Consider the following 70,112-nt stretch of genomic DNA (forward strand, 5'->3'; position numbering starts at 1 on the left):
AGCTTAACTATGAATAGTGCTTGCATACAAATAATAATGTGTCCTGAATAGTTTTAATCAAAATTAGGCAATAATTCTAGAGGGGCAGGGATGATAGGAACCTACTAGATGAAAGAGCTAAACCCTTGTCCTCCTTTGTGGGAAATCAATGAATACTATTTAAAAGGGCAAGATCAAGAAATACCAACATTATTATTATTAACGATTCTGATTGTTGTTATTCTGATTGTTGTTTACACCAGTGTAGGAAAAATGCCAACAGTAACAGCCAGAAGAGTTGACATTTCCCTCTGAGAAGATGAAATGGAAGTGTCCAAGCATTGCTATTTTTTAAGTTCTTGTAGAGTCACTTGACGCTTTCAAATATGTGCAAAAATAATTTTGATAATCCCCAAAATCAAATTTAAGGTAACACACTAAAATGTGTTGTTAACAATAAGAAATTGATTTTTGTTTTTTTACTTATGTTGTCAGGGTAATGTTTATAGAAATCTCACAATATACCTTCTCTTAAGATATCAACTCTTGTAATGAAGTAGGTTGGCCGTTAATTAATACTGTAGCTTGGGACTACACAAGGAGATGCATGCCTGTAATCCTAGCAATTCTGGAGGTTGAGGCAGGAGGATTGTACATTTGAGGCCAACCTCTGCAACTTAGTGAGATTCTGCTTCAAAATGAAAAGGACTAAGGATGTAGCCCCTCAATCTCCAGTACCAAAAAAGGAAATATAATGATAATTTAAAGATTATATCTTGGCACTGTTATTATTATCATTATTTATTTACTTAACTTTTAAAAAAAAATGTTTTGATTTATTGTACACATATAGGGTACAACTTTTCATTTCTCTTGTTATACATGAAGTAGAGTCACACCGGTTGTGTAATCATACATGTACATGAGGTGATGATGTTTGTCTCATTCCATTATCTTTCCTTCACCCTGCTCCCTCCCCACACCTCATTTCCCTCTACACAATCCATTCTTCCTCCATTCTTCCCTTAACCCCCCCCCATTATGTGTCATCATCCACTTATCAGAGAAAACATTCAGCCTTTGGATTTTGTGGATTGGTTTATCTCACTTAGCATGATATTCTCCAACTCCATCCATTTACCTGCAAATGCCATAATTTTTTTTATTAAAATCTTTATTTTTACAGAACTGCATTTTGATTCATTGTACATAAATGGGGTACAACTTTTCATTTCTATGGTTGTATACAATGTAGATTTACACCATTCATGTAACCATACATATACATAGGGAAATACTATCTGTTCCATTCTACTCTCTTTCTGTCCCCCATCCCTTCCCACTCCATTACCCTCTACACCATCCAAATTCCCTTCATTCTTCTCTTTCCCCCACCACCATCCCTCATTATCAGAGAAACATCAGAGAAAACTTTGGGTATAAAATGAGGATTGGGATAACTGGATCAAATGGTGGTTCCATAACAAGTTTTCTCCATACTGCTTTCCAGAGTGACTGCACCAATTTGCAACCACACCAGCAATGTATGAGTGTACCTTTTCCCCCACATCCTCGCCAACACCTATTGTTGCTTGTATTCTTGATAATAGACATTCTAATTGGGGTGAGATGAAATCTTAGGGTAGTTTTGATTTGCATTTCTCTTACTACTAGAGATGTTGAACATTTTTTCACATATTTGTTGATTGCTTGTAGATCTTCTTTTGTGAAGTGTCTGCTCAGTTCCTTAACTCATTTATTGATTGGGTTATTTATATTCTTAGGGTAAAAATTTTTTGAGTTCTTTATAAATTCTGGAGATTAGTGCTCTATCTGAAGTGCCTGTGGTAAAGATTTTCTCACACTCTGTAGGTTCTCTCATCACATTGTTGATTGTTTCCTTTGCTGAGCAAAAGCTTTTCAGTTTGAATCTATTCCATTTATTTATTCCTGCTTTTATTTCTTGTGCTTTGGGAGTCATGTTAAGGAAGTCTGGTCCTAAGCCGACATGATAAAGATTTGTACCTACTTTTTCTTCTATTTGGGGCAGGGTCTGTGGTCTAATTCCTAGGTCCTTGATCCATTTTGAGTTAAGTTTTGTACAGGGTGAGAGATAGGGGTTTAATTTCATTTTGCTGCTTATGGATTTCCAGTTTTCCCATATTCATTTATTTACTTTTGGTACTAGGGATTGAACCCAGGTGTGCTTACCCACTGAGCCACATCCCCAACCATTTTTATCTTTTCATTTGAAGCAGAGTCTCACTAAGTTGCTTAGGACCTTGCTAAGTTGCCGAGGCTGCCTTTGAACTTGTGATCCTCCTGCCTCAGCCTCCTGAGTTTCTGGGATTACCGGCATCCATCACCACATCCCGCTTCTTAATTTTTTATTCTTAAATTCATGGTTACAGGTTTCCATCCATCTACAATTTTGTGATTATCTATTAACTAGGTAGAAGTATGAAACAGGTGTTTCTTTATCCAATACCTTACATAAAATTAATCCGAAATTCAGCAAAAGTTTAAATGCAGAGTGATATAAAAATGTTACCTAAATCTGTAATTTGCAATTATAGATGTTTTTCTTTATCAAAATAAGTTTGGCATTGAAATTACACAAGTAAAGAATCATAGGATGCTAGAAGTCATTTGAAAATCCAGACACTGAGGCCCAAGAGTAAAAGCAGCCTGTCCACACGTTCAGAGCTTAAGGAAATACAAGCATGATAAATGAGGTGTTTCCACTCAGTCATGCTAACACAGGCTAAATAACCTGTGTGGAACTAGACATCACAAGACCCTGCATATGGGGTCATATCTTACAGCTGTAGAATTTGAACAATTTACATAATTTAGTTTTCTGTTGTTCCAGGTAGAACCTAAACAATCACTAATGAAGTTCTCCTGAAAAGAAAAGATGTGGCATCAATAAAAAGCAAGAGTAAAATAGGTCCCAACCTGAGAAAAGATGATCACTCCCAATCTGATTCTGTCTGCTCATCACAAAGATGTCATCCCTACCCTCTCTTTGAGATTAATATCCTTTTGTTTTGTAGGGCACATGTGATAAGAAAGGGCAGCTGGAACAACAGAAATACTACATGGTAACTGCATTTTGCTTGTCACACTTCTTGCAAAATGTCCCTCGATTTACTTAAAACCTATTGACCATAAGGCAACAGAAGCTAATGATGACTGACTTAGGAAACAGAGGGTTTGCTGGAAAGGTAAGAAAGATACACAGTGTGGACTTGGAGGCTGCTGAACTAGATGTGGCCACTGGAAAAGTCAGCAAAGCTACAGGCTAGTCCAGCCATAGAAGCAATCTTCCCAGTCGAAATTGATGTAAAGAAACGCTTATGTGTTCTATATGACTTGACAGCACTTGTTGAAGACTCCACATTTTCAATGGACTGAGCTTAGGCCATCTGCCTTCCTCTAGGCTCACTAAAGTAGGAAGATGCAGGAACTGGCATTACTTTGTGGATGGAGGATTCACTGACTGACTTCACTCTCAGAACATCAAATTGGGAAAAAGCCAGCAGGAAATGGGAGCACTAGTAGAAGTACTTAAAAAAAAAATAGGTAAAAAAAAAAAAATAGGAAATACCTCCTCTATCCCTCTTGTTAAACATTGCCTAAACCAGTGAGTTTACTCACTGCTCTACAGAAAAAGCATTCCTAATTGTCTTACAAGCAACTTGGTTACAATGATATCTTTTTTTTTTTTTTTTTTTGACAAGATGAAAGTGAAAAACTTATCAAGGTAGCATAGATCTAGGCAAGATCTAGTTACTTTATACTCATATTTAGAACTCAAACATAATATGGATGAAAATTCTGGTATTTGATCAAATGTAGTTTACCTGTGCAGACTGCCCAGGGGGAAAAAAATGGAGGCATTTCCCAGTGATCTGCACGGTGAAACCTAAGGATGCCTTTGAATGGTGTGTGCGTATGAGTGTGTCACTCTTAGAGGGATAGAAAGGGGTCCAGACTGGTTGGAAATTCCTTCTTTTGACCTTATGATAATAAACTTGCCTCTTTAAAAGTGCTGTAATTTACTATTGGTCCCCTGAATTTATTGAACTTTTATAGTGTTTGCTTTATCTGTTCCTCATTTCATGGTAAAAAATAACAGGGACTGTAAGTCATCTCCTTTATCAGACAAAAAAAGAAAGGTTATGATTAGTAAAATTTAATGAGTCTCAATAGCTAGGGAAGACCAGGAGAGGAAGGAGGAATAAGGAGAACAGGAAAAACTTTTGCTTCAACTTTTCTACACCAATAACTGTACAAAAGTATCTTTTAATAGCTCTGTAATGTCTTTACTCTAAAATTCCAGCAAGGAATTTACTGAAACAGCAAGTATTCTCTCCTACAAACCAAGCATCAAAAAGGTCAGTGAAGAGTTTAAACATAATGAAGCAAGGGGGGAAAAATGAAGAAGAAAAGAAACTGATAATGACGTGAAAAGAAAAAAAATTCAAATGCACTTTAAAACCAAGAGAGAAAAATTTGAAATAAATCTTGAAGTGAAAGAAGAGCAATAAGTCATGTAAGAATCCTGCAGAGAAATATTTTATAGATTTTTTTTTAGAAATGAGTGAAGTTCAGATAATCTCAATTTTGGCAAATAGTTTTGATGTCAAATATTCATAGTTGAAGTTATAATTAACGTGCCCCTTGCCACTCATTTTTCTACATTACAAATGAGGGTAGCTGACTTTTTCTCTGTTGCATGCAACACCAACACTTTCTGAGGTGAGGTCACTTAAAAAGCTATGGATGGCTTGTTGTGGTGTCATATGCCTATAATTCCAGCAACTCAAGAGGCTAAGGCAGGAGGATTCCAAGTTCAAGGCCAGCCTCAGCAACTTAGACTCTAAGCAACTTAATGAGACCCTGTCTCAAAATAAAAATAAAAATAAAAAAGGACTAGGCATGTGGCTCAGGTAAGGTGAAACACTCTTTGGTTAAATCCCTGGTAGGACAAAAAGCTATGGATGCCCCAAACTTGCCTTAGTGGCTCTGGTATAATGAGACTTCTGTGAAGTAAAGGGGCTTTTAGAAATGAAGAACAATTCTTTAGTCTATGAATCTGTGCTAGCTAAACCACAAGAAACTTAAGAAGGGGCGATCCAAGATGGCGGACTACAGGGTGACTGCATCTCCTGTCACTCCACAACCTAGGATTCAAGAAGGGGAGGCATTGAGAGACTCGGACTAACATGGAGCCACAGGGTGAGTATCCCCCACCAGGTGAAGCTCGGCCCGGGCAGCAGTTCCAGACAGGGGTGGCTTCTCAGAGCAGGGCAGGGCAGCTAGAGTCTTCCCCAGGCAGCCCTGCTCCCTCTGGCGGTGGGCTCCTTCCACAGCCAGCTTCTCAGAGCAGGCCACCCAGTGAGAGCCTTTCTGCACAGAGCCAGCTCCAAGTCTCAGAGCCAGTGGCAAGTTCCAGCCTGCAGGAAGCCTCTGGGACCAGGGCAGGGCAGCCAGAGACTCCTCCAAGCAGCCCTGCTCCCTCCGGCAGTGGACTCCTTCCATGGCCAGTTTCTCAGAACAGGTAGCCCAGTGAGAACCTTTCCGCACAGAGCCAGCTCCAGGCCCTGGAACCAGTAGCGGGCTAGGGGCAGCTTTCTTTGGAAGCACTGCATTATCAAGTTCCTCCAAGACTTCAGTCTACTGAAGGCTAGGAAGTGATATACTGGAAATCTACAGGGACACTATAAGCCAATAGAGGAAATCTGCAATATCTCAAAGTCCCACTGATATCTGACCAATATGAGAAAACAAGGGAAGAAAATGTCCCAAACAAACCTAGATACTATATCAATAAAACCCAATGACAGCACAGCAGAAAAAATGTCAGAAAGGGAGTTCAGAATGTACATAATTAAAACAATCAGGGAAGCTAACAAGAGATGAAAGAGCAAATGCAGGCATTGAAGGAGGAGATGAAAGAGCAAATGCAGGCATTAAATGATTGCACCAATCAACAGTTAAAAGAGCAAATACAGGTAGCAAGAGATCATTTCAATAAAGAGTTAGAGATACTGAAAAAAAACCAAAGAGAAATCCTTGAAATGAAGGAAACAATAAACCAGGTTAAAAACTCCATAGAAAGCATAACCAATAGCATAGAACACCTGGAAGACAGAACCTCAGACATTGAAGACAAAATATTTAACCTTGAAAACAAACTTGAACAAAGAGAGAAGATGGTAAGAAATCATGAACAGAATCTACAAGAATTATGGGATATCATGAAGGGCCAAATTTAAGAATTATTGGGATTGAGGAAGGCTTAGAGAAACAAACCAAAGGAATGAACAATCTATTCAATGAACTAATATCAGAAAATTTCCCAATCTGAAGAATGAAATGGAAAACCAAGTACAAGAGGCTTATAGGACTCTAAATATACAAAATTACAACTGACCCACACCAAGGCACATTATTATGAAAATACCTAACATACAAAATAAAGACAGAATTTTAAAGGCCACGAGAGAAAAGAATCAAATTACATTCAGGGGGAAACCAATAAGAATATCAGCAGATTTTTCAATCCAGACCCTAAAAGTTAGAAGGGCCTGGAACAACATTTACCAAGCCCTGAGAGAAAACTGATGCCAACCAAGAATCTTAAACACAGCAAAACTTACTTTCAGATTTGATGACAAAATAAAATCCTTCCATGATAAAAAAAAGCTACAGGAATTTACAAAAAGAAAGCTGGCATTACACAACATTCTCAGCAAAATATTCCATGAGGAAGAGATGAAAAACAATGATGCAAATCAGCAAAGGGAGGAACTAGCTTAAAGGAAGAGCCAAATAAAGGAGAAATCAAATCATGTCAAAAAACAAAAATGAGTCAAATGACTGGGAATACAAATCACATCACCATAATAACCCTCAATGTTAATGGCCTGAACTCATCAATCAAAAGACAAAACTGGTAGATTGGATTAAAAAGAAAAATCCAACAATATGCTGCCTGTAAGAGACTCATCTCATAGAAAGAGATACCCATAGACTAAAGGTGAAAGGATGGGAAAAAACATACAATGCACATGGACACAGCAAAAAAGCTGGAGTATCCATCCTCATTTCACATAATGTGGACTTCAAGCCAAAACTAGTCAGAAGGGATAAAGAAGGACATTACATACTGCTTAAGGGAAGCATAAATTAGCAAGACATAACAATCATAAATATCTATGCCTCAAACATTGGCTCATCCATGTATGTCAAACAAATCCTTCTTAATCCCAGAAATCAAATAGACCACAACACAATAATACTAGGAGATTTTAACACACCTCTCTCACCACTGGATAGATCTTCCAAACAAAAATTGAATAAAGAAACCATAGATCTCAATAACACAATCAATAATTTAGACTTAATAGACATTTATAGAATATACCATCCAACAAAGAACAAATACACTTTCTTCTCAGCAGCACATGGATCCTTCTCTAAAAAGGACCATATTTTATGTCACAAAGCTACTGTTAGCAAATACAAGAAGATAGAGATACTACCTTGTACTCTATCAGATCATAATGGATTGAAATTAGAAATAAATAACAGAATAAAAACAGAAACTTCTCCAATACCTGGAGATTAAATAATACACTATTATATGATGAATGGATAACAGAAGACATCAGGAGGGAAATTAAAAAATTCTTAGAAGTAAACGAGAACAAAGACACATCATATCAAAATCTCTAGGACACTATGAAAGCAGTACTTAGAGGAAGATTTATTTCATGGGGCACATTCAACAAAAGAGTAGAAATCAACAAATAAACGACTTAACACTACAGCTCAAAGCCCTAGAAAAAGAAGAGCAGACCAACACCAAAAGTAGTAGAAGACAGGAAATATTTAAAATCAGAGCTGAAATCAACAAAATTGAAACAAAAGAAACAATCGGAAAAATTAACAAAATAAATAGTTGGTTCTTTGAAAAAATAAACAAAACTGATAGACCCTTAGCAACACTAACAAAGAGAAAGAGGGAGAAAACTCAAATTACTAAAATTCGGAATGAACAAGGAAATATCACAACAGACAGGAGTGAAATACAAAACATAATTAGAAGCTATTTTGAAAATCTATACTTCAACAAAACAGAAAACCTCGAAGACATCAACAAGTTTCTAGAGACATATGAATTATCTAAACTGAACGAGGAGGATATACACAACTTAAATAAATCAATTTCAAGCAATGAAATATAAGAGGTCATCAAAAGCCTACCAACAAAGAAGTTCGTGACCAGATGGGTTCTCAGCCTAGTTCTACAAAACCTTTAAAGAAGAGTTCATTCCAATGCTCCTCAAAGTATTCCACGGAATACAAGAGGAGGGAACCCTCCCAAACTCATTCTATGAAGACAATATCACCCTGATACCTAAACCAGACAGAGACACATCGAGGAAAGAAAATTTCAGACCAATATCCTTAATGAACATCGAAGCAAAAATTTTCAACAAAATTTTAGCAAATGGCATACAAAAATATATTAAAAAGATAGTGCACCATGATCAAGTGGGTTTTATCCCAGGGATGCAAGGTTGGTTCAACATTTGGTAATGAATAAATGTCATTCACCATATCAACAGACTTAAAGTTAAGAATCAAATGATTACTTCAGTAGATGCAGAAAAAGGATTTGATAAAATACAGCATCCCTTCATGCTCAAAACACTAGAAAAAATAGGAATAGTGGGAACATTCCTTAACATTATAAAGGCAATCTACGCTAAGCCCATGGCCAATATCATTCTACATGGTGAAAAACTGAAAGCATTCCCCCTAAAAACTGGAACAAGGCAGGGATGCCCTCTTTCACCACTTCTATTCAACATCGTCCTTGAAACTCTAGCCAGAGCAATTACACAAACCAAAGAAATTAAAGGAATACGAATAGGAAAAAAAGAACTCAAACTATCCCTGTTGGCTGATGACATGATTATATATTTAGAGGAACCTGGAAATTCCACCAGAAAACTTTTAGAACTCATAAGTGATTTCAGTAAAGTAGCAGGTTATAAGATCAATGCTCATAAATCCAATGCATTTTTATACATAAGTGATGAATCTTCAGAAAGAGAAGTTAGAAAAACTACCCCATTCACAATAGCATCAAAAAAATGAAATACTTGGGAATCAATCTCACAAAAGAAGTGAAAGACCTCTACAATGAGAACTACAGAACACTAAAGAAAGAAATTAAAGAAAACCTTAGAAGATGGAAAGATCTCCCATGTTCTTGGATAGACAGAATTAATATTGTCAAAATGGTCATACTACCAAAAGTGCTATACAGATTCAATGCAATTCCAATTAAAATCCCAATGATGTACCTTACAGAAATAGAGCAAGCAATCATGAAAGTCATCTGGAAGAATAAGAAACCCAGAATAGCTAAAGCAATCCTCACTAGAATGAGCGAAGCAGGGGGTATCGCAATACCAGATCTTCAATTCTACTACAAAGGAATAGTAACAAAAATGTCATGGTATTAGTACCAAAATAGACAGGTAGATCAATGGTACAAAACAGAAGACATGGACCAAACCCAAATAAATACAATTTTCTCATACTAAACAAGGGGGCCAGAAATACGCAATGGAGAAAAGAGAACCTCTTCAATAAGTGGTGCTGGGAAAACCGGAAAACCATATGCAGCAGATTGAAACTAAACCCCTATCTCTCACCCTGCACAAAACTCAACTCAAAATAGATCAAGGACCTTGGAATCAGACCAGAGACCCTGCATGTTATAGAAGAAAAAGTAGGTCCAAATCTTCAATTTGCTGGCTTAGGATCTGACTTCCTTAACACGACTCCCATAGCACAAGAAATAAAAGCAAGAATCAAAAACTGGGATAGATTCAAACTAAAAAGGTTTCTCTCAGCAAAGGAAATAATCAGTAATGTGAAGAGAGAGTCTACAGAGTGGGAGAAAATCTTTGCCACTCATAGTTCAGATAGAGCACTAATTTCCAGTATCTATAAAGAACTCAAAAAACTCTACACCAAGAATACAAATAACCTAATCAACAATTTGGCTAAGGAAATGAACAGACACTTCACAGAAGAAGATGTACAAGCAATCAACAGATATATGAAATAATGTTCAACATCTCTAGTAATAAGTGAAATGCAAATCAAAACTACCCTAAGATTCCATCTCACCCCAATTAGAATGGCAATTATCAAGAACACAAGCCACAATAGGTGTTGGCGAGGATGTGGGGAGGAAGGTACACTCATACATTGCTGGTGGGGTTGCAAATTAGTGCAGCCACTCTGGAAAGAAGTATGGAGATTCCTCAGAAAGCTTGGAATGGAACCACCATTTGACCCAGCTATCCTACTCCTTGGCCTATACCCAAAGGACTTAAAATCAGCATAGTACAGAGATACAGCCACATCAATGTTCATTGCTGCTCAATTCACCATAGCCAGATTGTGGAACCAACCTAGATGTCCTTCAATTGATGAATGGATAAAGAAAATGTGGCATATATATACAATGGAATATTACTCCGCAATAAAGAATGATAAAATTATGGCATTTGCAGGCAAATGGATGAAATTGGAGAATATCATGCTAAGTGAGATAAGCCAATCTCAAAAAACCAAAGGACGAATGATCTCGCTGATAAGCGAATGATGACACATAATGGGGGTTGGGAGGGGTTAGTGTTAGGGTTAGGGTTAGGTTTACGGTTAGGGTTAAGGAGAGTGGCAAGAAAGGAGGAAGGAAGGACTGTATAGAGGGAAAAGAGGGGTAGGAGGGGTGGGGTGGAAAGAAAAAAAATAACAGAATGAATCAAACAACATTACTCTATGTAAATTTATGATTACACAAATAGTATGGCTTGACTCCATGTCCAAACAGAGAAACTACATGTATCCCATTTGTTTACAATAAAAAAAGAAACTTAAGAAAATAATTATATTGATTATGTATTTTATTAAATAATAAAACATCAAACCATAAATAAGATATTCTTCAAATGTAGGTGGCAAATACCAAGATTAATTCACTCTTAGTTTTTGTAACAATAAGACAATGCCACTAACGTGAACTCAAGTGAAAATGCTTTAATAAAATATTACCAAATCTTAGATTTTCCCTAAATGTGAACAGTTAAATTTATGTTCAACAAAGATACATACAGTCATGTGCTACATAATGACGTTGATCATAGAGCTATGATATTGGCTCATAAGATTGTCACCTCTTGACATCACAAATGTCTTGGTTTATGAAAGTATAGCATTTGATGTTTGTATGAGGACAAAACTACCTAGAGACACATTCCTAGGAAGTATTCTTGTCATTAAATGATGCATGCCTACCTGTGTACTTGATTCAATGCATCAAACATACCCATAAGAATTATGTGAGTCCATCACTCGATTCCTTAACTCCATCATTTCCCACATATTTCTGTAATTTTCCTTCATGACTTCCATTGGTCTTTGCTTACTTCAAAATGTTCCTTTCTTGATTTTAAAATTCATTTGGAATTTTTTTCCTTTCATCTTCTTGTCAGTCTTTTTTTCTTTCTTTCTTCCTTTCTTTCTTTCCTTCCTTCTTTCTTTCTTTCCTCCTTTCTTTCCTTTTTACTTTCATCACTTGTAAATACTTACCTCTATATTATTAAATAATATAAAATTATTATGTTGGAGCTTAATTTTTTTAATGTTGATATCCTTACTCACCATCATGGGACATGTGGATTTTGGAATTTTTTTATCATTCTCTAACTCTTCCTACTGCACTGTATAAACTAACTTTGGTTAGATCAATATTTAAGGTTTACATTATTATGTTATTATAATCTCTGACAGGTTTACATTTTATGCTAGGATTATGTTTCCTGTCTTGAACAACTTTCTCTATACCTTATTGGTATTATGGCTGCCCTTTTTATTAACTTAATTTTCTTCATCCTCATTCTTCATGAAAAATTCATTAGGGTTTTATCAAGTTCTTGGACACAACTTTTTGGAAGCCTCCAATTGAACCAAACTGATAGACTATGTTCTGTTCTTTGGAAATTCCATGAACTTGAAATCGATCTTCAGCTGCAACCTGCAGAGATCCCTTTCTCTCTTTCAGAGGTAAAGCTTTCAATTCCTGCGTCCATGTTTTCCTCTTTCTTCGTTTAGGGTGAAGCAACTTTCTAGTAGCTTCCTGAGAAAGAAAGCAGGCAAAATGAACTGCTGGAGGGGCCGCAGGCCTGACAATACTTGAGGTTACCCTCCTGCTCTCCTAATAGTTGTGCTGGGTTTACAGTTATCAAGTCAAAATAATTTTTTTCTGCAAGTCTCAAAGATGTCTTCCCACTGTCCTCTAGACTTAGGAAAACTTTAAAAATCCAAAAGCCTTTCTTATTCCTGATCATGTTTGAATTATCTTTGGAGGTTTTTAGAGCCTTCTTATCCCTGACATGCTCAAACTGCGTAATTCCTACCTCTTTGTATCATCTGATTTGGGGCTGTTGTGTTAGGCACAATCTAAGAACTCATATCCTGGGTTTTAAAATAATTATCTTGGATTATTAATGATTTCCTACTTTCTAGTTTTTCAGTTCTGTCTCAATTTTCATTTCATGAAAATTTAAGGGTTTCATTTCATGTTAATCCTCTAAATGCTTTTGGGGATGATTAGGATTAGACAAAGCCAAGAAGGGAGCTTCCACAATTGAATCCTGATGATTTGATAAAAAGAAGACAAAAGACTAGAAGAGACACACATATATGCTCCTGCCTCTTACCATGTTGTGCCCGGCACTGAACTTTTCCAGCAAGAAAGTCATCACCACATGTAGTTCCTTGACCTTTGACATCCTATAACCACGTGCCAAAATAAACCTGTTTTCTTTTTAAAGTTATCCTGTCTTATATATCTTGTTATAGTAACAAAAATGGACTAATATAGCACCCTATTATTTTTTCATGATTGCAATTCATTTTTTCCATGAATATGGTAATAGCATTTATTTTAAAATGTTCTCCAATCTGATTTTCTGTTTCCCACAAGTTACTTGTTCATTTTTTGCTCTGTTCATATTATAAGAGGTAGTCTAAAAGCCTTTTTAGAAACATATTGTGATAGTCTTTCTGTTGAAACCTTCACAGTAGAAATTAACTGAACTGTTTTATTGAGAGACTCTGAATTTTATCATTTTAGATCTTTCTTTTGGTCTTGTCCAATTTCTTACAAAAGTATTTCAGGTACCTGTAGGACTTTGAGAGCATTCCAAGGATGAATAGGAGAGGAAGGCTAAGGGGTATCATTTTGTAAACATCAACTCCACCTAACCCATCACCTGTCCTCAATTACTGCCCTCTTCTCCAAGCCAAAGATCCTACTGCAAAGTTCTCAACTGAAGGCATAAATCCAGTTGGACAGAATAGTCACACAGTAAAGCAAAGCAGATTTATAACATAAGTAATTAATTTTTAGCTCTGAATTTTATGAGAAGGGATTAGGAAAACTATAGGAAGAAGTACAAAGTGTACTGTGAAAATCTAACTGGACTTAACCGCTAAAGCATTTTTTCCCATAGACAAGGACTCTCTGAGGTTACAGGTGCTCAGGAGCCCTGTCCCTGTGTCCTTGGCGCAGCCATTAGAATATTCCACTCAGAGCTCTCCTGGGCAGCTGAGCATTTCCTGCATTACTGGTTTTATTCTGTGGCCTCTCTTTTGTCCTTCCTGTATTTGTTTATTTGTTTCCTGCTTTTTTTTTATTTTGAATATTCAATAAATAAAACTTATAAACAATTAGAATTGTAAGTATGCACTTTTACTGAGCATGATCTTAAGTGTAAGATATGGAGTCCGTAGGAAAGCTAAAGCAATCAGGAGACAGCTAATCAGGTTAGACAAGGAGGGAAAGCTACTGAACCACTGAAGCCACTTTGTTGAATGTACCGGCACTTACTGCTTTAATACAAATGGATGTTAGGTTGAGTCTAAACGAAAGAACATTTCCCTTCCATGTTAATATTATTTGCCTCACAGATTTCTAAGAGTTTGTGTGTAAAGGGGCTAGTGGGTTAAACTCTAAAATATAAAGAAGCTACCAGGAAGGGGGAGATTTAGTGCCAACAGTATTTAGAGAAGGATGTCTATCAACAATCAATAAACTTAGGTTCTTCCTCTTATTTCAAGGCATCAGAATCAGTAATTCCCAAAAGAGCTATAAAATTAAGACTGGGGAAAGTGGGGATTGCCCTATTATCTTCAGTTGTCACAGAGATGGAGGAAAGTTATTGGCAATTAATGTGGATCAGGTATCAGTCAATGAACAAGGATAGTCTGGTCCTCACAGTTCATCTGCCATTGTTTCCTTAAGCTCAAAGCTTCTGGAAAAAATATCTCTTAGGAAGTAGTTTAGCTTTGATTTAGAGCCATAACCAATATTTTGTAAAAGTAAAAAAATAAAATAAAATAAAAAAAGAAAACAAAACACAACCTATAAACAGAGACTTGCTCTAATGCAATTCATTTTCTTTTCTACAATCATGATTGAGCAGCAGGAAGAATTGCCTGAACTCTAAAATGAGAGCCAGGAACTCTGATATTTACTCCTAATTATTCAGTAATATACATTGGGCTATTTATTTACAGTAGTGACATCAGGCTAGTTATTTACTCTGTCCTTCCATAAGAATAAGAATAATGCTATTGTCACTGGAAGAATATCTCAGAACAATGGCAAAGTGTACTTGAAAATACAATGCTGAGTTTCAATGTATAATTTTCTGCTTCCACAACTCATGTGCTACCCAGTTGCACTAATGCTAAGCAATCAGTAAGGTTGCATGATGATTAATAAATCCAGTATGGGCTTTCCCAATTTATGAGGGAGTATTTGATTTATAAGCATGAGATTCATCCCTAGGAGATCAAGTCAATAAATTAAGAATAAATGATGTAATTGCCTGATATGACTTGCATTAGCTTGAGGGAAGAAATGAGTTTTTAAACTTTTCCATAACAATGGTCTTTTTCAGAAAGTTAATGATCTACAGATATATTTGGAAATGAAAACAAGACCAATTAATTTCAAAACAGCTCTAGCCTCAATTAACAGGATGCTGACTCCCCTGAGGCTTTATCAAGGTCCCTTTTATTAAAGCATCTCAATAATACCAAAATTCATGAAGTTAATTCAGGAAGTTAATTGCCCCACCAGCAATGTATGAGTGTACCTTTCTCCCCACATCCTCACCAACACCTGTTGTTGCTTGTATTCTTGATAATCGCCATTCTAACTGGGGTGAGATGGAATCTTAGGGTGGTTTTGATTTGCATTTCTCTTATTACTAGAGATGTTGAACATTTTTCCATATGTTTGTTGATTGCTTGTACATCTTCTTCTGTGAAGTGTCTATTCCTTTCCTTAGCCCATTTGTCGATTGGATTATTTGCATTCTTGGTGTAGAGTTTTTTGAGTTCTTTATAGATTCTGGAGATTAGTGCTCTATCTGAAGTATGATTGGCAAAGATTTTCTCCCACTCTGTAGGCTCTTTCTTTGCATAGCTGATAGTTTCCTTTGCTGAGAGAAATCTTTTCAGTTTGAATCTATCCCAGTTATTGATTCTTGCTTTTATTTCTTGTGCTATGGGAGTCCTGTTGAGGAAGTCTGGTCCTAAGCCGACATGTTGAAGCTCTGGATCTACTTTTTCTTCTATGAGATGTAAGGTCTCTGGTTTGACTCAGAGGTCCTTAATCCATTTTGAGTTTAGTTTCGTGCATGGTGAGAGATAGGGGTTTAGTTTCAATCTGCTGCATATGGTTTTCCTGTTTTCCCAGCACCATTTATTGAAGAGGCTATCTTTTCTCCATTGCATATTTTTGGCCCCCTTGTCTAGTATGAGAAAATTGTATATATTTGGGTTTGTGTCCGTGTCCTCTCTTCTGTACCATTGATCTACCTGTCTATTTTGGTACCAATACCATGCCATTTTTGTTACTATTACTTTGTAGTAGAGTTGAAGATCTGGTATTGTGATACCCACTGCTTCACTCTTTCTGCCAAGGATTGCTTTAGCTATTCTGTGTTTCTTATTCTTCCAGATGAATTTCATAATTGCTTGCTCTATTTCTGTAAGGTACATCATTGGGATTTTAATTGGAATTGCATTGAATCTGTATAGCATCTTTAGGTAGTATAGCCATTTTGACAATATTAATTCTGCCTATCCAAGAATATGGGAGATCGTTTCATCTTCTAAGGTTTTCTTTAATTTCTTTCTTTAGTGTTCTGTAGTTCTCATTGTAGAGGTCTTTCACGTCTTTTGTGAGATTGATTCCCAAGTATTTTATTTTTTTCGATGCTATTGTGAATGGGGTAGTTCCCTAATTTCTCTTTCTGAAGATTCATCACTTATGTATAAAAATGCATTAGATTTATGTGCATTGATCTTATATCCCGCTACTTTACTGAATTCACTTATGAGATCTAAAAGTTTTCTGGTGGAATTTCCTGGTTCCTCTAAGTATATAATCATATCATCAGCAAATAGGGATAGTTTGAGTTCTTCTTTTCCAATTCATATCCCTTTAATTTCTTTGGTCTAATTGCTCCGGCTAGAGTTTCAAGGACGATATTGAAAAGAAGTGGTGAAAGAGGGCATCCCTGCCTTGTTCCAGTTTTTAGGGGGAATGCTTTCATTTTTTCACCATTTAGAATGATATTGGCCATGGGCTTAGCATAGATGGCCTTTACAATGTTAAGGAATGTTCCCACTATCCCTACTTTTTCGAGTGTTTTGAGCATGAAGGGATGCTGTATTTTATCAAATCCTTTTTCTGCATCTACCGAAGTAATCATGTGATTCTTAACTTTAAGTCTGTTGATATGGTGAATGACATTTATTGATTTCTGAATGATGAACCAACCTTGCATCCCTGGGATAAAACCCACTTGATCGTGGTGCACTATCTTTTTAATATATTTTTGTATGCCATTTGGTAAAATTTTGTTGAGAATTTTTGCGTCAATGTTCATTAAAGATATTGGTCTGAAATTTTCTTTCCTCGATGTGTCTCTGTCTGGTTTAGGTATCAGGGTAATATTGTCTTCATAGAATGAGTTTGGGATGGTTCCCTCCTCTTCTATTTCGTGGAATACTTTGAGAAGTATTGGAATGAGCTCTTCTTTAAAGGATTTGTAGAACTCGACTGAGAACCCATCTGGTCCTGGACTTTTCTTTGTTGGTAGGCTTTTGATGACTTCTTCTATTTCATTACTTGAAATTGGTCTATTTAAATTGTGTATGTCCTCCTCGTTCAGTTTAGGCAATTCATATATCTCTAGAAACCTGTTGATGTCTTCGAAATTTTCTATTTTGTTGGAGTATAGATTTTCAAAATAGCTTCTAATTATGTTTTGTATTTCAGTCATGTCTGTTGTGATATTCCTTGTTCATTCCAAATTTTAGTGATTTGGGTTTTCTCTCGTCTTCTCTTTGTTAGTACGGCTAAAGGTTTATCAATTTTGTTTATTTTTTCGAAGAAGCAATTATTTATTTTGTCAATTTTTTTTTTTGGCGTTTTAATTTTTTTATTGAAGGGCAATAAATATATTGAAAAGTGTAGAAACCATAACTCCTCAGCTTAATAAGTTTTGAGAGAAAATTGGACTATGATTTTCCATCTTTGATATGGTCTTTTTTTTTTTTTCTTTTTTTACATTTACATAGGGTAATGATGTTTATTTTATTTTTCCCCTCCCCCCACCCCTCCCACCCCTCTTTTCCCTCTACACAGTCCTTCTTTCCTTCATTCTTGCCGCTGTCCTTAGCCTAACTCTAAACCTAACCCTAAACCTAATGCTAGCCCCTCACACCCCCCATTATATGTCCTCATCCGCTTATCAGTGAGATCATTCGACCTTTAGTTTTTTGAGATTGGCTTATCTCACTTAGCATGATATTCTCCAATTTCGACCATTTGCCTACAAATGCCATAATTTTATCATTCTTCATTGCGGAGTAATATTCCATTGTATAAATATGCCACAGTTTCTTTATCCATTCATCAACTGAAGGGCATCTAGGTTGGTTCCACAATCTGGCTATGGTGAATTGAGCAGCAATGAACATTGATGTGGCTGTATCTCTGTACTATGCTGATTTTAAGTCCTTTGGGTATAGGCCAAGGAGTGGGATAGCTGGGTCAAATGGTGGTTCCATTCCAAGCTTTCTGAGGAATCTCCACACTGCTTTCCAGAGTGGCTGCACTAATTTGCAACCCCACCAGCAATGTATGAGTGTACCTTCCTCACCACATCCTCCCCAACAACTATTGTTGCTTGTATTCTTGATAATCGCCATTCTAATTGGGGTGAGATGAAATCTTAGGGTAGTTTTGATTTGCATTTCCCTTATTACTAGGGATGTTGAACATTTTTTCATATATCTGTTGATTACTTGTACATCTTCTTCTGTGAAGTGTCTGTTCATTTCCTTAGCCCATTTGTTGATTGGATTATTTGTATTCTTCGTGTAGAGTTTTTTGAGTTCTTTATAGATACTGGAAATTAGTGCTCTATCTGAGGTATGGTTGGCAAAGATATTCTCCCACTCTGTAGGCTCTCTCTTCACATTTCTGATAGTTTCCTTTGCTGAGAGAAAGCTTTTAAGTTTGAATCTATCCCAGTTGTTGATTCTTGCTTTTATTTCTTGTGCTATGGGTGTCCTGTTAAGGAAATCTGATCCTGAGCCAACAAGTTGAAGATTTGGACCTACTTTTTCTTCTATAAGATGCAGCGTCTCTGGTCTGATTCCGAGGTCCTTGATCCATTTTGAGTTGAGTTTTGTGTAGGGTGAGAGATAGGGGTTTCTTTTGTTTCAATTTCGTTGATTTCAGCTCTGATTTTAACTATTTCCTGTCTTCTACTACTTTTGGTGTTGGTCTGTTTTTCTTTTTCTAGGGCTTTGAGCTGTAGTGTTAGGTCAATTACTTGTTGAGTTTTACTTCTTTTATTAAATACAGTCCATGAAATAAATTTTCCTCTAAGTACTGCTTTCATAGTGTCCCAGAGATATTTCTTTGTTCTCATTTACCTCTAAGAATATTTTAATTTCCTTCCTAATATCTTCTGTTATCCATTCATCACATAATAGCATATTGTTTAATCTCCAGGTGTTGGAGTAGTTTCTGTTTTTTACTCTTTCATTTATTTCTAACTTCAATCCATTATGATCTGATAGAATACAAGGTAGTGTATCTCTTGTATTTGCTGACATTAGCTTTGTGGCATAATATATGGTCTATTTCAGAGAAGAATCCATGTGCTGCTAAGAAGAAAGTGTATTCGCTCTTGGTTGGATGGTATATTCTATAAATGTCTGTTAAGTCTAAATTATTGATTGTGTTATTGAGATCTATGGTTTCTTTGTTCAATTTTTGTTTGGAAGATCTGTCCAATGGTGAGAGAGGCGTGTTAAAATCACCTAGTATTATTGTGTTTTGGTCTATTTGGTTTCTAAAATTGAGAAGGATTTGTTTAACATACACGGATGAGCCACTGTTTGGGGCATAGATGTTTATGATTGTTATATCTTGCTGATTTATGCTTCCCTTAAGCAGTATGAAATGTCCTTCTTTATCCCTTCTGACTAACATTGGCTTGAAGTCCACATTATCTGAAATGAGGATGGATACTCCAGCTTTTTTGCTGAGTCCATGTGCATGGTATGTTTTTTCCCATCCTTTCACCTTTAGTCTATGGGTATCTCTTTCTATGAGGTGAGTCTCTTGCAGGCAACATATTGTTGGATCTTTCTTTTTAATCCAATCTGCCAGTCTATGTCTTTTGATTGATGAATTCAGGCCATTAACATTCAGGGTTATTATTGAGATATGATTTGCATTCCCGGTCATTTGGTTCATATTTTAAATTTTATTTATTTATTTTTTTATTTTTTGACACATCTTGGTTCCTCCTTTATTTGACAGTTCCTTTAGGATAATTCCTCCCTTTGTTGATTTGCTTCTTTGTTTTTTATCTCTTCCTCATGAAATATTTTGCTGAGAATGTTCTGTAATGCTGGCTTTCTTTTTGTAAATTCTTTTAGCTTTTGTTTATCATGGAATGATTTTATTTCATCATCAAATTTGAAGGTAAGTTTTGCTGTGTATAAGATTCTTGGTTGGCATCCATTTTCTTTCAGAGCTTGAAAAATGTTGTTCCAGGCCCTTCTAGCTTTTAGGGTCTGGATTGAAAAATCTGCTGATATCCGTATTGGTTTCTCCCTGAATGTAATTTGGTTGTTTTCTCTCACAACCTTTAAAATTCTGTCTTTATTTTGTATGTTCGGTATTTTCATTATAATGTGCCTTGTTGTGGGTCTGTTGTAATTTTGTGTATTTGGAGTCCTATAAGCCTCTTGAACTTGAATTTTCATTTCATTCTTCAGATTTGGGAAATTTTCTGATATTATTTCATTGAATAGATTATTCATTCCTTTGGTTTGTTTCTCTAAGCCTTCCTCAATCCCAATAATTCTCAAATTTGGTCTTTTCATGATATCCCATAGTTCTTGGAGATTCTGTTCATGATTTCTTACCATCTTCTCTGTTTGTTCAAGTTTGTTTTCAAGGTTAAATATTTTGTCTTCAATATCTGAGGTTCTGTCTTCCAGGTGTTCTATCCTATTGGTTGTACTTTCTAAGGAGTTCTTAATTTGGTTTATTGTTTCCTTCATTTCAAGGATTTCTGTTTGGTTTTTTTTCAATATCTCTAACTCTTTATTGAAATGATCTTTTGCTTCCTGTATTTGCTCTTTTAACTGTCGATTGGTGCTATCATTCAATGCCTGCATTTACTCTTTCATCTCATCATTCAATGCCTGCATTTGCTCTTTCATCTCATCATTTGCTTCCCTGATCATTTTAATTATGTACATTCTGAACTCCCTTTCTGTCATTTCTTCTGCCATGCTGTCATTGGATTTTATTGATGTAACATCTAGATTTGTTTGGGGCATTTTCTTCCCTTTTTTTCTCATATTGTTCAGGAATCAGTGGGTCATTAAGATATTGCAGATTTCCTCTATTGACTTATAATGTCCCTGAAGATTGCTAGTATATCCCCTCTTATCCTTCTGTAGCCTGAAGTCTTGGAGGAAGTTGATAATGCGGTGCTCCACAAGGAAGCTGCCTCTCTAGGGTTGGTGACCCTCAGGTGGGGTATATTCCCTGATAGTGGACAGAGGTGCCTCCACTTGTTGACAAATGGTCATCCAAAGGGGAACTAGGCTGCGGGCTGAGACAAGGCCTGTTTGGGCCTGTCTCTGGTTTTACCGTCCTTATGGGAAAACCTCACCCGGTAGGGAAGACTCACCCGGTGGGGAGGTCTAGCTGGTCAGTTCCCCTCCTAGAGGTTCCCCTCAATCTACAACTACCGCCGGGGCTGGGCTGCCTTCCTCTGCAACATTCCCAGGGGCCCGGACCTACCTCCTGGGCCTGGGAGCCTCACCCTTTGCAGACAAGTCTCCTTAGGCTGCCTCTCCTCAGAAAATCTGCCCGTAGTCCTGGAAACTTCGCTCCGCCCATAGGCGTGTCTCTGTGCGGCTCTTCCACCAAGAAGCCGCCTAGATCCTGGGACCCTGCTCTGCACCTAATCGCCTGGCTATGCGGCCCCTCCTTTGAGCTGCCACCTGGAGCCCTGTACAATAGCTCGGAGACCCAGAGACCCGCCACACACCTCTTCCTCCGGACAGCCGCCCGGTGTTCCAATGCAGTCACTAGGAGTCTTAGCAACTCACTCCGCATCTCCTCCTCCCGCCAACCGCCCGTAGCCCTAGGCAGTCACTCCAAGTCCAAGTGACACGCCCTGTTCCTCCTCCTCCTCGGGATAGCCCCCTGGGTGTTCAAGAGCAGTTGCTCAGAGACCAAGCGACCCACCGTGCTCCTCTTCCAGGCAGGCCACCAGTGTTCAGGAGCGGTCGCTTTGAGTCCAAACAACTCACCACTTGCCTCCTCCTCTGGCAACCGCCTGTGGCTCTGATGCAGTCACTCCTAGATCAAGCGACCCGCCCTGCTTCTCCTCTTCCTCTGGGCAACCCCCTGGTGTTCAGAGGTGGTCGTTCTGAGTCCAAACAGCTCACCACGCAGCTCCTCCTCAGGCAGCCACCCGGAGCTCCAGTGGTTGCCCCGAGTCCAAGCGCTGTGCTGAGCCACCTCCTCTACGATGATCCCAGTTGTCCGTGTTTACCGCTCCAGCGGCGGGGAGGGTCGTCTCGCCGGGCAACTCTACTTCACAAAGTTCCCTGCATTCCGGGGCTACCACCACATCCAGGATGCCTCCCCAACGGGCGAGACTCACCCGGTGGCTTTCAGTTGGTCCCAAGTCTCTCATTATCTCCTCTTTTGAATCCTACGTCCTGGAGCAACATGAAATGCAGCTGCCCTCTAGTCCACCATCTTGAAAACCTTGGAAGTTAATTCTTAAATTGAGAAATATATGTGTATCTGACAACAATTCACACAAAATACCACTACCCTGTAAGTCAATGTCTTGAGTTCGTGTCCAAAATCTCTCTCTAATTAGTTTTGTTATTTGTTGTAATTACATTTCTCTGAGTCTTATTGTCCACATATATATGATGAAAAGTCAAAAAAAACTTTGTAATATAGTATTCAATAGTTAATATACATCACGCTTCAATCATCTGCAGGTACTGGACTAAGTGGTCATCTTGTTGCATTATCTATTTAGATAACTGGACAACAGTATGAGGTGAGAATTATTACTGTTTCTTATATAGTAAGTGGCACAGAACCAGTGTTCTTAATCAATGTTTTAAATCTTCAGAATATTAATACTTGACCTGCATAGAAAAAATCTAATTAATCTAATTAATTAATCTAATACTCAAACATACGTTTAAGTCTAAAAAGATTTTCTGCAAATCTAAGTTATTATTTGAGGCACTAAGGCAGTAGCCTGATAATTAGAACCTGCAGGTCCAAAAAGATTAATGCATTTGATGTGTCCGAGTGAGTTGCTGTAAAGAAAATAAATGATATGTTAGTTACTCAATGGTAAAGAGATGGATGAGGAAGAAATGAAAGGACAGCCAGAGGATTGGCTATGAGTGAACAGAGAAGCATTTCCTTTAGTTGTAGACTCAGGTCTTCCTGAGACATGTAGAACCCAGTGACTTGTTTTCCTACTTTGGGTACCCAGGAGAATCTCATCATATTTACAATCCAAATTCCCATTAAGATTCTTACCACACTGTAAATATAGACCCTCTGGTATTCATCAGCCCCAACAATACATCTATTATGAAGAGTACTCTTGACAAGATGGCCAAGGACTAGGGAAGGTGAACCAAGGGCCAGGAGTTTGGCAAAGTACAACCTGTCAACACCCATAAAATACTTCTGAGGTCTGTCGATCCTAAACCAAGATATTTTTCTTTGAATTTAGATTTAACTATAAAATAAAATATGTAGATTTACAACTATGAACTAGAAGTTTGTACGTGATTTCTTATACCGAAGGCTTTCTGAGCATCTATTTTTATTTTATTTATTTATTTTATAAAATAGACATATCTAAAGGATCAAAAGTTACCAAATTCCTCATAGGATTTGAGATCCTGTATTCTCGAGTTTGTTTGTTTTTTTGTTTGTTTGTTTGCTTGTTTGTTTTTTGTTGTTTTTATTTGTGTTTTCCTCATGGATGTGTACCTATTGTTATAAGGTCTAAAAGACTCCCTGGTCTTTATTCCCTTCAAGACGTTTAAGCTCCATCTCCCACCACACTCCACTACACTCTGCTGATAATCCCTGCTATACCCTGTCAGTCTCTGCCACATGACAAAATTCAAGCCACAGTAATTCTTATCTTTTCTTCTTTTTAAATGAGTCAGGTACTCACGGAAATTCTGAACTTTATTCCATAGAAAAAGATGTGTGTGTTTGTGTGTGTGTGTGTATGTGTGTGTATAAAATAAATTATTCAATTATCCAATTTCAGGGTATTTGAAAACTCAAGCTTATTAATGAACCTACAGTAAGAAAAAAAAATCATAAAAATGTGTTTCAGAAGCTTTCCAGTCTATCCTAATACCCAGCTTGGAGTCTTGAGTGCATTATGGGTATAAATAAAATTCCCTGGACAATAGTAATTAAGAGCCTCTGATATTTCATGTTTCTCCAATATATATAATTGATTTTTGTTATTCACAATAGTTATGTTGTATTAAAATTGCCTCAAATATTGAAATATTGCTTCTAGAGGAAAGAAAGGGTTAGATTCCTAATCATGACATTTTCACCAATCAATACATAATCTAACTTTATTTGTTTCAGTTTAGGGACACATTTTTTTTAGTATATATTATTGATTCATTAACATTAAACTAAGCCAAGAGCATTGTAATTCATGTCTGATTGAAGCTTGTCTACTACATGTCTTTTTTCCAAGAGACATATCACAGCCATCTTGAGTTTCAGAACCCCAGAGAGCACTTCAGCACTATACTTAAGAGCCGTTTTAAACACTGGAGTCACCAAAAAAATGCATAAAATTTGAAGAAAGTTTGCACCACAAAAGAGACATTTGTTTAGAGTATGAAAGAAGAAGGCAGAGTGTTGCTTGTTTGGTCTCAGCTGGAAAACCTGTGCATTGCACAATTCAAACATTTTTTGCCAATTTCTGCATGCCTGTGATCACGATGAAAGCCCAACTCTTATGGATTTGGGATGGAGTCTTGCTGTAGATTGAATGTCTATGCCCTTTTCCTCAAGTTCACATGTCAAAATCCTAATCTCCAAAGTGGTAGCATTAGGAGTTGGAGACTCTGGCAAGTACTAGGTCATGCGGGTGGAGTCTTCATGATTGGGATTGAGTGCCTTCTAAAAATGACTCTGGAGCTCCCTGGCTCCCTCCTTCCACTATGTGAGGACCCAGGGAGAAGGTAGCCATTTATGAACCAGGAAGCAGCACTTTACCCCACATTGATCTGCTGGTGCTTTGATCTTGTGCTGCTCAGTCACCAGAATGGTGAGAAATAAATCCCCAAAACACCCAGTTCATGGCATTTTGTTATACCAACCCAAACCATGACAAGGCAATTAGGCAAATTCACAAATACAAAAGATGTGACCCCTATAACAGAGAGGTCTGCAGGCCTGTTCCTGTCAATTCTGAGACTTGACACTGCCAAACATATGCCTCTTTATAGGAATGTGTGTAAATCAGTCCTGTGAATTAATTTTAAGTGTACTAAAGACTGCTTTTATAGAAAAATGGAAATATCATGGACACAGAAATTCTTCTCTAGATACAGGCCTTATTGTTGAGCTTTACTTCAATCACCTTCGGTACTGATCATGTATTTTAATGAACCATATAATACTTAATATTATTAATGGTCTATCACAAGTGCACAGAAAATAGCTATGTTTTTCAGAGAAGTAAAATTTATTTCTTACGGTTTTGCCAGTGTTATAATTGTGACCAAGAAAGTAACTCATAGTGAATAGAAAGAAACTTTGAAATATAATTATGCTTGGCTTGTTTCTCTTTTTCAAAGACTCTATTTTTTTCCTCATTCCAATATAGGCTGTGCTTATAATAGAATCCAATGTCCTTTCATTTCTTTTGAGCCACCTTAAAAGAATCTTAAGATGTCTTGCAACAGACCCTTTGTACTAACCCTGTTAGGAATTCCTAGATAACAAAGGATCTAAGCCTTGGCAGAGAGAGGGGAAAGCTCTCCATTGTAGCCTCTATAGTGACTATGGGGACACAGAACTCCATATTCCAGGTCACACATTAACAAAGTATTTGCAGAACTTGACTCTATTCTGTTTCTGGTCTCATGGTCCAAAAGTTAAAGTATAAACAACAGCTTACACCTCAAGGAGAAAAATCTTATAGCCTTCTTCTTGATTAACTTTGCCATGACTTAACAGATATCTAACAGCACAATGACTGGATTATATTTCATTTTCCTAAACAATCAAGGTAAGGAACATTTAAATGTACACTGACTTTTCCTTGGACTAAAAACAGACATTTAAAAGATAAAAAATCATTACTGAGAGTAAAAGAGTAAATTATCACTCTGAAAAGATTACTGAATCTTTTCAGGGCCAATTAAACATGGCTTTGAGTATGTAAGTTCCTTCTTATACAGAACTCAGTGGTAGATAAGTCATATACATAGACTTTGTCTTCAGGGTGTTAGTCTAGAGTTGTGCTGTTCAATTCAGTAGCAACTAACCACATGTGGCTACTAAAATTTAAATTCAATAAGATTTAAAAATTATTTCCTCAGCTGAACTAACTACATTTTAAATGCTCAACACTGTGTGGATAACTGTTACCGTACTTGAAAACCCAGGTTTCCATCTCTGTGGGTATTCCTGATGCTCTCTGTGGATCTAGAGTAATATTATAAAGCAATAAAATGTAAATGGTAAATTTCTTTTTTGGTCAGATAGTTTAATTTGTTATTTAAAGACGTTGGGAAAAGTTATCATGGTTGGCAGATACCTAAAATGCAACTATTTTTATCTACAGTTGGTAGAGAAATCTACATGACTTCACATTAAGTCCCCCCCTTCCTTTCTCCCTTCCTCCTCCCTTCCTTCCTTTCTGCCTTCTCTGTCTTTCTTTCCTTTCTCCTTTCTTCCTTCTTTCCTTTTTCCCTTTCTTCCTTTCTTATTTAGTTTCGAAATATTATTTTGGATTATTTACGCAGATGTATGGGAAGGGGAGAGGAAAGATTAGTTTCTCCATTGGGAGGAGATGAAGTGGTGAATCAGAACAATCTGGTTCTAAACACTTTGCTCCTGATACAAGGTGACCCTGTGTTTACACAGTGTATTGATCTTTTTTTTTTAAATGACTTTCCAAACAAGAGCTCATTTTCTCTTCAATGGTTAATTATTCCATTGTTTTCTTTACAGTACAAAAGCCTCTGATTATTTTTATAAAAATTTCAGTTTGTATTTCAAAACCACATATTAAAGCCTTAGTTGTTTGTTGTTGCTATAACAGAATACCACTGATTGGTAATTTATAAAGAAAAGAAATTTATTTCTTACACTTTTGGAGGCTGGGAAGTCTAACATCCAGGTTCTGGCAGCTAGCGATTTCCCTTTTGCTACACGATAACAAAGCAGAGGACATTACATGGAAAAAGGAAGGGAATGGGTGAGCTTGGTGCTCTCCTCTTCACATAAAGTCATTAATCCCATCATGAGGGCCCACATTCAGGACTTCATCTAACCCCAAACTCCCAAAGGCCCTACCTCCAACTACAATCAACATATGAATTTAGGGGAAAATGTTTCAATATATGAACTTTTGGAAAAGTATTTGAACCAGAGCTTACCTCTCTGTGTATCAGTTGAGCTGTTAGTTAGGGACTCACTGTTTACATTTATTGTGTCAGTAAAATATTTTAACACAGTTCTCAACACATGATAGGTTATTAATAAATTCTGCAGATTGTTTATAAACTGGAATGACAAATGACCTATCTTAAAATGTGATTAAAATGTTCACTGGAATATCCTTTTAAAATATAAAATGCAACCCAAATCCCTAGTATTAAAATGTAGCCTTTGCAATCGTTTTGTAAAATACCATGGTGACTTTTATGCCACAACCCCTGACAAAATGAAGCTAACTTTAATACAAAATAATATAAAAGTACTTATGTTTCTTGATAATTATTCCATACTTTCTTCTTAATCACTCTCTTCCTACTCATCCAAGTCTGTATCACTTTTGGTTTTATGGCTCTACACATGGATGCTGATCATCCAATAATATTAACACTCTACCCTTTGGCTTTGCAAAGACATCAAAATTATTCCAACTATCTACAATTTTTATTAGATGTTTGCTGCAGATTTGTTCTCTACAATACCTATAAATTCTTACCCATGTTAAATTTGTCTTAACCTCTAAATTATTGATGGATATCTTGACTAATGTCACTGATATTTTTTAAATGCTCTCCACAATTCATACAATAAAATTAATTCACTAACTATAAATAATTGCCCATTCATTTGCTCCAGATTTGGGAATTCAGTTGTTCACACTTATAGACATTGCTGTGCCAAGAACTGTCAAATACAACTTTTGTTTTATTACTTGCTATTACTCTGGCAGATATTACCATCTGTAGTTTACTCTGACCTCCTTGTTAAAAATAAATTTATAAAGAATCAAAGGCATTAAAACAGATAAATTCCTAATGAGGGTTTTTCAAGAATAAAGAGAGAATTTTCAAAATAGAGGCCTTTTTGTACATTATTGAGGGATTTGTAACTTGCTACTTTTTCAAAGTGTAATTTGACACTAAACACAAGAAGTCCTTCTTAAAAAGTATTTGGGGTTTTATTTCTACTTGTTTTTTTCTTCAAAAAATAAAAATGGTAGATATTTGAGTAGCCATCCAAGAAATACTGCAAACAATGCATAAATCAAGGAACGTACAAACACTTGTTTCACATAAGAACGGTGACCTGTTGGGTCATTGGCTTACCTTTCTTATGTCCTCAGTGTGTTTACCTCTAATATTAGAGAACTTGTCTTTATCTAATATCTATACCCAAAGAATTTCTCTCTCTAAAAACTGTTTAATTTTTCACTGTTGAGCATGTGAGAACAAATGCCGAACCACAAGTTTATTTGATACAGTCTGCACAATTATCTGTTCATACAATTTATCATTTCTTTGCATAATCGTATCATTAGTTACCACAATTTGAATCTGAAGACTGAAGCTGTAGATATTCAGATCTGCTATCCCTAAGAACTTTAGTTGTTTTATAGGTCAATGTTTTATCACTTGATTTTGTAGATTCCAGGCAGCTTGGATTCAATTCTACAGACAGTCCTTCACAATGACCAAAACTTGAATGAAGTGCCTGGGCACATGTGCACTCATTGATCTGTTTAGGGACCACTTATAATGAAGGGCTCTGATCTTTGTTCATTCATCCATCTTTATCATTTCTACCAGCATGTTCCTTTGTGATCAGTATTGTGGTTTCAGTTGTAAGTTTCTGTCTCAAAGCAACCCTTTATTAAATAGTTCAAGTGACAGGTAGTTTACTAAATGACTGTTGTTTCATTAAGTGCCAAAATGGACTCATCAGACCAATCTTTTGTTTATAAATTAAGTAGGCTTTAAGTAGAACTTTTCAACTAAACATTACAACCTTGCAGCCAGATCTAACCATAATGAAATGATTATTTGAAAGTTCTCAGTATTTGGATGTTAACTAGCACTGATTAGCAAAGCTACATGAACTTAACATGGATCAACAATCTTTACTGCTACTGGTGACTCAAAGCTTTTTAGGGATTTCTTGCTGTTCATTTGATGATTTCCAGAACTCCTGGTTCCAAACTACCATCTTCTCTTCTACCTTTTACATTTTTCCTTAATTGCTTTTTACATCTTTAAGATGAGACAACTCTGTTTCTTACCACCATAAGGACAGATATCCTTTTTTCCTCAAGAATGCCTTTTTTTGTTGTTCTAATTAGTTATACATAATAGTAGAATGCACTTTGATACATCATACATAGATGGAGTATAAGTTCTCATTTTTCTGGTTGTACATGATGTGGAATCCCACCGGTCATATAGTTATATATGCGCATAGGGTAATAATGTCTGATTCATTCTGCTATCCTTTTTACCCCCATACCCCTCACCTCCCTTAACTCCCCTCTATCTAAAGTAACTCTATTCATCCCTAGTAACCCCTCCATTGTGAATTAGCATCCACATATCAGAGAAAGTATTCAACCTTTAGTTTTTTACGATTGAATTATTTCTCTGAGCATAATATTCTCCAGTTCCATCCATTTACCAGCAAATGCCATAATTTCATTCTTCCTTAAGACTGAGTAATATCCCATTGTGTGTGTATGTATGTATATGTATATGTGTATGTGTATATATATATATATATATATATATATATATATATCACATTTTCTTTTTTTCCTTTATCTGTGGAAGGGCACCTAGGTTGGTTCCATAGTTTAGTTATTATGAGTTGAGCTGCTATAAACATTGATATGGCTGTGTCACTGTAATACAGTGACTTTAAGTCACTTGGGTCTAAACCAAGGAATGGGATAATGGTGGCTCCATTCCAAGTTTTCTGAGGATTCTCCATACTGCTTTCCATAATTGTTGCACCAATTTGCAATTCCACCAGCAATGTATGAGTGTACCTTTTTACCCACATCCTCGCCAATGTTTATTGTTGCTTGTGTTCTTGATAATTGACAAAGCCACCAAAATCATTCACTGGAGAAAAGATAGCCTATTCAACAAATGATGCTGGGAAAATGGAAAGCCACATGTAACAAAATGAATTTAAACCTCTATCTCTGACCTTGTATGAAACTCAACTCAAAGTGGATCAAAGACTTAAGCACTACAACAGAGACCCTGGCCCTAATAGAAGAAAAAGTAGGCCCAAATCTCTACCATGTCAGCCTAACATCTGACTTCCATAACAAGACTCAAGAAGTAAAATCAAGACTCAATAAATAGATATCCTTTTATACCCAGATGTTATATTTTCATAATTTAACTTATTACTAATATTATTTTGGTTGCTAAAAAAGAGAGAGATTCAGGCATAGCATTTAATAGGCTGTGATACTAATTATAGTTTAAAATTAATATATGAGTGTTTAACAGAGGAAACCAAGATGGTGGACTAGAGGGTGACTGCATCTCATGTTGCTCCAGAACTCAGGAATCAAGAAGAAGAGGTATTGAGAGACTCAGGACCAACTCAGAGCCGCTGGGTGAGTCTCCCCCACTGGGAGAGGCTCAGCCCAGGCAGCAGGCCCAGACATTAGGCAGCTTCTCAGAGCAGGGCCAAGGCAGCAAGAGGCTCCCACAAACAGCCAGGCTCTCCCTTCCACACACGGCCAGGTTCCCTCTGGGGGCAGGCATGGTCAACAGGCAGCTTCTCAGAGCAGGACCACCCAGTGAGAGGCTTTCACACACAGCCAACCCCTACCCCCAGACCCAGTGGTGGGCTCCCACAGCAAGCAGCTTCTCGGAGCAGGGCCAGCCAGTGAGAGGCTTCAGTGCACAACTAGGCTCCCCTGGCCAGGGTGGCAGGCCGGACACAGGCCCAGACCAGCCATGCCCCAGCCTGCAGTCTAGTTCCTCCTTAGCAGACCATCAGTCAACAAGTGGAGGTGCCACTGTCCACTAGCAGGGAATATACCCCACCTGAAGGCCACCACCCCTAAATGGGCAGCTTTCTTGTGGAGCACTGCGTTATCAAGTTCCTTCAAGACTTCAGGCTAGTGAAGGCTGGGAAGTGATATACTGGAAATCTACAGGGAAACTATAAGTCAAAAGAGGAAATCTATAATATCTCAGAGTTCCACTGACCTGACCAATATGAGAAAACAGGGGAAGAAATTGTCCCAAACAAACCTAGATACTATATTAGCAAAACCCAATGAGAACATGGCACAAGAAATGTCAGAAAGGGAGTTCAGAATGTACATAATTAAAACAATCAGGGAAGCAAAAGAGGGGATGAAAGAGCAAATGCAGGCATTTAATGATCACACCAATCAACAGTTAAAAGAGCAAATACAGGAAGCAAAAGATCATTCCAATAAAGAGTTAGAGATACTGAAAAAAAACCAAAGAGAAATCCTTGAAATGAAGGAAACAATAAACCAAATTAAAAACTCCATAGAAAGCATAACCAATAGGATAGAACATCTGGAAAACAGAACCTTGGACATTGAAGACAAAATATTTAAAAACAAAGTTGACCAAACAGAGAAGATGGTAAGAAATCAAGAACAGAATTTACAAGAATTATGGGACATCATGAAAGGCCAAATTTAAGAATAATTGGGATTGAGGAAGGCTCAGAGAAACAAACCAAAGGAATGAACAATCTATTCAATGAAATAATATCAGAAAATTTCCCAAATCTGAAGAATGAAATGGAAAATCAAGTACAAGAGTCTGATAGGACTCCAAATATACAAAATTACAACAGAAACACACCAAGGCACATTATAATGAAAGTACCTAACATACTGTTGAGAGCAGGGTGGTATCTGTGCTGCTAACTGTCTCAAGGACGAACAGGACTGCTGGGCCTTTGTGCTTACCAAGGTTGTTAAGAGATATTTGTCCAAGGAATGTGCAGCTGCCTGGAGACCTTATCCGTCAAGGACGAGAACAGGAGCTAGCCCCAACTCAGCTCCTGAATAGTTCACCCCTTCCCTCCCCCCAACTCAGCTCCTGAATAGTTCACCCCTTCCCTCCCGCCTTCTTCCTCTAGGACCGTCCAGTTCTGGCCGGACCCAATAAAAATCAAATAGATTGACCGGACCCAACCAGGGGAGGTTTAGCTGTTCCAATGTTAGCCAATTAGAAGAACACTGTAAAACTGCTTGCTTTTCCTTATAAAAACCCTGCTGACGAGGGCTCGGGGCCTCTCTCCTAGCGTCGTTGATTAAGGACGCAGAGGACCGAGTTCGAACTCGCTAATAAATGACTCTTTGCTGCTTGCATTGATCGTGGTCTCTGGTGGTCCTTGTGGGGTCTCAAGCCTTTGGGCACAACATATGGGGGCTCGTCCGGGATCCCCAAGCCCACCTAGACACCTGATCATAGAGTCATAAGTGACATCTTCCACCGGTGAGTAAGGCATTGCCGTGTGTTTTCTGGTCTGAATTGCCTGCAGGCTCTGGTTCTGGGCTGGCACAGTCCTGGCGGACGCGCTATAGGACCCCAGCAGGGTCTCGGGAGACGTCCCCTCGACCCATCTGGTGACATTTGTCACATCTGAGCAGCGGGTGCTGCATTCTGGCGAGTCATCGCATCTGGTGACATTAGTCACATCTGAGCAGTGGGTACTGCATTCTGGCGAGTCATCGCATCTGGTGACATTATTGTCACATCTGAGCAGTGGGTACTGCATTCTGGCGAGTCATCGCATCTGGTAACATTATTGTCACTTCTGAGCAGCTTGTGCTGCACTCTGAGCAGTTTGTGCTGCATTCTGGGTGAATTTGTCACTTCTGAACAGCGTCTGTGCTGCACTCTGAGCGGCTTCAGTATTGCATTCGGACGACTGGCCGCATCTGGTTAACTCTTTGTCCCATTTGGGCTTTGTGTGGCACCTGGGAAACTACAAAATACCAGCTAGCCAACTTTTGACTCGGCGCGTTACGTGGTTGTCTGTTTGTGTATTGTATTATATGGTCTTTACTCCTGCCTTCTAGTAAGTTCTTCTTTGTGTTAGTCTGTTACAATCCACCGTTCCTCACTCTCAAACTTCACCTCCAATCTGGAGGAAAACGGGTCTATAGATCTCCTGATAGAAAGGAGCAGTACTAATCAATGGTCAAATTCATTCCATCCTTTTGGAATTATACAGGAAACAGGTTTTCAACCGGATAGACGACCAGCGGCAGCTCTCTGCTGTGACGATATCTCCAACCCACATCGGCGTCGCCTGGTCCGGTTTCTTTTTTATCTAACCCTTACTTCTCTCCTCCTCTCCATAGTTGGGTACTTAATTGCTATAGAGATGGGCCAAACCCATAGTACTCCTTTGACCATTATGGTCAGCCATTTTGAGGAGGTTCAAGCCAGAGCACGTAATTTGTCAGTTGAAATCAGTAAAAGAAAACTTATAACTTTTTGCAAGTCGGACTGGCCCACCTTTCAAGTGGGATGGCCCCCAGAGGGAACTTTCCACCTTCCAACTATCCGTAAGGTCAAAAATAAAATCTTCCAATCAGGAAAAATTGGCCACCCAGCTCAAATCCCCTACATTATAACCTGGGAAGATTTAGTAGAGAATAACCCTCCAATCTGGCTTTCTCCCTTCCTACCGCCACCGCCCTCCCCTACAACTAAGATGCTTGCCTTAAAGAAGTTGGATTTGTCAGAGAAACCCACAGCTCCCCACCCTATTCTCCCGGAGGAAGATACAGACCCCCTTCTTGTTAATCCTCCTCCTTATATGCAAGCCCCTATTTCTCCTCAGGGCCCAGGACTGGAGGGGGCAGAACAGAGAGAAGCGGCTGCAACAGGAAATGAGGAAGAAAAAACTGGCTCGGGAGGGCTGGCAAGACGAACGCGGAGCCGAGCCCAACGAGCAGCCGGCCCCTCCCAACCAGAAACTCCAGACTCCACAATCGCTCTGCCGCTCCGAGAAACTGGGCCACCGGATAATGCTGGCAATCCCCGGCTTCAATATTGGCCCTTCTCTACGAGCGATTTATACAATTGGAAAAATCAAAATGCTAAGTTTTCTGACAACCCTAAAGATTTAATTTCCCTTTTAGATAGTGTCATGTTCACTCATCAGCCTACTTGGGATGACTGTCAACAGCTACTCCGGATTCTGTTCACAACCGAGGAACGTGAAAGAATTCAGATGGAGGCCAGAAAGTTGGTTCCTGGAGACGATGGACAACCTACTGTAAACCCTGACTTAATTAATGCTTCTTTCCCCTTGTCCAGGCCCCCGCGAGATGACTGGGACTACAATACGGCTGAAGGTAGGGAGAGACTCCGGGTTTATCGCCAGACTCTAATGGGGGGTCTCCGAGCAGCAGCTCGTAAACCCACTAATTTGGCCAAAGTGTATTCAGTCATGCAAGAGAAACAGGAATCACCCTCAGCTTATTTAGAAAGATTAATGGAGGCATTTAGACAGTATACTCCTATGGATCCAGAGTCCCCAGAGAATCAGGCAGCTGTAGTAATGAGCTTTGTTAACCAGGCAGCGCCGGACATAAGGCGTAAGTTACAAAAGATAGAGGATTTAGAAGGGAAAAGCATTCAAGACTTAATGAGAATAGCTCAGCGGGTATTCAACAACAGAGATGCACCAGAGGAAAAGCAGCTTAGGGCTACTAGGGAAATAACCAAAGCATTAACAGTAGCAGTGCAGGGAGGGAGAGCAGAGAAAGAAGGAAACAGACTCCCGAGTAATCGACCACCACTTGGAAACTCCAGAGCGCATGATCTGGGTCGAAATCAGTGCGCCTACTGTAGGGAGGAAGGCCATTGGGCTAAAGATTGCCCTAGAAAGAGAAACCATAGAACCAGAGATAATAAATGGACACCTAGGAGTCCATCGGTCCTGGTCACCCAAGATGAAATGCACGATTAGGGGCGACGGGGTTCGGAACCCCTCCCCGAACCTAGGGTAACTCTGAAAGTGGAGGGGACTCCAGTGCGGTTTTTGGTGGATACAGGAGCTCAATATTCAGCTTTGACTGACCCTCGAGGAGAGATATCAACAAGCACCTCATGGGTGCAAGGGGCTACAGGGATTAAAAGGTGCCCTTGGACAACCAAAAGAACTGTAGACTTGGGAACAGGAAAAGTGTCCCACTCGTTCTTAGTCATACCCGACAGCCCCTATCCCTTGTTGGGAAGAGACTTATTAACCAAAATCGGGGCCCAAATTCATTTTCACCCCGAAGGTGCCCAGGTAACTGATGGATCCGGGAGATTGTTACCTATGCTAACTCTTACTTTGGAGGATGAATATCGGTTGCACCAGCAGCTGCACTCCCCTGATAAAAACATTGCAGACTGGGTACAGCGGTTCCCGGATGCTTGGGCAGAAACTGGAGGAATCGGGTTAGCTAAACATCGGCCTGCCCTCTATATAGAAATAAAACCAGGAGCTAACCCCGTTAGGGTTAAACAATACCCCATGCCCAGGGAAGCTCGAACAGGAATAACCCCCCATATCCGGCGACTGCTGAGTCAAGGAGTTCTACGCCCTTGCCGATCGGCATGGAACACCCCCCTGCTTCCAATACGGAAGCCCAACTCGAACGAGTACCGCCCAGTTCAGGACCTAAGGGAAGTAAACAAAAGGGTGGCAGACATACACCCTACTGTGCCTAATCCGTATACACTTTTGAGTGCGCTTCCTCCTTACAGACAATGGTACACGGTGCTGGATTTAAAAGATGCCTTTTTCAGCTTGCCTCTAGCTCCAAAGAGCCAAGAGCTATTTGCTTTTGAATGGACAGACATTGACGGGGGTATCAATGGACAGCTTACTTGGACGAGACTGCCGCAGGGATTCAAAAATTCTCCCACCCTGTTTGACGAAGCTCTACACGAAGACTTGGGTGAGTTCAGACAAAAACATCCCAACCTAACCTTGTTACAATATGTAGATGATCTCCTTATAGCTGCAGAAAACCGGGATGAATGTATCCAAGGAACAGAAAATCTACTCCAGACACTGGGCACCTTGGGATATCGGGCGTCAGCAAAGAAAGCTCAAATCTGCAGACCCGAGGTAACATACTTAGGTTATCTCCTAAGAGAAGGTAAACGATGGTTGACCCCAGCCCGCAAAGAAACTGTTTTAAGAATCCCAAAACCCCAGTCCCCACGCCAAGTAAGGGAATTCCTCGGGTCAGCTGGCTTCTGTCGACTCTGGATTCCAGGGTTTGCGGAACTAGCAAAACCACTGTATGAGGCCACAAAAGACAAGCAGCCTTTCAATTGGACAACAGAAGCAGATACAGCATTCCAACAAATCAAGGATGCCCTATTGTCAGCCCCAGCCCTGGGGCTTCCTGATGTCGTTAAACCGTTCTCCCTCTATATAGATGAAAGTAAAGGGATAGCAAAAGGAGTCTTAACTCAATACCTAGGCCCCTGGAGGAGACCGGTAGCATACCTGTCAAAGAAACTGGATCCAGTGGCTGCGGGCTGGCCCCCGTGCCTACGCATGATTGCAGCCACAGCCTTAATGGTAAAAGATGCTGATAAATTAACAATGGGACAAGAATTGCATGTGATCACTCCACACGCTATTGAAGGAATCCTGAGACAACCTCCAGATCGGTGGCTCAGTAATGCTCGGCTCACACATTATCAGAGCCTGTTGCTTAATCCTCTCAGAATTGTTTTTCAGGCACCCTCAGCCCTCAACCCTGCTACACTGCTTCCTGACCCTGACCTGGACTCACCTATACATGACTGCTCGGAAATCCTAGCCCAGGTTCATGGGCTTAGAGAAGACCTGCAAGATTATCCGCTGTTTGATGCAGATGCAGTATGGTTCACAGATGGGAGCAGCTTTCTACATCAGGGTCAAAGGTATGCGGGTGCAGCAGTAGTGACTGAAACAGAGGTAATTTGGGCTGAGCCCCTACCAATGGGCACCTCTGCCCAGAAGGCAGAACTGATAGCCATGACTAAGGCACTAACGTTGGGAAAAGATAAAAAATTGACTGTATACACGGACAGTCGTTATGCCTTTGCAACTGCCCATATCCATGGGGCTATCTACAGGGAAAGGGGAATGCTGACTGCAGAAGGGAAATCTATTAAAAACAAGGAGGAAATTGTGTCCCTGATAGACGCCCTCTGGTTACCAAAAAAATTGGCTATCGTACACTGCCCTGGGCATCAAAAACCATCTGATCCAGTATCCAGGGGCAACTGCTTAGCAGACCAGGTGGCACGTAACGTAGCCCTCCAGAGAGACTTGATCACGGTTGCTCAACTCCCAGACTCTGGCCCACGAACCCTCCCAAAAGACCCAACCTACACGGAAGAGGACTTATCATGGATTCACCAACAACCACTAGCCCAATGCTTAGATGGATGGTGGAAAGACTCTGAAAATCGGATAATACTTCCAGAACTGATGGGACAAAAAGTGTTGTGCAGGCTCCACCGGACCACCCACATGGGGACAAGGAAATTACAGGACTTGGTGCTACAAGCAGGAATAAGAATTAAAGGTGTGCAAAATAAGATAGAACAAATTGTCAAAAATTGCAGAGTTTGTAAGTTAACAAATGCTGGATATAGCAAGTGTGAATCAGGAAATAGATTAAGGGGGGATAGGCCGGGAGCATATTGGGAAGTTGATTTCACTGAAGTAAAACCTGGAAAGTATGGGTATAAATATCTATTAGTTTTTGTAGATACTTTTTCAGGATGGGTTGAAGCATTCCCCACCAAGCGGGAAACGGCACAGACAGTGGCTAAAAAGATCTTAGAGGACCTCCTGCCAAGGTATGGATTTCCTGTGATGATAGGGTCTGACAACGGGCCAGCATTTACTTCACAGGTAAGTCAGGGGCTGGCTTCGGTACTTGGGGCAAATTGGAAACTGCATTGTGCTTATCGACCCCAAAGCTCAGGACAGGTAGAGAGAATGAACAGAACTTTAAAAGAGACCTTAACCAAATTAACCCTGGAGACTGGCGGTAACTGGGTGGCTCTCCTTCCCTATGCCCTATATCGGGTGCGTAATTCTCCCTATAAGATGGGACTCACCCCTTATGAAATCATGTTTGGGACCCCACCTCCAATACTCCCTGATCTGGCTGAGCGGCTGTTAAAAGAAGAAACTATAGATGATTTTGAACTTTTATCTTCCCTCCAGGCCCTGCAGAGGGCCCACAGAGAAGTCTGGCCTAAGCTCAAAAGTCTGTACGAGTCAGGCCCGCCTCCTGTTCCTCACAACTTCCACCTGGGTGATTGGGTCCTAGTGAAGCGACATCGACAGAGCAACTTGGAACCGCGGTGGAAGGGTCCCTACATGGTCATTTTGACTACACCCACCGCCCTCAAAGTCGACGGTATCGCCTCCTGGATTCATCACACCCACGTCAAATTGGCTGAACCCCTTTCTGACATCGTGCTTCCTGCCCTAGACGACTCTGCCTGGAGAGTGGACAGGTCTAAGGACAACCCACTAAAGATCAAGCTTTACCGCCATAGGCTGTAAATATGTTCTTGCTTTTGCTTTGTTCCTTTGTTCTGACCACAACCATAGCTGTGGCTCCAGTTTTTGGAGCCACCAACTTTAGCCCATATCAGCCTTATGAAATCACCTGGGAGATATCAAACCCAACGGCAAAAGTTCCCAGCTTGACTGTGACTGAACACCACCCTTTATGGACATGGTGGCCTGAACTGCAAGTAGACCTTTGCACTTTAGCAAATGGGGCTTTTTCAGTGGGAACAGGCACTGTCAGTGTTGACGAAGGATTACATCTAAGTAAGCGGGCCCTTACAGATGCGGTTAGTGGGAAAACAAGAAACTTTAACTGTGCTCATACCCGTGGGAGGGAAGAACTTCAACGCCTCCCCTTCTACGTATGTCCTGGTTATTCCCACCAGAAAGAATGTGGAGGGGAGGAATCTTATTTCTGTGCTAAGTGGGGATGTGAAACTACAGGGCAGGCTTATTGGATAAAAGCCTCTCGGGACCTGATTGAAGTCAAGCGAGGGAAAAAAACAGTTTCATGTAATAATAGGTGTAACCACCTCTCCATCACCTTTACTGATAAGGGAAGACAGGATAAACAGTGGATGAGAACCCGATCCTGGGGGTTGCGCCTATATGCTGAGGGACCTGATATGGGGATAGTGTTCACTATTCGGATGGGTATAAAGTTTTTCACCCAGCCCTTAGGGCCTAACCTTATATTACACCCTCCGGCCCAAAGAGTTCCAGTCACTCCCCCCACTCGAGGTCCGAAAATTATTAAATTAGTTACTAGCCTCCCAAATACCCCACAACCGACCACCCGCTCCTTAAGTACCCCCTACTTAAGAACTAACCAACCCCATACACAGTCAATTGTGGATTCAATTCTAATGGAAGCTCATCCCCTTCTGAGCCTTTTGTCTCGGTCCTTCCTAGTGCTCAATGCCACCTATCCCAATTGGACCAGGTCCTGCTGGCTCTGCTATGACACTGTTCCCCCTTATTATGAGGGAGTAGCAGTGCAAGCGCATGTTACTACCTCCACCAAGCTCCAGGATTGCCGCTGGCAATCTACACAGTCCCTAACCCTAGAACAAGTGTCAGGGCAAGGGCTCTGTTTAGGAGCAGTGCCCTATGCCAGCCGATCCCTCTGTCGTTTGACATGGAAAATCCAACCGGAGGAAGAAAATTCTTTTATAATCCCCCACAACGATACTTGGTGGGCTTGCTCCTCTGGACTCACCCCCTGCGTCCATTGGAGTGTGTTAAAACAGTCAAAGGATTACTGTGTTCTAGTCAGATTGGTTCCGCGGCTAATTTACCATGAGTACAAAAGTTTTATGACCTTGATTGAACAAGGATGGGGCCTAAAGCAGAACCTTGTTCGGAAAAAAAGAGAACCTATTACCACATTAACTCTTAGTCTGCTGCTCGGAGCTAGCTTGGGAGGGTTAGGAACTGGAGTAGCTTCCTTAGTTACTCAGAACAGATATTACTCTAATCTAAGAGCAGCAATAGATGCAGATATGGAGCGGTTGGAGGATTCAATCTCACATTTGGAACAATCTTTAACCTCCCTAGCTGAAGTGGTCTTACAAAACAGAAGAGGTTTGGATTTAATATTCTTACAACAAGGGGGCTTGTGCGTAGCCCTGGGAGAAGAATGCTGTTTTTATGTAGATCACTCTGGAATAATTAAAAATAACATGGCAAAAGTAAGAGAAGGACTAGCAAACAGAAAGAAAGAACGGGAAGCTAGCCAGAACTGGTTTGAATCCTGGTTCAATTTTTCCCCTTGGTTAACTACTCTGGTGTCCGCTATGATAGGACCCCTATTGTTGTTGTTACTAACCTTAACTGTGGGACCTTGTATAATCAATAAGTTAATTGCTTATGTTAAAAATAGAATAAATACAGTACAGTTAATGGTGCTAAAGGCCCAATATCAGCCCATTAAGCAGCAAGAATTAGAACAGTAGAGACCCAAGATTGGCTCTCTAAATGTTCTTGGAAAGGGGGGGGTGTTGAGAGCAGGGTGGTATCTGTGCTGCTAACTGTCTCAAGGACGAACAGGACTGCTGGGCCTTTGTGCTTACCAAGGTTGTTAAGAGATATTTGTCCAAGGAATGTGCAGCTGCCTGGAGACCTTATCCGTCAAGGACGAGAACAGGAGCTAGCCCCAACTCAGCTCCTGAATAGTTCACCCCTTCCCTCCCCCCAACTCAGCTCCTGAATAGTTCACCCCTTCCCTCCCGCCTTCTTCCTCTAGGACCGTCCAGTTCTGGCCGGACCCAATAAAAATCAAATAGATTGACCGGACCCAACCAGGGGAGGTTTAGCTGTTCGAATGTTAGCCAATTAGAAGAACACTGTAAAACTGCTTGCTTTTCCTTATAAAAACCCTGCTGACGAGGGCTCGGGGCCTCTCTCCTAGCGTCGTTGATTAAGGACGCAGAGGACCGAGTTCGAACTCGCTAATAAATGACTCTTTGCTGCTTGCATTGATCGTGGTCTCTGGTGGTCCTTGTGGGGTCTCAAGCCTTTGGGCACAACAATACAAAATAAAGACAAAATTTAAAAGGCTGTGAGAGAAAATAATCAAATTACATTCAGGGGGAAACCAATATGGATATCAGCAGATTTTTAAATCCAGACCCTAAAAGCTAGAAGAGCCTGGAACAACATTTTTCAAGACCTGAAAGAAAACAGGTGCCAACCAAGAATCTTATACCCAGTAAACTTACCTTCAGATTTGACGACGAAATAAAATCCTTCCATGATAAACAAAAGCTAAAAGAATTTACTAAAAGAAAGCCAACATTACAGAACATTCTCCGCAAAATATTCCACAAGGAAGAGATGAAAAACAATGATGCAAATCAGCAAAGGGAGGAACTATCCTGAAGGAACAGCCAAATGAAGGAGAAACCAAGTCGTGCCGAAAAACAAAAATGAGCCAAATGACCGGGAAAACAAATCCTATCTCAATAATAACCCTGAATGTTAATGACCTGAACTCATCAATCAAAAGACATAGACTGGCAGATAGGATTAAAAAGAAAGATCCAACAATTTGCTGCCTGCAAGAGACTCATCTCATAGAAAGAGATATCCAAAGACTAAAGGTGAAAGGATGGGAAAAAACATACCATGCACATGGACACAGCAGTGGACTTCAAGCCAAAGATAGTCACAAGGGATAAAGAAGGACATTTCATACTGCTTAAGGGAAGCATAAATCACCAAGACATAACAATCATAAACGTCTATGCCCCAAACATTGGCCCATCCATGTATGTCAAACAAATCCTTCTTAATCCCAGAAATCAAACAGACCACAACACAATAATACTAGGCGAATTTAGCAAACCTCTCTCACCTCTGGACAGATTCTCCAAACAAAAATTGAACAAAGAAACCATAGATCTCAATAACACAATCAATAATTTAGACTTAACAGACATATATAGAATATATCATCCAACAAAGAACAAATACACTTTCTTCTCAGCAGCACATGGATCCTTCTCTAAAATAGACCATATTTTATGCCATAAAGCTAATGTTAGCAAATACAAGAAGATAGAGATACTATCTTGTATTCTATCATATCATAATCGATTGAAATTAGAAATAAATGACAGAATAAAAAACAGAAACTTCTCCAATTCCTGGAGATTAAATAATATGTTATTGTATGATGAATGGATAACAGAAGACATCAGGAGGGAAATAAAAAAATTCTTAGAGGTAAACAAGAACAAAGACACATCATATCAAAATCTCTGGGACACTATGAAAGCAGTACGTAGAGGAAAATTTATTTTATGGAGCACATTAAATAAAAGAAGAAAAAAATCAAAAAATAAACGACAACATTACGGCTCAAAGTCCTAGAAAAAGAAGAGCAGAGCAACACCAAAAGTAGTAGAAGACAGGAAATAGTTAAAATCAGAGGTGAAATCAATGAAATTGAAACGAAAGAAACAAAAGAAAAAATTAACAAAATAAATAGTTGGTTCTTTGAAAAAATTAACAAAATTGATAAACCTTTAGCCACACTAACAAAGAGAAGACGAGAGAAAACCATACACAAAAATTCGGAATGAACAAGGAAATATCACGACAGACACGAGTGAAATACAAAATATAATTAGAAGCTATTTTGAAAACCTATACTCCAACAAAACAGAAAATCTCAAAGACATCAACAAGTTTCTGGAGACATGAATTACCTAAACTGAACGAGGAGGACATGCACAATTTAAATAGATCAATTTCAAGTAATGAAATAGAAGAAGTCATCAAAAGCTACCAACAAAGAAAAGTCCAGGACCAGATGGGTTCTCAGCTCAGTTCTACAAAACCTTTAAAAAAGAGCTCATTCCAATATTCCTCAAAGTACTCCATGAAATAGAACAGGAGGGAACCCTCCCAAACTCATTCTATGAAGACAATATCACCCTGACACCTGAACAGACAGAGACACATCAAGGAAAGAAAATTTCAGACCAATATCCTTAATGAACATTGATGCAAAAATTCTCAACAAAATTTTAGCAAATCCCACACAAAAATATATTAAAAAGATAGTGCACCACGACCAAGTAGGTTTTATCCCAGGGATGCAAGGTTGGTTCAACATTCGGAAATCAATAAATGTAATTCACTATATCAACAGACTTAAAGTCAAGAATCACATGATTAATTTCATAGATGCAGAAAAAGCATTCAATAAAATACAGCATCCCTTCATGCTCAAACACTAGAAAAAATAGGGATAGTGGGAATATTCCTTAACACTGTAAAGGCCATCTATGCTAAGCCCATGGCCAATATCATTCTAAATGGTGAAAAACTGAAAGCATTCCCCCTAAAAACCGGAACAAGGCAGGGATGCCCTCTTTCACCACTTCTATTCAACATTGTCCTCAAAACTCTAGCCAGAGCAATTACACAAACCAAAGAAATTAAAGGGATACGAATAGGAAAAGAAGAACTCAAACTATACCTATTTGCTGAACCGGGAAATTTCACCAGAAAACTTTTAGAACTCATAAGTGAATTCAGTAAAGTAGCAGGTTATAAGATCAATGCTCATAAATCCAATGCATTTTTATACATAAGTGATGAATCTTCAGAAAGAGAAGTTAGAAAAACTACCCCAATCACAATAACCTTGAAAAAAATAAAATACTTAGGAATAAATCTAATAAAAGAGGTGAAAGACCTCTACAATAAGAACTACAGAACACTAAAGAAAGAAATTAAAGAAAACCTTAGAAGATGGAAAGATCTCCCATGTTCTTGGATAGGCAGAATTAATATTGTCAAAATGGCCATACTACCAAAGTGCCATACAGATTCAATGCAATTCCAATTAAAATCCCAATGATGTACCTTACAAAAATAGAGCAAGCAATCATGAAAGTCATCTGGAAGAATAAGAAACCCAGAATAGCTAAAGCATTCCTTAGCAGGAAGAGTGAAGCAGGAGGTATCGCAATACCAGATCTTCAACTCTACTACAAAGTAATAGTAACAAAAATGGCATGGTATTGGTACCAAAATAGACAGGTAAATCAATGGTACAGAATAGAGGACACAGACACAAACCCAAATAAATACAATTTTCTCATACTAGTCAAAGGGGCCCAAAAATATGCAATGGAGAAAAGATAGCCTCTTCAACAAATAGTGCTGGGAAAACAGGAAATTCATATGCAGCAGATTGAAACTAAACCCCTATCTCTCACCCTGCAAAAAACTCAACTCAAAATAGATCAAGGACCTTGGAATCAGACCAGTGACCCTTCATCTTATAGAACAAAATGTAGGTCCAAATCTTTAACATGTTGACTTAGGATCAGACTTCCTTAACAGGACTCCCATAGCACAAGAAATAAAAGCAAGAATCAAAAACTGGGATAGATTCAAACTAAAAAGCTTTCTCTCAGCAAAGGAAACTATCAGTAATGTGAAGAGAGAGCCTACAGAGTGGGAGACTATCTTTGCCACTCATACTTCAGATAGAGCACTAATTTCCAGAATCTATAAAGAACTCAAAAAACTCTACACCAAGAATACAAATAACCCAATCAACAATTTGGCTAAGGAAATGAACAGACACTTCACAGAAGAAGATGTACAAGCAATCAACAGATATATGAAATAATGTTCAACATCTCTAGTAATAAGAGAAATGCAAATCAAAACTACCTTAAGATTCCATCTCACCCCAATTAGAATGGTGATTATCAAGAACACAAGCAACAATAAGTGTTGCCGAGGATGTGGGGAAAAAGTTACACTCATATATTGCTGGTGGGGTTGCAAATTAGTGCAGCCACTCTGGAAAGCAGTGTGGAGATTCCTTAGAAAGCTTGGAATGGAACCACCATTTGACCCAGCTATCCTACTCCTTGGCCTATACCCAAAGGACTTAAAATCAGCATACTATAGAGATACAGCCACATCAATGTTCATTGCTGCTCAATTCACCATAGCCAGATTGTGGAATCAACCTAGATGTCCTTCAGTTGATGAATGGATAAAGAAAATGTGGCATATATATACAATGGAATATTACTCAGCCATAAAGAATGATAAAATTATGGCATTTGCAGGCAAATGGATGAAATTAGAGAATATCATGCTAAGTGAGATAAGCCAATCTCAAAAAACCAAAGGACGAATGATCTCGCTGATAAGCGGATGATGACACATAATGGGGGTTGGGAGGGGTTAGTGTTAGGGTTAGGGTTAGGTTTATGGTTAGGGTTAAGGAGGGTGGAAAGAATGGAGGAATGAAGGACTGTATAGAGGGAAAAGAAGGGTGGGAGGGGTGGGGGGGAAGGGAAAAAATAACAGAATGAATCAAATATTACCATATGTAATTTTGTGATTACACAAATGGTATGCCTTTACTCCATGTACAAACAGAGAAACAACATGTATCCCATTTGTTTACAATAAAAAAGAAAAGAAAAAAAACTAATATATGAAATTAACTTTATTAGTTTTGATTTTAAACTCACAAATAAAACTTTTTATAGATAATTATTTTGTTGATAAAAATGGCATAATTCATCATGAGTCTATCTAATGCTATTGAGTTTATTTTTGTTTGTTTATTGGTCATTGGGATATTTCAGCTACTTTAAAATTATTGCATCTTTCCGCATATTATGACTCAAAATAGGTTGTCTTAAATTATCACTTGAATAAAGCAAGATACTAAAAAAAAATCATAATTTCTTCCTTTTCATTGTCACTTGATTATAAAACATATCTAAGCAGAGGAAAGAGGAAAATAAGAAATCTCATGATTTCAAGAGTAAAGCACAAATATTATACTCAAATATTTCTATTAAAACCATTTTTGTAATTCCATTATTCTGGTACAATAGCAAGAGTGTTTATAGGTCTCTAAAGGCAGTTTTGTTAAAAAGTATAAATCAAGAGTGTCAAAAGTATTAGTCTTTCAAAGCTTCATAGGGAATTATAAATAAAAATCCCTAGAGATAATTATGATACCTTTTATTTTAAATCAATTTCTGTGAGCCAGTATGTACTGTAGAAACTATAGTTGAGGACCAAAGTGGTGTAGAGAAGGGAAGATGTATTACTGTGGACCTATCATGTCTCTTTAAATAACTAATGTCGTGTGTGAGGTTTTAGACTATATATTGGCTTAAACCCAATATTTCAAGTATTTTAGCCTTTATTAAGGTAGAGTCATTACCCAAACAGTTGTGTGATTACTGATGTCAAAATTATAATAAACTTACTGTGTATTTAAAGAAATTGTGTGTGTGCATGTTTTAATGTATATTCAATGTCTAGATTTTAGAGAAGCAAACTGGTAACACAGAAAGATCGATAGGAAAGGAATAAATCTGCAGGTATTCTAGTTTTGTGTTTTGTTCACTGGATGTATGACCTTGAGTAAATAATGTGATGATCCTTCCTGATCCCTAATCTCCTCTATTAAAGGGAATAATAATACTTGTCTTTTCCCTTTTAGAGGATGATTAGTGAGTGTGATATAAGGGTGGAAAGATTTACAGTAAGTTGAATTTTTAAATCATTTCTCTTCATTTCAGGATTAAAAATGGAAGTAAAAATGTTAGACAAAACTTTGGAAATCAGTCCTTGAAAATTATTTGACATTTATGAAGAGAAATTCAAATAAATGACTTGATTAAGGTGACAATATACAATTATAGTTATGATTTTCTGATCTAAAGCTGTTTGAGAATTGAAACTTTACATTTTTCCAGTTGTGTGACTCTTTTTCTCAGACAAAACCTAACTATTTCCCCCAATAAAACATAGAGCTGTATTACATTGGAAAGAATAGAAGTAAATTAAATCCCTGATTATTATGTTATTTGGCATTTTTATTCTTATATTAATTATTGACTAAAGGTTTCTGACAAGAAAAAAGAAATATCTGATTTGTTTCAGATTAAATGGTTTTAAAAAATTAAAATCAGAGTATTTAAAAAGGGAAGTAAAAAATTCAAATAAATATGTATACTTAGATAATGCATACACTATACATTAAATCTTAGTTAATAGAGACTTAATTTACTCTTTCTCTGAACACTTTTGGAGAAGTGGGGGTGCATAGCCTTGGGAATACTTCTGACCTTCTGAAACATGGTTACTATCTATGTCAAAATCTTTCTTATCAATAATGATTAGGTATACTTCTTGCTTTAGAATTTAACAGTATGTTTTGGTAATCACCTAATTTAAATAGTAGTCTAAATTTTTTGTGTAATGGATCAGAAATAGGTAAACTTCAGCCCAGGACACATCCATCCATTCATGAATTTGGCCAACCTCCCTCAAGGAGCTACCATGTTAGATACTCTCTTACATGTTCATGCTACATGAACATAACCTAGAGAGACTGCCAGTCCTCAGGGAGATCATGCAACATGAGTAGGCATAACATAATGTGAACATTATTAAATATTTAAGAAAGCATTATACTAGTACTTGAAGTCCAAATAGATTTGTATATTTAACTGGAACCATAACAAAGGAAGAGCAGTACTAAATGAAGTAAGTTTGGGTGGGAAATAGAGTATGAAAAAGTAACAAGTAAAAGTTAACTCTCTTCTGGTTGCTTCTCTGGGCCTGAACCTATCACAGAGTTATTTGAATTTTGCTGCCTAGTTTCACTCTCTACCATGAAAGCAGCAAAGACAGTGAAACTGGCAAGTTGAAAGATTCACTATCATTTGACTATTTAACAAAAAAGCAGAGAAAATCCTTTTAAAGTTCAGTAAAATCTGTATTTAAAACCATAGCAGCTAATATGTATAGAATATTTTATTGGTTTGCTTACAAAATGCAATTTTACCTCCTCTGGCTGAAGCAAAAAAACTTGAAAGGAAAAGGCTAGTTTTCTGCACCAATACTCAGTTTTAATCTTCCCTTCTCTATCAGCAAATTGCACCTCACAGTAGAGGTTAAATTGATGTGGAAAAGAAGAGGAGGTAAAAAGTGACTACAAAAATTGCTACAGTTAAAAAATGAAACATCAGAAATGTTGCAAACCCATAAATACTTTTTACCTATTTTCTTTCATTATTATTTTAGGTCTAGCAAGATTCTATACCGTCTGCAAACCTAGCTAGAGTGTAGGTTTTGTGTCTAGGAAAAAAGACAAGTTTGCAGGATAATCAACACTGATGTTACTCTGAGACACATGGAGGAAAAAAAGGAAACAGTACTCATTATTTCAGATCAAAATCTTACATTTGTTGCTTCTTCTGGGAAATTTTGGAGGCTTGATCTGTTTTCAGCTTCATTTATTTTTTTGTATTTGTCGAGATTATAAATGGAAGACCATATTTTTCTACATTTTAAGTAAAAAATAACTGTGGCATATTTAGACTTAAATAAAATTTCTTGCCTGGCTAGATTAAAAGACTGAAAATGCTTAGAGAGTGTGCACCAAAATGTATAACTCTACAGATCCCCTGTGGAGACAAATACATACTTGGTGCTCAGTATTTGTTGAGGCAATGAATAAGTATGCCCCAAACAGCTTCCATACAAACTACAAACCAACACTGCAAAGGTGGATGCACCCTTTTACACATAAGACACTCAGATCAAATTGGGTGTGTGTGGCATGAGATTTGTGATAATAATGACATAGAGTCCACTATATTCAGATAATCTCTACAGAGCAATAATCAAAGTGATTGTTTTTCTTTTAAGTCCATGTTGCATTAAGATGATGCAAGGGTTGAGAATGATTTTTAATAAATTCTGAAGGGTGTGTACTATATTCTTGTACACAGTGTAGTATGTTTTTACTTAGCAAAGCTACATATGCACCTTGAGAGTAGAGTATACTTTGTTGACAATTGTATTCCTAATACATATCACTGTACCTAGAACACAGATATGCATTCAAATATTTATTAAATAAAGACATGAAAAAATGAATGAATGAATGAATGAATGAATGAACGGAATTAAAGTTGCATAATTATCAATGAAGTCATAGGAATAGTTTTCTCCTGTTCCAATTTTCTTCCATCTGTCCCTGGTTCCTGGGTCTGTATCAATATGGCCATTCCTCCTTCTGTCTTAATACCAACCAAAGCATATGTTTACTTATATTTTAAACCTCAGAACAGCAATCTAGTGATGCAGCTCTGTCTTTCACTCATGTTCTTGAGTACCCTGCTATAACCCAGGTTCTGAGAAATTCTCAGGGAATGAAACTTTTCAATTTTCCCAGTAAGCCTCAGTTTGTTAGAAAGGATCCAGCAGGCACATTATTTCCTGTACTCCAAGATAACTGAAAGGACAGGGAACTGAGAAAAGATTTGGAAGGAAGAATGTTTCTTAGAGGGAAAAGCCTCTGTTTAGAGCCCTTACTGAAAATTAATTTACTTACCAATCCCAAAACCTTCTATGTAATCAAGAAACAAGATGGTCCACTCAAGTAGTTGAATATGCAAAACAAAGTCCAGAAGTTTGGATCATGTGCTTGAAAAAGTGAGTTAGCTATCTCATTAAGCATTGCTTTTTACCATTTTACCTCCACTCCCAAACCAAGATCACCAGCAGCAGCTAAGGAGCATCTGCAGAGAAATTTTCTTGCTGTTGTTTTTTGATCATATACAGGTAATTCCATGATTTAAGAAAACACATTCTACCAAATTCTGACTTCAATAGCAGATCAATTAAGAGGTATAACTCACAATGCAAAAGGATTTAAAAAGAGCCACCTTAACAAAGTTATAAAACTGTTTTGTACAAAGGATTTTAGGTGCATTATCAATTACAAAGTACCAATAGGTAGAAATACACTGTTCCTGCATTTAATAAATGTGTATCAGAGAATCTTTCAGTCTCTGTGACTATATTACTGGTACCTGTTTAGATGATTTGTTCCCCAAAAGTAAAGTTTTGATTTCCTAACAATAGCTAAAAGGCATTGTTTATGGGACTACGTGTTTTAATAACCATTCATCATTTTTCTTTCATTTATATTGAACTGTTTGGGGGTAAAAAGAAGGCTGTCATAATCACAGAAATAAGAGAAAGGAAGATTGTCTTTGATTTCTTGATCATTGCGTTATAGGCTTCCTCTCCATGGTTTTCTTTACAATGTTAACCAGAACAGTAGTTTTGAAAAATAAAGAGCATGTGACAGATGTAAGCCACATCTTGTAGTTTAGTGGCATTCCTTCAGCAAGAAAATAGGAATGGAACAAAGGCCTATAATGAAAATGAGACAGTAGGTCTCCATAGGAATGTTAACTTTAGGAGTTTATACATTTTTAATGCTGAAAGTTGTTTTCCCCTTTTGTCAGTATTGCCCCCCCTTACCAGAATCCCAATTGTTCTTAATGCACATTAGTTTTGACTATTATTCATTTCTTCTTTTCTTTCCTTCAGAAAATGAACAATTTCTCCTTAAAAGACAAGCAAACAGAAAGATGCTAAAGACGAGAATGGAGAATAGATGCCCAAACCAGAATTAGTGTTCAAATTCCTAATGATGCTGTAATTCCCAGAGGGAAGTATTTATTTATATAAAGACATTCAGTTAATTATAGAAGTAAAACTCTAGAAAATTCCATTCTCAGTTTTGATCTATACACACTATCCCTAAGGGACTTGTCACTTGCCATGTGGGTTTCCATTCTCAGAGTAAAAAAGTCCCTCTTTGCTCCTGAACTTGTGGTGGTCCTTTTTAAAAATTGCAATAGTAATGATGAAACTGATTTTCTCTGGTAATAAAGCCCAGTTTGTTGGGGAATAATTATTCTAATTTTTAAATTTTTTTCTAATTTTTTTATATTTACAGGAAAAGACAAATTTGGAATGACTTCATGGAGCTTGAAAGCCAGGGTATATGATTGTTTGACCAGCATCATCAACTGGGATGACCCCATTCAGTATCCAGGAATTAGTAGCCCTGCTGTAGATATTTGATATATTCCAGACACTACCTCATCCCCACTAAGATTCAAAGACAAAGCCAGGTACTATCATGCTAGGCAAATGGGAGAGAGAAGTAGAAGGTAAAGGCAATCATTTCTTTAAAACCCTCGAAGCATGGGATTTTCATTTTGCAATGAAAAAAAAAAAAGTAAATCAATGTTAAAATGTAGCAGATTTTTACTTTAAAAGCATTCTAAAAATATCAGAGTTTTACTGCAGTATTTCCCAGAAAATTATAGCACTCCCCAGGCAAGAAAAATACTTCCAGCATTAGTAGTTTCCAACTTTCTATGTCCCATTTTGTTTTTTCTATAATGTCATAAATCTCTGTCTGAAAAAAAACAGAACTTTATAATAACCACTCAAGTGAAAAATATTAAGAGGATCATCTCACTCACTCTCACTTTGTAATGCAAGGACCTTTAGGGATCATATGGAGAATTTATCAAAAAAGAGCAAGATTGTAGTCATTGCTCACTCAAAAGCAAACATGAAAATGTAATGGTCTAAAATACTTTGTTAAAAATATTTAGGCTTATAATACAGATAGATACACACCCTTAATTGCACCTATTGTGATTTTGATAGATGTCCCCCAAAGCTTCTATGTTAACATAAGAAGTAAGATGATTAGATTATGAAAGTTGTAACCTAATCAGTAGATTAATGCATATGGTGGATTAATAATTTGAATGGATTCCTGAGTGGTGACTGTAGGAAGGTGGGGCATGGCTGGAGGAAGTGAGTCATTAAGGGGATGGATGCCTTGGGGATTATATATTTCGTCCCTTGCTCCTCCTCTCCCTCTGCATCCTGCAGCCAAGAGCTGAGCAGCTTTCCTTCGCCACACCCTTCTGGCATGATTTTCTGTCTCACAATGTGCCTGGAGCAATGGAGTTGGCTGACCAAGTTCAGAAATTGTGAAACTGTAAGTCAAAATAAACCTTTCCTCCTTTACATTGTTCCGGTCAGGAATCTTGGTCATAGTGATGAAAATCTGATTAACACAGCACTCTTCATATAATCAAAAATCCCTAATTCAAGTGACTGAAATAATATTTTATAAAAACGATTTGGCTTGGATCAAGGACCACACACTTTATAATGCCCCTCATAATGCCAATAACCATAGATCAATTTACTTGAAGAATTTTCATTTAAGGAAAATGTTTTAAAAACAATCTCTCTTCTTTCTGATGTCAGATTAGAAGGTCATGACCCTCTTCATTACCTACATCTTTCTAGTGTGACATAGATTGCATGCAAAACCCTAACAAGAGCAGCATTGTAATTCAAACTCTCAAAGCACATTGGACATTGTCCTACAATGGCAATGATCATTTTCATATTTTTTGGAACAATTTGAAGATTGCACAATTCTGAGGGAAAATGATAGGGAAAGCCAGCCAGAACTGTGGGCAGAATATTGCTTTTCATCCCTTAAAACACAGCCTTCTGTGTGTCACAATCGAATGCCTAGAGATGTCAAAAGGTAAAGAGAAAGATGCTTGCCAAAGTTATAAAACTGGCAGTTTGAAAGAAAATGACATTCAGATGCTCTTAAAGGTGTTATCCCATAATATAGTGCACTCATGAAAGAATTACAATTTCATTGTCCAGAGTTTCACAATCATAACCCAACTATGCTTCTTTCTTTTGAAACACTACCAAAACATGGTACTAATCTTTAAAATTATGTACGGTTAGATGGATTTATAACAGATTTCTAGAATGGTATGTTGAAGGACTGATTTTCTCTGCTGTATGGAGGATATGGGAATATCAGAAATATGAAGATGATTGTCACAGAAAGAAGTTAACCACTCTCTTCGGTGATTAGAAAGGATTTTTGTGGACAAGACAATTTCGGGTGTACGTTTGGCATAGATACTTGACAGTAATGAGTGGTCTTTGGCAAGGGAGATGATAAACTAAAAAAAAAAAAAAAAATGAGCTGGGGCCATTGCCAAAACAGGAAAGGAACAGATTCAACTGAGGTGAGTTCAAAAGGAATTTTAGCTCATGAAGCAAATTCTTAGAAATGCCAAGAGACTGAAAGAAGTAAGAATATAAGCCTTCCTAAACTGCATGAGAAAAAGAATAATTTACTGAATTCAGTAAAATTTATTGAAGATGTGAAGATGGGTGCATTATATATTGTAAATATATTGAAATCCCAAATTGGTTGTTATTGTTACCAACACCTTCATGTTCATCATCCTCACAAGCCAAGGCCCCAAGAACAAGCATTTAACAAAGAACATATTTATCCTAAGTGACCCTAGTCAAATTCACTCAAGAGTATTCAGATTTAAGCTCTAAATGCTTCATTACAACTTATCATCAGTCATAAACCAGTGTATGAAAAGTAAGTTGCATACACCATTATGGAAAAGCAATTAGTGATTTTTAAATTATTTAAAGCATTTACTATGTGCTTCACATACAATGTGAATTCTTTCAGTGGTAAACTTGAATTCCAGGCAGAGATTTCAAAAATTTTACATACATACCTGAAAATATTTAGTAGGATTTTAATGACATGACTTGCCAATACTCAACAAGGGAATCTGATGCTCACCAAGAAGAGGTATAGATTTATTAAAGACATGACAGTCTTTTTACCAAAGCAGTTGAGCAATTCTCCCCTGAGGATAAGCTAAAACACCACTTGCAGTTACATGGCTTGTAGCCATTTGAATAATCTTACTTAAAGAAGATTAGTGACCACCTATAGGTAGGTCATCTTCTAATGAAACAGGAGGTTCACGTCTCTGTTTTCATCCCATATAACACAGAGATCGTAAAAACTCATCCAGAATTAAGAATAAAGATTAATACCATGCCATTTTTGTTACTATTGCTCTGTGGTATAGTTGAAGGTCTGGTTTTGTGATACCCCCATCAATGTTTACAGCAGCTCAATTCACAATAACTAGATAGTGGAACGAACCCAGATGCCCTTCAATAGATGAATGAATAAAGAAACTGTGATATATATACACAATGGAAAATTATTCAGCCATAAAGAAGAATAAATCATGGTATTTGCTGGTAAATGAATGGAGTTGGAGATGCCAAGTGAGATAAGTCAAACCCAAAAAACCAAAGGCCAAATGATTTCTCTGATAAGTGGATTATGATACATAATGGGGGTGGAAGGGAAGCAAGAAGGAAGGAAGGATGGATTGTATAGAGGAAAATGGAGGGTGGGGAGAGGACAGGGAGGGGAGGAAAAATAACAGAATGGGACAAACGTCATTACCCTATATACATGTATGATTATGCAAATGGTGTGACTCTACTTTGTGGTACAACCAGAGAAATAATAGTTGTACCCCATTTGGGTACAATGAATCAAAATTTTAAAAAAAGAAAAAAAAGAATAAAGATCAAATTCAAAACTAACGAGGTAAAATTAACAAAGATACATCTAAAATCCTGCATTATTCTTCAAGTAAGTAAATTAATTCATTCATTCCAAAAAACAGTAAACATTTTAGTAAACTGAAACTCAATATAAGCCAATAAAAATCATTCATAAAAATTTCAAGTATACTAAGAGAAGAGACAATATAATTAGACCTTCATTTTCTACTGTGACCAGACCATATGTAGTGTACTAGATTTACATCTGGTTACCATGCTTTAAAATGTATTGAGACAAAATTTTGCAGGGGTTTGAGTTTTGGACATTAAGGGTCCTTTGTCATTTTATTTAAGAAGTATTGGGAGGAATTAGGATGTTTATCATAGAATCAAGATACTTAATGGGGATGGGAGAACGATTATAAATATTAGAAGAGAACTCTTGTAAATGCAATAAGAGAATTGCTTTAAAATTGGTAACCTCAATGCATAGGTTAACGTACGGAAGTTTGGATGGGAGGCTGCATATCAATATGAGGGAGCAACTTCTTGCATTTTGTAATTATTCAAAATTAGAATTTGTTTCAAGTCTGTGGACACCCCATTGCTGGATGACCAACTTGCAGATTCTATTACAGAGAAGATGGAAACTTGATCTGTAAGCTCCCTTCCAAAGATAAGGATGAACTTTATATGCATTTTGATCCTGCCTTTTTGAATGAGGAGGAGGTTCTGCTGTACAGTCTATTTCTGCATTGTTTCACACACTGCCTCGGGAGTGTATGCAGCACTCAGCAGGGACAGAGAACACTAATATCAATGCCAGGGAAGTCACTCAGGGAACAAATGATCTGAGGAGTCCCAGCGGTTTGAAGGCAAGTCTTTGAAGGGGCCCTGTGTGTGTCCAGCCTCAGATCAGATTTGACTTGCTTGCCGAAACCTGATTAGATGAGATTCCTTGAAGTGAGAGGTCTGCAATTTAACTCTTGCTGGTGACTTTTTCCTCCGGCCAAATGCCTATTTCTCTCTTCAAGGCAATCAAGATAAAAACCCTGGTCAGTTTGTTTTAAAGAGCATCGCACTCTCAATCCTCGCCGCCTCAACTCCTCATACATACTATTTGCTTCGCCTTTCTCAGGGATGCATACCTGTGCAACTGGAGATAAAACTTCCCTTCTCTTCATCTAGTATTGTGCTGTGTAATAAGTAAATCTTGTAAATGGAAAGCTTCAAATGTTAATGAGCCATTGGCATTCCTCTTTTAGACCCCCTTCGAATTTTAATGAATTTTAGTTTTAATGACTATCTCTGCTAGCAAGGCTCTGTATTTTTGTATGTAGACATTACCATAATGGAAATTGATTTACTAAAAACAATCCCAAGCATTGAACATCCAATACTATTTATCATAACATCATCAACTTAAGAAGTGGAATGTATTAGTAGAGGTGGTAGAGATTTTGCCAACAGTCCTTGCAAAGGAAAATGCTAAAATTTCAGAGTATATACTTTAAAATTCAAAAGTGCAAATTGCTATTACTGGTTAGTCAGAAATCATCAAAGAATAATAGTCAAATATTTGTCTCTTTCTAAAAGAACTATTCAAACTAAGGCCCAGAAAATGGGTCTTTGGTTGATTATCATGTAGAGGAATTGTTACTGGTTTAACAAGTCACGGTAGCTTCTCTGAAACACTAAAACACTCAGTCTTTTCATATTGCAGGTGGTGTGCAAAGATTTCAAAGACGGTACCACTTTGGGTTGCTTTATTAGTGTGGTACATAGAATGAATGACTCTCTTCCCTTATTCTATGAGATTATAACCTGGGTTTCTCTCAGATGATTTAGACCAACATAAACTTAAAGGGGGCACCAAGGGCCAACCAGGTAAGGTTTTGCTAATCCCATGTATTCCTAACAAGTTGAGGCATGTTGATGTTTAAAACAGCCACTGCTGAAGGTAAAACTAAGCTCAGTTGCTGTGTTTAAATAAATATTTTAATTATATTAGAAAACCAATTTTAACCCCATAGTGATCATTGTAACTATCTACTTCCTTTCAACAAATGTTTGACATGATTTTAGTTTCTGTTTTGTTTTGTTTTGTTGTTTTGTTTTGTTTTGTTTTGTTTTGTTTCTGCCTAAGCCAGGCTCCCTTCTGAGTCTTCCCCTTCATATGAGGACAGGGTAGCCCATTCCCCTCTGCATCTCCCAGACTCTCGAAGGTACCAGTTGCCTTGCAGTCCTGCAGATACTGCCTCACCTCACTCTTCCCTCTCCTTGGATTAGAGCTACCACCACAAAAAGGGGAGATGATACATATAGTTTTTTCCTTTCAGTATTTTTTTTCTTTCAACTCTTATAGTTCTTTAGGTTTCTATACTGCCATCCAACGTTTCAGTTTTATAATCTTGCTTATTAAGTTGTAGGAGTTCTCTAGAAATAAATTCAAAGAGAATTAAAGGCCACAACATGATGCGTATTTTCCACATTATCACAAACTAGTGTCTCAGGTCAGGGACCAGGTCAAAAAGTCCCCCAGAGTACTTCAGTTCTCAGAATGGGTTTCTGTTTAATCTCATCATAGTTCCTTCATCTTTTTCTGATATTCAGAGGAGCCTGATCTTTAGGCACCAAATAATCTTTCCTTGATCTCAGAGAGCCAGTGAAGACTCTTGAAAATATAACTTCTACGTAAACTGTTATCATCACTGAACGCCTAAGTGGGCAGCATAAGACAAGGCCACCATGGCCTTCACTTCATTTTCCAGAACTCTTTGGTTATCATAATTGTTTTAGTCAGCTTTTTCACTGCTATGACTAAAAGATCTGACAAGAATGATTTTGGAGGAGAAAAAGTTTGTCACTCATGGTTCCAGAGGTCTCAGTTCATATATGGCTGACTCTGAAGCTCTAGACCCGAGATGAAGCAGAACATCACGGTGGAAGGGTATAGAAGAAAATATAGAGCAGGACATGGCCACCACGAAGCAGAGAGAGCTACCCTCACCACGAAAAAATATAAACCCCAAAGGCACGGCCCCAGCAACCCATCTCCTGCAGCCACACCCTACCTGCCTGCAGTTTCATCCAATTATTACTATGGGGAGATTAGCACACTGATTAGTTTAAAGATGTTATACCCAATCCTTTCATCTCTGAACTTCCTTACACTGTCCTATGGATGAGCTTTTGGGGAACACCTCACATCTAAACCATAACAATAAATCATGATTACAAAATACAGAACAAAAGAAGAAAGGGGCAGCAATCTTCTCATATTTCATATATACTGAATTTTGTTTGAACTGTTATCCTGATATCACAGTCTTCTACTCAAAAGTATCAATCATTTCTATTTATATGATGTGCTTCCTCAAATATGACTCCATATTTCTGATTCTTTTTTCATCATTTTACTGGCATATCTTATTTCAATTTATGTAAAAATAACAGGGAAATTTGGTCAAATTGTAAAATTATCTCTTGATTCCACAAAACTAAATAGCAAAATTTAAAATAATCCACAATCTGTCAAAACGTTAATAATTTTATGTAACAATCAGAAATTCAATTGGTATTGTTTGCAAGCTAAAGTCAAAGTTAAATAGCTACCTTATTCCACTCCAATATTGCCATCTCACTGAGTAATTACCAACTAGATCACCCTGCTTTCTATACCCTTAGTCTTGGGAAATACCTGCCTGGGCTACTTGTAATGGAAACAATTTATTTTAACCAAAATTTCAGTATTTATATCCTCAAATAAAATAAAAACACAAACTTTATGTAGAACCATTGACATAGACACCATCCATAGTATGCTTAAATATCCCATAAAACATATTCCAAATAATTGTTCATTTATCACACTAATTCCCAAGATAAAAATAATTGGACTAATAGAGTTAAATAAGTAAAGCTGAGAAAAAAGAAGATCCAGTAAAAAATATCAAAAGGAGAATAAAAATCCAAAAACTTTGTTTGCATTTGGCATAGTCTTTGGGCAATAAAACTGTACAGAGTGGATTCTTCATATTCATTGAGGGTTATGTATCCTCAGAATCAAATAACCATGGATGAAAAAAAAAATTTTTAAGTATATCTGTACTGAATATTTACAGACATTTTTACTAGTCATTATTCTCTAAACAACAAATTTTAACTACTACTTATATAGTATTTACATTTCATTAGGTATTATAAGTAATCTAGAGAAAGTTTAAAGTATACAGGTTATGTGCAAAACTAAGGCATTTTATGTAACAGAAGTGAGCATCCATGGATTTTTGTACCATGTGGTTCCTTGGATCCAGTCCCTTCCAGATACCAAGGAATGACTGTACTTATTTTAAGTGTTGGAAACTGATCACATTTCAGGCTAAAGAAGGAAGGAAAAATTAGAGATGATTTTTAAAAATGTTTGCTTTAGAAATAAAGGCTACTATCATTTAGCTGTCTGAAATATTTCCGCCTGAAATCTTCAGAATCTTTTTTAAAAATATAACAACAACCTTGGGATGTCAAGATTTCTGAAACTATTACCCAAGGGAGATCAAAAAACAACTTAGAGACTGCTCAGCTATTTCTCTATTCACATATTTTTCTACTAGCACTTTTTCAAATTAGAAGCATCAATTTTCCAAAACTCAGTAATATTTCATAAAAAATTCATTCTTTTTCATCTGGAACAATGATATAACTACTAGCATAACTTTTCAGGGAATTTTTAATGAAATATAGTCACCACAATAGTCTCTTATGTCATGAATTTTTCCTTTCTTTTTAAATTATAAAGTTTGCCAATTTGTGAACTACTATGATTGTCTTGAATCTATAGTGACTTAATAATTTATATTGGTATTGTTCTCACATATTGCCATATACATAATCACCTATATGACCATGTAAGCATTGAAATTCCCATTTACTTTCTAGTCAACCTTATCTCTTAGAGCAGTTTTAGTTTCACTGCAAAATTGAGCAGAAAGTACAAAGAGTTCCCATAAACGCTTTTCCCCATACACATACAACCTCCCACACTATCAATATCCCTCACCAGAGAAATAACATATTTTAGAAATAATGAAGCTACCTTGACATATTATTATCAACCAAAGTCCATCTAGGACTGACATACTAGGGCTGACACTTAGTATTATATATTCTATGGGTTTCAACAAATGGGTAATAACATGTGTCTATCATTGTAATATTATACGGACTAGTTTCACAGCCCTAAAATTCCTCTGTGCTCTACCAATTCATCTCTCCTTACCTACTATTCTATGGAAATTGCTAACATTGTCCCCAGAGTTTTGACTTCCCAAAAATGTCATATACTTGAAACATTGTAGTAGGTAGCTTTTTCAGAGTAGTTTTCTTCACATATTAATATGTATTTAACTCTCCTCTATCTTTTCTTGGCTTGATGATTTATTTTTTATTAGTGAAGAATAATATTCCATGGTCGGGATTGCTACAGTTTATCCACTCACCTACTGAAGAATATCTTGATTGATTCTAATTATTCTCATTTATGATTATGGCTGCTATAAATATCTACTTGTAGGGTTTTTTTTTTTTTTTTTTTTTTTTTTTTTGTACCAAATATGTTAACTCCATTGGGTAAATACCCAGGAGTGCAATTGCTGGCTTTGTGTTAAGAATATGTTAGTGATATTTGGAAACTGCCAAATGGTTTCAAAAAATGGCTGTACAATATTGCATTTCCACCACCAATGAATGAGATTTTCTCTTTTTCTACATTCTTGCCAGCATTAAGTCTTGTCAGTGTTTTGGATTTTGGTCAGGCAGAATGTTTTGTTGCTTTATTGCAGTTCTCTAATGATATATGATTTTAAAAATTTTTCTATGTTTACTTGTCATCTGTATATCTTCCTTGTTGTTGTGCCTGAGACCTTTTCCTACATTTTAATTGGATCATTCATTTTCTTAGAGTTTTAATTTTTTTATATATTTTAGATATTAGTAACTTATCAGGTAAGTCCTTTGCAAATATTTTCTCCCTGTGTAAGACATGTCCTCTCATTCTTTTGACATTGTCTTTGACAGAACAGAAATTTTCAATTTTAATGAAGTCTATCTTATTGATTATTTCTTTCATGAGTTATACTTTTGAGTTGTATCTGAAAGTTATTACAACACCAAAAGTCATCCACATTGTTCTCATATGATAGCTCCCAGAGGTTTTATAGCTTTGTGTTTTATATTTAGTTCTATAATTTATTTTGGCTTACTTTCTGAATGATGTAAGGTCTATGTCTAGATTACTTTTTATGCACATGTCCAGCATCATTTGTTAAAAATATTATCTTTGTTATATTGTATTGCTTTTGCTTTTATGTCAAAGATCATTTTATGTTGCTCATGTGGGTCTATTCTTGAGCTCTCTGTGCTGTTCCATTGATCTGTCTCTCTTAATAATTGCAGTTTTGCAGTAAGTTTGGAAGTCAAGTAATGTCAGTCCTTCAACCTTGTTCTTCTTCAAAATAGAGTGAACTATTTTGGATCTCTTGCTTTTCCACATAAACTTGTGATGCAATTTGTCTTTATCCACAAAATAACTTGCTAGAATTTTAACTAAGATTGCATTGGAACCATAAATCAGGTAAGAAAGACTGACAATATGTCAACATTGAGTCTTTCTACCCAAGAACATGCAATATGTTTTATTTATTTAGTCCTCAGATATCTTTTGTCAGAGTTCTGTAGTTTTCCTCATATATATCATGAACCTATTTTGTTAGAACTCTAAAGTAAACGATAATATATTTTAAATAATGAAGGTAGCTTCATTATTTCTAAAATCAAATCAAATCTTACTTGTTCATTGCTGATGTACAGAAAAGTGACTTTTAAATACTAACCTTGTATTCTTCAACCTCCTTATAATTGTTTATTAATTTCAGGAGTTTTGTAAGTTTTTCTTATTTTTTTTAATATAGGCAATGTGTCATATATGAACAAAGTCAGTTTTATTTCTTCCCTCCAAAACTATATAACTTTTATTTCCTTTTCTTCCCTTAGTGTCTTAGCTAGGACTTCTAATTCATTGAAAAGAAATGGTGAGCGGCAATACCCTTGCTTTGTTCCTGATCTTGGTGAGAAAGTTTCAAGAATTTTACCATGTGATGTGCTGAACATGTTTTGTAGATGTTCTATATCAAGTTTAGGACATTCCCTTCTGGGTTCAAATCTTCTGAAAATTTTTCTCATGAATGGGTATTGGATTTTGTTAGGTGCTTTTTCTGCATAGACTGGTATAATTATATGATGTTTCATCCTTAGCCTATTGATGTGGTAGATGACATTAATTGATTTTTAAATGTTGAAACAGCCTTTCATACCTGGGATAAATCAAATTTTCTAATGGTGTATAATTAATTTTTTACATTTTAATATTTGATTTACTAATATTTTTGAGGATATTTGTATCTTTATTCATGCAAGATATCATCACTCTGTAATTTCCTTTTTCTGTAAGATCTTAGTCTAGTTTTGGTATTAGGGTAAAAGTGGCCTCATAGAAATGAGTGTAGAAGTATTACCTCTACTTCTATTTTCTGGTTTTGTTGGAAGAAAAGAGGATAGTCTGTCCTTCAAGTTTATCTTAGAATTTACCAGTGAATTCATCTAAGCTTGTTGCTATAACTATATATCTATATTAATTATTAATTCAATTTCTTGGATAGGAGTTTTTCAGACTATTTTTTCTTGTCTGAATTTTAGCAGGTTGTGTCTTTCAAAGAATTGGTACATTTCATCTAAGTTATTAAACTTGTACACAAAGCATTGCTAATAGTATTCATTTATTATCTTTTAATATTCATGCAATGTGGAATGATGTTTAATTTCAAATACTAATAATTTGTTCATTCTCTCTGTTTTTGTAGTCTGGTTCCCTTTTTATTGATTTTATCAGTATTTTCAAAGAAAGAGCTTTTGCTTTTGTTAATTTTATCTATTGATTTTCTGTATTCAATTTCATTGATTTCTGCTCAAATTTTTATTATTTCTTTTTTCGGTTTAGTATGGATTTAGTTTACTCTTCTTTTTTCTAATTTCCTAAGGTTTGGAAGCTTAGGCTATTATTTTAGATCTTTCCTCTTCTCTAATTTGTGGTTTCAATATTATAAATTTCTAACCACTATTTTGATTATATCCCATAAATATTGATGATTGTATTTTCATTTTCATTTAGTTCAAAGTGTTTTCAAAATTTTCTTGACTTTTCATCTTTGACCCATAGGATTTTAGAAGTATGTTGTTTGATTTCCATGTATTTGGGAATTTTTCAGTTATCTTTCTAATATTGATTTCTGGTATAATTATTTCTGTTAATTGATTTTTACTGTGACCTGAGAACAGACATACCATGAACTCTATTCTTTTACATTTGTTAGATGATTTTTGTGTTTTGTTATGGTGAATGTTTCATGTGAACTTGAGAAGAATGTGTAATCTACTTCTGATGTCTGAAATAGCCTGTACTCAATTGTATGTTACACCATTGAATGATTGTGCTGTTGAGTTCAAATATGCCCTTACTAACTTTCTACTTGGTTGATCAGTCCATTTCTGATAGAGGACTATTCAAGTCTCTAGCTATAATGGTGAATTTATCTATTTTTTCCTTTTAGTTTATTAGATTTTGTGTCATGCCTTTTTATACCCTATTATTGGGTGCATACACATTTAGGATTATGATATTTTCTGGGAATATTGCCTTTTTAAAAATATTTTTTCAGTTGTAAATGCACACAATATTTTTTATGTATTTATTTTTATGTGGTGCTGAGGATTGAACCCAGTGCCTCACACATGAAAGGCAAGCATTCTGACACTGGGCTACAGCCCCAGCCTGAATATTGCCTTTTTATCCCTATATAAAGCTCCTGTTCATCCCTGATAAAATTCCTTTTCTTAAATCTGCTGTATCTGGAATTAATGTAGCTATACGTGCTTTCTTTTAGTTTTTGCTAGCATGGTATATACCACTTTTTGTCCCTTTACTTTTAATCTATATGTGCTTTGCATTTAATGCAGGTTTCTTTTAGATAAAATATAGTTAGGCCTTGTTTTTTTATATTATCAATTCTGACAATCTGTCTTTATTTGGTACATCTAATATTTAAGGTGATTGTTGGTATCTTGGGATTAATATATTACATGTTTGCTAATGTTTTCTATTTCACTTTTTATTGGTTTCTATTTTTATCTTGCATCTTTGGCCAGTCTATTGTGATTTTAGCTGAGTATTTAATAAGTTCCCTTTCTTAGCATGTACTTTTTGTTTGTTTATTTCTTATACCAATGGCCATAGACTGCAATGTATATTTACAACTAATCCAAGTCCACTTTCAAATAACACTATTCTACTTCACAATTATTACAAGTGCCCTATAATAATAAAATAATTCCCTTTTCCCTTGTGACTGTTGTGATTCATTTCCCTTATACATAAGCATATGGGCATGCAAGAGCATACACAACTCCAAGTACATTGCTGCTATTATTATAAGATAACTATTATATCTTAGATCAATTAAGAATAAGAAAAATGAAAGGTTTTCCTTTCCTTTCTCCTATGTTCTTCCTTCTTAATTGTAGATCCATGTTTCTCAATTATATCATATTCCTTTTTTCTAAAGAACTTCTTTTAACTTTTCTTATGATGCTTTACTCTCTAAGAATATCTTTATTCTTCTCTTTAAAAGGATAATTTCATGTGATATAAGATTCTAGGTCTACAAGATTTTTCTCCCAGAAAATATTTAAATATTTCAACCTACTCTTTCTCCTTTTCGGGATTCTCAGGAAAAGCCAAATGCAATTCTGACTTTGTTCCTCTGTAGGTCAGCTGGGAATGGTCCTCTGGCTTCTTTTGAGGTTTTTCTTTGTCTTTGTTTTTCTGAAATTTAAGTACCATGTGCTTAGGTATGTTTGCTGTTGTTACTTGCCATGAAGGTGTTGTTTTATGTTCTCTGAACTTCCTGGATCCGTGATTTACTTACTGTCTGGCATTAATGTGGGAAAATTTTCAGTCACTACTGTTTCAAAATATTGCTGATGTTCCTGTTTCTTCTTCTGGTAGTTCTGGTAGGTATATGCTACAGCTTTCATAGCTTTCCCACAGTTCTTGAATGGGCTGCTGTTGGTGGTGTTATTTCTTTGAGTGTTTTTTTTGTCTTCTTTTGTTTTGTTTTGTTTCCTCTTTACCTTTCATTTTTGGAAGTTTCTATTGCCATGCCTTCAAGCTCAGATTCTTTCCCCAGCCACGTCCAATCCAGTCTACTAATCCGTTCGTCGATGGCATCCTTCAATTTTGTTACGGTGTTATTACTGTTGTGGTTAACAGTGTTTTTGATCTCTAGCTTGCCTTTTTGTCCCTGGTTCTGACATATTTTTAGTCTCTTCAATCTGCTTTTTACATTTTAGCATGACTTATAATCTTTTGTTAAAAGGCAAGCATGATGTTTGAAGAGAAATGTTGTAAATAGGATTTCGGTCACCTAGTGGGGAAGGGGCAGGGAGCAATAGCAATCCATGGATTCTAGGATTAGGCCTCCTTCTTGTGGTGAGCCTGTGCCCCAGGACTCTGGACTTCACTCATGCATCTTGGCTCCTCCCCACTGATCAAGTACCTTAGGATGACTAGACAAGGCTGGAGCATGTGTTTCCTTTCCTTTGCCTGGAAGGCTGAAAAATGCTGGAGTTGGGTACTTCCCTTCCTCCAGGATTAGTTCTGCTAAAACTATAGCAGGAGGGCTCTGATGAAACACTCTCTCCTAAGAGCAGGCCGCCTTTAAGAACAGAATGTTTTACTAGATGCTTTTCTAGATGGTTTCTTTTCCTTCCCCTGCCAGAAGCTCAAGGGTTTGTTGGTATTTTTTGTTTGTTTGTTTGTTTTATTTTTCCTTCAACATTCATTCTGAGGAATTGGTAGAGTTCCAGAAGTTAAAACATACAATAGTGGGCAAAGGAAAGGGCACAGGACTGGGTCTTACATTCAGGAAATTAAGTCATTTTAAAAAAGCAGAAAGCATTTTATTCTATTTATAAGAGTTAATAATGCTTAAATTATAAAAACTTGTATGCACAAATAGTTTTTTAGTGTAATTTATAATGGAACAAAGTGCAAATAACTAGAATGTTTAGGAAAATTATGTAAATGCTTGCAATGGAATATTAAGAAAAGAGTGAAATGCATTTGATACTATATTAAGTGAAGAAAGCTGAGATGTAAACTCCCTAGTTAAATTGGAAAATGAAGGGAAATATACAAAAATGCAAATTGTGTATATTTGGCTTCTTTTTAAAAAATCATATATTTTGATAAAGGGGCACCCAAGTAACTTTTTTTAAATGCATTGACAATATACATTTATATGCAAATTTAAAGGCACCATCCTAGTCTTTGGGACAAAATGAACCTATTTCTTAGTTTAAAAAATTTAGAATCATAAATATCAGCTTTTGAGAGAAATATAAATGCCATCGTTTACATGTAGTGTTTGCCACTGTGAGGGGTGCCAGCTTTGAATGGCTCTCCAGAGCTTTCTAAGATGGAATCAGGTGTTAGTTTAAACTAGGGGTTTATGATACAACAAGGTAGAGAATAAAAGGGTGGAACACTAGGCAATTTCTATAGAAAAAGGATTTCAGTTATATGGCTGGTGCAAGATACCATCTATGCAGGCTTGTGTTCAACCTCATTCAGCACACAGTAAAAGATGCATGTGCCTGAATCCAAAAGAGTAGATAAGTTTGACTTGACATGCATTCTTTCTTTGGTATAATACTTTTTTTTCCCTTAATTCTTTCTCAATAATTCCTTGCAGCTCCAGCTCACATACAATGAATTGTTGGTTTCTTTATTGAAGGACAGAGGAGGGGAGGAAACACCACTTTTAAAGCCAATACCAAAGAAAACAATTCTTTCTGTGTACAGAGGGATCGATAATGGTCTCTGTGTTCTATTTCTTGTTTGTATTTTCTATTGATGTGTCCAAAACCTAGACATTTGGCTTTAAGTGTTGTTTAGAAATTTTTTTTTCAGAAAGAATAAGGGAGAAAACAGAGTCATTTTAACCATCTTGACCTACTTTTTAAAAATTCTATTACCCACTAATACACATACCTCAACAAAAGGCAAAATATTGATGTATGTCTGCACGCCAAAGCATTTAATAGCTATATCTCATTCTTTTCTCTAGAGCAATGAATGTAATTGTGAAAGATATCTAATTCTAATTATTTTAAGATCAGGAACTTTCAGTCATGATAATTGTTTACCTATAACCACCTCTGTTTTTGATTATTATTATGGGAAGACGATCATCCCACTTTGAGTCAATGGCTGAGGAGAATGAAAGGAGCATATCCTTCCAAGGTGGCTCGCTCTCATATGCACATATGCAGTCTCTCTCTCTCTCTCTCTCTCTCTCTCTCTCTCTCTCTCTCTCTCTCTCTCTCTCTCTCTCTTTCCTTTTGGGACCTGCTTGCATTTGTTAGGAACAGAAACACCCAATTCCATCAGAGTATCTAGCATAAATACTATGTATCATAAAGCCATATTCCTTCAGGGACATATAAATTGAAATGGCATACAAAAAACCGTAAGTTGCTACATATATAGACTGAAGGGTTTAATGATAATCACATTCACTAATTTCTACCTGAATTTTACTTATTTATGGGCCAACTTAAGCCAGAATTCATAAAGAAGGGGCTCATATTATAAAAATAAATTCAATACTGTTCAGACTGAAAATACTTAACTTGATCTATTCTTTCATTTATTCAACAAATAATATTCATTGCCATATGTCAGGCACCATACTAAGGACTATGGATAAAGGAAGAGAAAGATAGGTATTATTCCTGCCTTCTTAGAATGTAAAGCTAAGAGACAATTATAACTAAAGTAATGTGCTACAGAGAGAGATAGGGAAGGAACTAAGGGCATAAAGTCAAAGATGAAGCTACCCTAAAGACTGTAGATATATTAATGAGGTGTCTCCAGTGAAACTGAACCCATAGAACGGACAGTGGTAGATGGATGGATGGATGAATTGGTGAATAGATAGAGAGATAAGTAGGTATTCATTACAAGAATTTCATTCACATGATTATGGAGGCTAAGAAGTCCACCCCAAGATCTGAAATTGGCAAAGTCAGACATAGAAGAGCTAAGGATGTAGTTTCAGTTCAAGTCCAAAAATCTGAAAACCAGAAGAACTGTGGTAAGTTCCAGTCCAAGGGCAGGAGATAGCCAATTCCTCAGCCCCAACAATCAGAACAGAGAATCCTTCATTTAATCAACAGTTTTATTCTATTCAGGTCTTTGACTGATTAAATAAAGTCCAACCATATTAAGGAGGGTGGTCTACTTTATTCAATTTATTGATTTAAATGTCAATCTCTTCAAGAAACACTCTCGAAATAATGACACACCCAGAATGATGTTTGACCAAACATGTAAGTACCATGTAGCTCAATCAAGTTGACACACAGAAATAACCATTATAGTGTGTAGGTCAAGAGCGATTCCTGGAAGTGAAGTTCTATGTTGAACACTAAAGACCAGTATCTCATAAATAGAATAGTAAATCATTACTTCCATGTAAGTAAATTATACCAATATGGTATATTTATGTGCCTTCAGAAATGCAATGTGTTCTTTCAATTTTAGGAGAAATTATTGGGTTTTCCTTGAAATAAGTTAAAATTCTCCAATCTTGGAGTTGAATTTATAACATGAAAGTTTCACATGACAAATTGATACATCAATTGAATATATAATGATTATATTTCTGTAGGACTATATGGTTTATAAAATATTCTCCTCTATATTATCTTATTTAGATTATAGATTTTCAATAAGATGTTTCATGACTGAGATATTTTAATATTAAAAAACACTTTCTTGGAAATAAGTTTTCAAGCAACTTTGTTTTAGTCAGCATTTTTTGCTGCTCTGACAAAAAAAGCTTTTACAATTAGAGAAGGAAAAGTTTATTTTAGGTCTCAAGGTTTCAGAAGTCTTAGTCCATAGAAGGCCAACTCCATTCCTCAGAGTCCAAGGTGAGGCAGAACATCATGGCAGACGAGTGTAGCACAGGAAAGCAGATCAAGACATGGAACAAGGAAGGAGAAAGAGAAAGAGAAAGGAGAGAGAGACAGACAGACAGAGACAGAGAGACAGAGAGAGAGAGACAGAGAACAGAGTGAGTTCCCCTCACCGCAGACAAAATATAAACCCCAAAGGCATGTCCCCATCAACCCACCTCCTCCAGTCACATCCTATCTGACAGTTACTCCCAGTAATTTCCCATTAGAGGATTAATTCACTGATTACATTAAGGTTATCATAACCCAATCATTTCACCTCTAAATTTTCTTGCATTGTCTCACACATAAATTTTTGGGGGGACATCTCATATTCAAACCATAACAAGCCTCAAAATTAATGGGATTCAGAGCTTTGGACTTAGTATTTGTGAATGTGACTTGGGTCTTCATTCTTAAAGATTAGAGATAAAATTTCTAACTGGATTTGACCTTAGCAAGTCAAAGATTTATTTGAGTGATAACAGGAGGCATTAATGTTTCATTTACGAAGCATTAAATATTTTATTTACTTCAATATTGATGTAAAGAAGTAAATCCATGTGTTCAAAATTACCCAGTTGCTGTTAAAATATGATTTTATTTATCTTCTGGCTTTGGTTTCCTTCACTTGAGCTGTTGGTCCTGAAAACGTACATCACATCCTATGGAAGCATAATAAACTTCACTGTAATTGAAGAGGACAGGGTAACTATTCTCTTAGTCAATCCATATATCATTTCTTTCATTTTTTTCCCCTTATTACCTTTTGTTAAAAATAGTATGTACAGATGTCTTAAATATTTATTGAAACTGTTTTTTTTTTCTTTTTTTGTCCAATATATGGTTAATCCTACTAAGAGTACTGTAGTATTTGAAAAGAATATGCACTATTTTGCAGCTATTTTACATACTGATTTATTAAATATTAATTAGATCAAGATGGTCTAGTATGTCTACACTGATTGCTGAAAGACACATACGAAAATATCAATGGTTATAATGAAATATTCTTTCTCCTTTTAATTATGTAAATTTGGCTTTTTGTAATTGAAGGTCTGTTTATCCTTGTTTATCTTCCCTATGAATTAACCATTTTATCTTTATGAAGTATTCCTATTTGTATCTGGTAATATTTTTGTTTCAAAATTGATTTTATTTAACATTAATATAGGCACTTCAAACTTCTTATCCTTAAGAGTTTGTATGACATATCTTTTTACTCATTTGATTTCAACATATCTATCTTTTCATATTTAAAGGATGTTTCTTGGAGACAGCATACAGTTGGGTTTTATGTTTATTC

General features: G+C 37.1%; 1 protein-coding gene across 1 annotated transcript; it reads left to right on the forward strand.

Annotated features, from left to right (window-relative positions):
- The first annotated feature begins 31,009 nt into the window (after positions 1 to 31,009).
- Positions 31,010 to 51,295, forward strand: LOC124993683 (uncharacterized). The gene is made up of 7 exons (XM_047565500.1): positions 31,010 to 31,262; positions 33,486 to 34,282; positions 34,418 to 34,670; positions 35,313 to 35,935; positions 36,062 to 38,743; positions 38,827 to 40,426; positions 51,168 to 51,295. Exons 1-7 carry the CDS (start codon positions 31,010 to 31,012, stop codon positions 51,293 to 51,295), a joined length of 6,336 nt encoding a protein of 2,111 aa, XP_047421456.1.
- The last annotated feature ends 18,817 nt before the right edge of the window (positions 51,296 to 70,112 follow it).

The sequence above is a fragment of the Sciurus carolinensis genome, chromosome 9 (assembly GCF_902686445.1).
Source record: "Sciurus carolinensis chromosome 9, mSciCar1.2, whole genome shotgun sequence".
In the NCBI taxonomy this organism is placed as follows: Eukaryota; Metazoa; Chordata; class Mammalia; order Rodentia; family Sciuridae; genus Sciurus; species Sciurus carolinensis.

Coding starts and splice junctions, on each gene's coding strand:
- LOC124993683 (XM_047565500.1), top strand. CDS start 31,010: ATGGTCAACAGGCAGCTTCTCAGAGCAGGACCACCCAGTGAGAGGCTT. Junction 31,263..33,485: donor CCATCAGTCAACAAGTGGAG/GTGCCACTGTCC, acceptor TACAGGAAACAG/GTTTTCAACCGGATAGACGA. Junction 38,744..38,826: donor CTGAACCCCTTTCTGACATC/GTGCTTCCTGCC, acceptor TTACCGCCATAG/GCTGTAAATATGTTCTTGCT.